This window comes from Platalea leucorodia (assembly GCF_965183815.1).
Source record: "Platalea leucorodia genome assembly, chromosome: 3".
Taxonomy (NCBI): domain Eukaryota; kingdom Metazoa; phylum Chordata; class Aves; order Pelecaniformes; family Threskiornithidae; genus Platalea; species Platalea leucorodia.
In genome coordinates, this window is record NC_138825.1 from 117,033,936 (window position 1) to 117,105,656 (window position 71,721).

The window sequence follows — 71,721 nt, forward strand, 5'->3', positions numbered from 1 at the left end:
GCCTCTTCTCCCAAGTAACAAGGGATAGGATGAGAGGAAACGGCCTCAAGCTGCGCCAGGGAAGGTTTAGGTTGGATATTACGAAAAATTTCTTCACCGAAAGGGCAGTCAGGCACTGGAACAGGCTGCCCAGGGAAGTGGTTGAGTTTCCAACCCTGGAGGTATTTAAAAGACGGGTAGACATGGTGCTTGAGGACATGGTTTAGTGGTGGACTTGGCAGTGTTAGGTTAATGGTTGGACTCGATGATCTTAAGGGTCTTTTCCAACCTTAATGATTCTATGATTCTAACCTGCGAGCTGCTCCAGGCGCTGCTGTTCCCTGAGGCAGCTGGTGGCTGTGGCCGTTCCCGCTCCCTCAGAAGGTGCTGCTGGCACCCGCAGCCAGCTCTGCTCCGCCACTCGCGTACGCTGATGGATGCTGCCTTGATTCAGGGCATTAGAGAGGGTAAGCAAGCCCCATGGCTACTGGTACAAAGCTCTCCGACGCTGAGCAGTGCAGAGGGCAGGGAGAAGGGTCAGGCCTGGATTTGTCCCTGCAGCAGGGGTGCGGCGGGCTTCAGGAGCAGCCTGGCTCTGCAGCGCTGACTCCAGGCTAGGCTGGAACTAGCTGCAAAATAAATATTTTCCATACAGAAGCTGTTTTGTAGCTGATCGACAGAAAAGGGGAACGTGGGAGATGTACAGAAGACGGTCTGTCCTGTGTCTAAAAAACTCGCCTGCTTGACACGGGAGGAATGGAAGTGCCTTGTCTCCCAGGGCATCCCCCCCCGCTTTCATAGCAGCTAACTACTCCACAGTGCAATTATCCACAGCACAAACACTGAAATATAAGCAATTTGTTCAATGTCAAAGGAGGATCATGACGAAGCCAAGTCCTCAAACCTGTGTCTCGTCAGGTGTAGCGTATTCCCCTCTTCTCAGAGAGGCTATCTGGAAAGGTAGAGAAATAGACCCAGCCACTGGTTATTGTCACATCCCGTTATTGAAGTTACATGGACGTGCAAGAGTGAGGAGCGCTGGGCATCCAGCTTTTTGACTGATGCCAACTTAGAAGCACATATGTAAGACAACTATAAAGCAAAGCTGGCTGAACCCCTGTAAGCATCTTAGAGCTGAATAAGATAGCTAAAGGTAATTTAGAAATTGCCTGTGGCCAGGCAGTTGGACTAGAGGATTGTTGTAGGTCCCTTCCAAAACTGAAATTATTCTATTCTATTCTATTCTATTCAGAATAAAAATAATTTTAAAATACCATCCAAAAGATTAAATTTAGTTCTTCTCATAACAGTTCTCTGCATTAGTCGTAAAGTTCTACTGCCCCAATAATTAAAACAGTATCATTACTTGTTCCATATCAACAAGTACATCTATATTTAAAATAAAAATGTGCAGTCAGTAGGACATGCTGTTATGTCCTATTTTAAAGAAATCGCTCATATCGCTTTGGAATTTTATCTGGTGCTCACAAACACAAAGTGAGACAAGATAATTGCTCAGAGGAATTGAATGTAAATACTATTATTTGTAACGTAAAATGGAGTTATGAATACTAATGCATGAAACAAAGGCTGCCCAGCTGACAGCTTGGAAGACACATCTGGCCTCCAGGACAATTTTCCACTATCATATAAAATTATACAGCTCATCTGACAACTGGCCTTAGTGTAAATGGGACTGATGTCATCCGCTCCCAATTGCCAAGAAGTTGAAAAGTCTTGCATTAGATTTACAGCTTGTTTATTCTTACCAATTGCGGAGGCCAAGGCATACTTCTGGCCCTATAAATCCTTATATAATACCCATGTCTAAGCAGAGGACATGAAAGTAAACAAAGTAAAGCGCTGGATATGAAACTCCATGACTTACTTACAGAAAAAATATGCAAACACAGCACTTTGAAGAAGCAAGTGTAGCATAGCTAGGTTGTCCCACGCTAACTGCAGTTGAACTACAGCAAATTATTATCAGTGGGGACACATCACAAAATACCAACCGCAGGCCAATCCAGCAGTCTTGCAGAGTTTATAGGCTCATTTTTAGCTCTTACTGATGCTGTGTCCTGTGTTCACCTGTGCTATTTAGTGTTATATTCTAACTTAATATTACTGTATAGACATATCTGAAATCTCACTCTCATGTGCAGTGAACATGGTAACTGAACTTCTGTCCACCGATTTTTCTTGCAATTGTTTGTATCCGTTATGTGCAGGGCATGAAGCAAGCACAGATGTCGTTATAATGTCCTTGGCATACCAGCTACTGGTATAATATTTTGTGTAATTATATTGCAAAGCTCTACAAAATATGTTGGATTTTTCAATTCTAAACAAAAAAAAATAATAATAATCATAATTTTGAATCAGTCTTCAAATTTTTTTAAATATAATTTCTAAAGCATTTGAATGATTACAAATGCCAAGTGTACAAAACGAGTGGATTCCTTTAACAATTAAATTTTTTAAATTGTTAGCTTGTGTGTTTTATCCTGCAAGCCCAATTGACACAAGTAGTCCCAGTAAAGTCCATGGGATGACAACAGGAATGACTGACTAATAATATAAGTAAATCTTGCAGGATAAAAACCTTAAATTGGAGGACGTCTTTCATCCTATCATTCATAATGTTAAACAACATTATTAATACTTGAAATTACTATTAAACCTTTTATCTGTATTAACAATGACTTGTAGGTTTTAAAATCAAACAGTTCTTTTTCCCACTATGTGACTTGGGGATAGTATCCTGCTTAATTATGTGGATTTCTTCCATTTATGCGTCCTTTATCTTTGAGTTTTTGTCTCCTTGTTTTTGTTAAACACTTCATTTCACAACACACATCCTTTAAGTTGTATACAAAAAAACTTACAACATCAGCGTGCTGATCATACTTTATTTTATTAAAATAAGTTACAAGAGCCCAGATTACTTTCCCATTTAATGGACAGATGACATAGGCACATTTTTTACTCTGCCTTGCCATTTCACAGTTTTATATAATGTGATATACTGTATCCATTCATTTTTTCTGTATTTACTTTTAAATAAGAGAATAAAAAGGCAGTTACTGCAGAAAAGCAGTACCTGCTGTACTACTTGTAGTACAAACTGAAGCACAGCAGGTATAGGTAGCTTTATGGTTACACATGAAGATCCTCAGGGTCACTGTATTTTCAAGACTGTTGTCTTCCTGAAGTCTTCTTGACAATTGTCAATAATAACAAACCAACTGCTGTTTTGTAAGCTGTGCAACAAAATAAAGCTTGCGGAACACAATAAAAAGGACTGCTTCTGAAAGATTATTTTAAAATTAAGTAGAATGACAGCTTAGACAACCTGCTGGCTGCCTTCGTACGCCTGCAGCTTCTCAGACACTTCATCTAGTGGTCAGTTGTTAAGGTCAATATAATAGATGGCTGTAAGGTTTGGTTTATGTATAATCTTTCTCATTGCTGCATTTTCAAAAAATAGCCTGTTTTCTAAGTGAGGTCAATACATTCCTGAACCAGAGATTTCAAAATATTTGAGAGATCTGTCAAGGTCTGGCCACTTCCCAAATGATCTCAACAACCCTAATTTCTTTGAAGGAGTTGGACCAAGCGACATTCAGGGCTGAGGAGCAGCAAGCTATTGTCTCTGCTGCTTTTTCCAGGTTGTCTTGAAAGGATGCTAGGAATACAAATTGCCCACCAAAGAATAACTTTGAAAGAAAGTGTCAGTTCTTTGTGATAAAGTACTCCCCTAAATCAATTACTATTTGAACAAGAGCAGAAAAAAAAAAAGCTTACAGAAAAAAGCATGTAGTCTCAAAACTTTGCAGTGATGAAAATCCTGGTAAATTGTCACAGTGGTCAACCACTCTCTCTTCTAAAAATTGTGCCTTATGTTGAATCACGGCTTGCCCAACTTTAACGTCCAGTTATTAGTTCTGGCCGTGCCATCTGAGGGCATTTATTCCAGCATTCACTTTTGCTGTGGTACCACAGAGTTCACCACTTTCTCTTTTTTTTTTTTTTTTTGTTTTTTTCCTCTCCCACATGTTTGTGAAATGTCCGATCCGGGGGCTGACCACATTTCTCTTCACTGCCGCAGGCGCCGCACTGCAGCAAATGAAGCTGGCAAATTCCAGCGCAGCGTAGCTGGCACCCGCCAGCCTGCACCTTGGATGTCCCGTGGACCCGGGGCTTGCCCAGTGCCTCCAGCCTCGACACCGGCCTCGCAGCTCTCCCGTTCTCGTATATCCCAGCAGCTGGGTATTAATAGGCTAGCACATTTTCATGGAAAATAAGAAGGTGCATGAAAATCGCTTGGGACAGTGCCTGCCTGTGGAGGTGGGATGCAGAGGAATACTGCAGCTAATGGGGCTCTTGTCACACTGCCTGTGAAGTTGTCTTGAAAATTTTGGGACATAATAGGAGGGCTCAAAACTGAGCATTTGCTATAACAGTAAAAGTCATCTGGAAGAATTATGAACAGAGCAATGCTTCATGTTCAACACAGCATATATAATCTAGGGGATGTGGGCATTTTATCTGTATCTTGATACTAAAGCCCTTCAATGAAATGTGAAAGCATAATGATATTTGCAACAACCAAAATTTTGCTCCATAACATTTCTAAAATCACCATGAAAATACTTTGTTTTGAGGTATGTTCCTTCCCTGGCTTGTGTCAAAGCAGCTACCTGTAAAATACCAGTAAAGAGCTGAATACAGAAGACTGTGTAAGAAAAAGGATATATTTTGTGGACAGAGCTTCAAGGCGTGAGGTGACCGAGTCCCGCAGGGCAGCTATGGCTTCACACTTACAGGATTCTTCAGCTGTTGTAAGACTGCTCGTTATGGCTCCTAAGAGAGAAAATAGCATTTAGAATATTTATGACAATTATCGAACATTTAAATCCCAGGAAAACACTTGATTCTGCAACGAGAGTTGAACTCATGCTGCGGGACTACAGCAAGCACTGCATCCCAGGGGAGTCGGGAGGGAGGGACAGCAGTGAACAGGGGCCAGTGTGCAGCCAGAGACACGCGTGTCATAGTCCAGAAATGGGACAGGCAAGAGAGAGCTTGACTCTAACCGAGGAGGAGGCAGAGCAGGGAGTTCCTAGCCTGCCTCCCTGGATCCTCTGCACTCTTTAAATTAAACCATTATTGAGTGAAAAATAAAAAGGGGCCTTGGTGCAGGGACCAACCAGCCTCCCCCATCAACTCTAATGGTAGACCCAGGGATGGGGCATCCACAACTTCTTTGGGCAACCTGTTCCAGTGTCTCATCACCTTCATAGAAAAGGCTCTCTTCCTTATATCTAAATCTGTCTGTCTATAAAATCAAGGTTGCTGCCTTGTCAAAGCTGGATTGTAATGGCATTTGGGGTACCCATCGCTCCCAAACACAGCACTTCTGAGAATGCATTAAAGTCCAAAGTTAAGCCTCCAGGGAGTTTTGCAAGCCAAGAAGGAAGGCACCTAGTGATTTTAGACACATAAAGAGTTGGTCAGCGACAGAAATTGGTCAGTTTGCATCAGCTTCTGAGATTGGGTGGAATTTAGATACCTAAGTCCTAACTTGAGAAGGAATTAGAAGAATTGAATTTACCACTTGGTAAATAATAAAAAAATGAAAGCAGGAACACATGCATTAATTTTAAATAACAAGCAATAGAGGTTCAGCTAAATCATCAATGTGTATCACCTCACAAGTACTCTTGGTTAGTAACATTGGCAATACGCATGCAGAGAGAGTATCATTTTTGATTCATCAAGAGCTGTGAACACAAGTCCATTCCAATGTGACATGAATATGGATGGAGGGAACAACAATGTTCAGATGGGTCCAAATGAATTTAAAATCTGGTAGAAAGGCACAGCAATATTAATGGAGGAGCCAGTTAGTATGACAGAGAAGTAATCAGTCTCTTAGGAAAGAGAAAACAAGCATTGCTGTACTCTGCAGTGATTCCATTGAATCTGTTCCTAGGTCTTGCCCTCAGTCTTCCAGGCTTACCAGGGACGAGCCTCAGCTGTCCTCAGGAATTCCTTTTCCTCCATAATCCACCACAAAACCAGGGATGACCACAAAGGGCTCAGAGAGATGATAATTTGATCATTGTATAATACCATGTCAGGCATCAGCTGATGGCTGTGAGTTCTTAGCTGCATGAAAGGCAATTTAACCTCGCCTACTCCGCAAAGAAAACAGGAGTTAAGGCAAGCTGCGCCACTTGCTGCAGGCTAAGAACAAACATATCAACAGCTACTGAAGCACCACTACTGTAGCGAGATTACCGTCTACGTCTGAGACCAGAATAATAAGCTTCCAACGGCAGAGCCTCCTTACAAGAGGGTCTACAATTATGAAATACCCTTTCAACAAGTTATCAAGAAGGATTACTTGTATGTAATATCTGTTACTTTATACATGTGTTTTTACATTGCTTGCAAAGGCAACGACAGCAGATTATTCAATTATTTTTTCTGTAGATACATAAATGCATAGCTGATCAATGCCAAACAAATTGTGTGAGCATTGTAACAGTAAAACAATATAAATATTATACCTGGATACAATTTCTCTTTTTTTCTGAATAATTTTGGTTTCTCTTTTTTCTTATCAATCATGCCATTGATATTTCCATTTTGCAAGGAATTTTCTTGAATTACAGAAAAATTACTGAAATATATCAGTTTCAAAAGATTGTTCATTCAGTGTTTCACTGAAAAAATCTATGAACAGATTCATTTCTAGCAGTGCAGAAATTCATTTGTCTTAGAGCCAATGATGTTGAAACTGGTGTCTTCTTGATTCCACTGAACCTGTATTTGTTCAACTCCCGTCTTTGGAATGCTCCACTGGCTTTATGGTTGATGTACAAAGAAGAGCTATTCAAGATTCACCTGGAGGAAGGCCAGTTCAAAATATCACACCAACATGGTTGGTTTCCAACCAACTGCCAGTTAAGTTTTCATGCTTGCATTTAAATTCTCCAGTGACAGATACAGATCCTCCTTGGATTATGTCTGTTTTAATGAAATTACTTTTCCAACCAACTTTGGCAACTGCCCAAGGGTACTGAAGTCTTCCACAGTCCTTCTGTGAAATTTAGAGTCTTCCAGTATTTGATATTCAAAATCTTGGGCACTCCCATTGCCACTGGGATGCCCAACAAGTCATACAAAACATGCTAGATTTGTGGTTTTACACTGCATTTATGTTTAAGTCCAGACCTACAAAAAATTACTATTTTTGCAGATGGTGTTTGGCTATATCCACCTATTTTATAACTTTGCTCTGACATAGGGTCCTTAGCCACTTGATGTAATGGCAAGTTATTCCTGCTCTGAACCAGAGATCAGACAGTATTTCTTGAGGTCCCTTCCAACCCAACTTTGGTCATGATTCTACATCAAATGGCGCAGAGGTTCTGCCAACAGTTGATGCCATTATTGGCCTTGTGAAAGGAAAGCAGTTGGTGAGTTCATGCCTGCCCCACACAGCTTGGAGGAGCAGACAAGAGCATACGGTTTAGCATTGCAGTAGTTCTTCTGACACCAGTTCTGTTCCCCTCTGGCCCCCCACCATCCTCCGAATGCTGGCATGCAATTGAGTCCCATGCCCCAGAGACAGACGCCCCAGAACCCTGCCTTGCCAATCCCCCCAGTTATTCCCATTTCATAAGGAAATGCAGATTATAACAGATTTTTTTTTTTTTAAATACAGTGAATTCCTTAAATGTGTGGTGACAGGTAAGAGTCAACTGTAGTTTTAAATACAATAACTGCTATAACTAAACAAGAAGGATCAAACTAGCTCAAAACATTAGTGGAAACAGGCAGAAAAGAATGAAAAGGAATTATACTTTCAGGGAGTTAGTGAGTTGATAGAATGTTTCTCAAACAGATTAAAAGGACTTAACACATTAAAGAGAGGTACTTCAATAAATATATTCAGAAAAAAAAAACATTAAATTATTACTTGAGCATGTTTTCTCATCTGGATTTAAGGTAAAGCCTTCATAGCAGTCACAGGTATACGATCCACCGTTCCCCACGCAGACCTGCTCACAGTCATGGGTGCCTGGTGCACATACATCAGTTCCTACAGAATGCGTTTTGGAGAAACAGTTACCCAAAAACACCATAACATTTTTAATGCTTCCCAATGGCAATGCTTTTCCACGCTGGGAGCCTATCCTGTGAATCTGACCAGGAACTACCGAGGTGTGTAACTGATCGTGCCTTGGGGCAGCGAGGTGAACCAAGTGCCTCACCGGGGTCTCCCCCAGTCCTTACGCTGTGCAGGCTGTGCTCGCCCCGAGTGCAGCTGCCGAACCCCACCAGCTGGGAAGTGCCAGATCACCTCCCAGGGCACGCGGTCAACAGTTTCCAGCACACAATAACTTTACAGTAAGGAGACCAGGAAGGAAAGAAACATTTTTTAAAAAACTACATTTTTACTATAACACAAAGTTAGCTGAGAAGCTAAAGAAACAAACAGCAACGTGAAATTCCGCCTGGAGGGGAGGGCACCACCTCAAACCGTCTCCTGCACGGCCGTACGCAGTTTCCACGGTACTGCAGAGTGCATGACTGTGTGACTAACCCCAGCTCTTCTCTCTTCAATTATTTCTCAGTCTGGGTTTGCTGAATATTGTGTAATTACAGGTTTTTAAATACAGAGAAGGCCTTAGTTATACGGTGATAAAGAAAGACCAAATGGTAAGCAGTTACTAGCATTGTTGCATATAAAGTGCTTTATATCTCTGAAGTGGAAAAGGCAGAGCGACACAGAACTGTCTTGTAACACTTGAATGCATACGAAAGTTTCTCAAACAGATCCAAATATATGAACCTGCTAATGAGAGCTATTTCAATACATGTACTTAGCTGGGGAGGGTGTGGGGGGATAGGGAACAGCAATCTGCTCTTACTTGAGCAGGTCTTCTTGTCTGGATTCAGGGTGTAGCCGGGGTGGCAGTCACAGGTATAGAACAGATCATCTCTCACGCAGACCTGCTCGCAGTCGTGCCTTCCAGGTGCACACATGTCGACAGCTAAGGAAGGCATTTGAGAAGAATATTAATCAATACCCAAACTTCAGCCTTTTTAGAAGATGTTAGTAATTCCCATTTGCAAACATATCTTCATTTGGATTCAAACCAGGATGTTTTTATTGCATGTCAGCACGCTATTAGCCATCGTAGGGTATACAGAGTGTGGTTTTATCTGGCCATCAACATCACAAAATTAATACAATTTTTGGAATACTGGCAACACTTTTTTGCAGTTGTAACAGATTGCAAAAGGAACTGAACTAGCAGTGACCCAGTTAGAAAATAATTATCCAAAGGAATTTCAGAGAACAAATATCTGGATTTTAAGAGACTATTTGGCATTCCTTCAGCTCTAATTGAGTTGGATAAGACACTGTTTTATGGAGTGAAAAGACCATAAACAGAAGAGTGTATATGGCTGCTAAAAAAAAGAGAGACGTGGCACCCACTGCCAGTTACAAAGTGGGTACTTTATGTGTGAGGCTGGTGTTTTCTGCCAAATTTAACACGTCAGCTCTGAAAGAGCAAGCTGAGAAGGAGTTCCTATATTTGGATATCTTTCAAGCAAGGAGGTCCAGTAAGGCACAAGCAAAGAAAAGAAAGAAAGAAAGAAAGAGAAAAAGAAAGGAGGCCCTCCTGGACCTAGACTATTTTTATTATATCACAAAGACCTGGATGGTTGAGAAATCATTAGCAGCATACTGCAAAATGAGATTCAAAAGGAGAAAAAAAAGCAAGCATATTAGGGAAATAATCTCAAATTTGCCTATGCAGGGGGAGAATCAGTGCTATGAAAGGAGGTTCAGGATTGGCCTCCCAAAGGGGATGCCTAACTGAATTCACATTCCCTCACAGATGTTTATTGAGTCTACATAATGCCAGGCAAGAGTTAATCTTAGGAGCTATATTTACAAAATCAGCTCATAAACGAGGCAGGAAGAAATACTGAGGCCCTCCGGCTTCGCCTCTTTGAGATGCGAGACGTATGACTTAATTGGAGAGATTTGCCTAGGAACCTCCTGGAACTGGAAGCCTAGGTTCAGTGCTTCGTCACACAAAATGTAGTAAGCAAAGGGATTATGATGGAAATGGAAAAAAAGAATTTTGCATAAATTAATCATCGGTGAGATATCCAAAGAAATGAAGAGTGAAGTTCAAATCCTAATCAAGTGAAAATAATATAGAATACATATTAATTTGTAGCTACTATATACTTATATGTACATCCTTAAGTACCAGCTACATCTATGCTCCTATTCTCCACAAGAGCCCAGCACTGGGAAAGAACATTTCCCTCCATCCTCTAGAGCTCTAAGGCTGGATTATTTCTAAGGTCCAAACACATCCACCAGAAAGAGTGATCACACTCATGATGCATGGGTCTCAAATGATTACTGCAAACGTGTAGGAAAAAAGTTGCACTGTGTTTTCAGGAACTGTACAGAAACTCTTGGATAATTTGTCAGAAAAAGAACATAAATTAACCTGATTTTTTAAAGTTACTTGTTTTTAGCTGAACACAATATTTCCTTGATCAGGTCTTACCTGAGCAAGTCTTCTTATCTGGATTCAGAGTGTATCCTTCAAAGCACTCACAGCTGTAGGACCCATCATTACTCAGACAGACTTGGGCACAATCATGCCTTCCAGCTGCGCACATGTCCGTGGCTGTGGTGAACCATGTTTTAGAGAAGAAAGCTATTAATCCCTCCCAGACACTCAAGCATTTTAAATGCTTCAAGTACAATTTAATTAGGATTCAAATTAGGATTCAGCCAGTGCCCTACTACATTATTATATTATGCTGCAGACAACTGAATGCAGTTACTAATTATTTAATGCAGGAGGCAGATATCTGGACTGTAAGACATTACTGTACAATGTCTCACGCAATCTGATTTTTCTTCAGCAATTCTAACAGCCCTGAATATCCCCAGTAAAGAGGAAGCTAAAACACCATACTGAGATGAGCAATAACCTGCCATGTGTCACGGCAGAAGTTGTTTCTTGCAATATTAGCCATAACTATGGTGAATCCAAATTTAACTTCATACTTTCATCCACGAGCTGAAGGCAGGCACGAAAAGCCAGGCGCGATACGTAGAAACGCTATTAAATGGCAAAGAGATATAAAGCCTAATGAGAACAAAAGCAAGCAAACAAAAAAAAAGCAGGAGCACTACAAGATTATGTTCTCTCTTCAGAAATAAGAAGAGTGAAAACTTCAGTGAGAAGAATGCTTACATGCTCTCAAAGGGAGGGATGCACTTACCAGTTATAAAATAGCTACTCTAAGGCTGGTGCTGCTCAAAATGTCTGGATTTAAAGAAACAACTCCAGAGGAGTATTTGGGGAAAAAAAATTTATAATACGCTAACTTTTCAGGGTGACAGTTCAAGAAGCTGCTGCCGGTGTAAGACTGGGGGTGCTATATCGCAGATCCTGCACAGCTTGGAAGCAGAAGCAGCAAGCTGTAAAAAAAAGTGAGTTTTGACGGGAGAGATGGAGAGGATAGGGGAAAATCACCAGGTTTTAAGTTCTGTATGGACTAGTGGCACTCACTCTCCAATGGAGACACAGTGCTGGTGGGCATCTCTGGAATAGGTTCATCCTCTCCCAGGGACTAAGTGATGTTTATGAAGTACTGTGAAGACCATAAAATGGTAGGTATGTGCCAAATTGCATTTTTGTAATCAACACGTTTAAAGAAAAATGCAATTTTACTGTTACTGGAACCAAGGGGAAAGTGTAGAGGTGAATTCTCATTCAATTTTTCAACTAGAAACAATGCAGGTAACTCACAGAAAACATGTCCATGTCTCCATGAGTTCCATATATTGTAGTAGCCTTTAATTATTACCTGAGCAAGTCTTCTTATCTGGATTCAGGGTGTAGCCTTCATAGCATTCACAGACATAGGATCCGTTGTTACTCACACAGATCTGATCACACTCGTGCCTTCCAGGAGCACACATGTCCACAGCTGCAAGACACACGTTGGACAAACAATTCATTGTTAATAAAAAGTAGTTTGGGGTGGAGTCCATATGCACATTTTTGAATATATTTCTATTTGGAATGAGCTCAGAAATGGCAATAGCAATTGAAGGAATTAGAGTGAGTGGTAGGATAAATATCTATACAGTGTCTACATCTGAAGACTTTGTTTTGACATCTCGCCCTAATGAATGGTTCTGTAGGCATACTGAAAAGCATGGTGATGGAATGAAACTACTTCTCACCATTGCTTGCAGTAGACTATTTATTATTTATTATTAGATTTATTATTATTGAAGGAGATACAGATGTTCACTGTTTCAACAGAAGTACACAAGTAGTTTCTCAAACCCAATTATGGTGTTAAAAAGCAATTTTTTTCCCAGTTGAACACATTTACCGAAGGAGTAATACCTGAGCAGGTTCTCTTATCTGGATTGAGAGCGTAGCCTTCATAGCAATCACAAAGGTAGGATCCGCCGTTACTCACGCAGACCTGCTCGCAGTCATGGGTCCCGAGCGCGCACACATTCACAGCTACAAAGGGCGTTTACAGAAAAGGCATTTCAGTTGTCCCAAAGGAGAGAAACATTCATTAATAATTTATGCTTACAAAAGTACATCTTGAACTGTTTGCTGGATGAGCAGTAGTAAATGTCAATGCTGTGTCACCATCACAAAAGTTACAGGCATCTTTTGCATGATTCTGTAGCCAGAAGAAAGAGGTCATAACACTGGGACAACTGCACTGAAATAACTCACCACCTGAGGTGGCAGAAAGAGGTTAATCTGAAAAGGGTACAACAGGGAGAGAGAAGTTTTAAGCGTTTAGTAACATTACACTGGAAATCAGAACTCGGCAATGAAGAGGACCTTCTGGCTTATTGTATCCAGTCTGTTTCCATTACAGACAATCAATTTAAATAATCCCAAAATGTATCAGTCACTGTCTGGCAGCTTACTAACTGCTGCTCCCTGGTTTATGAATTCCTGCTGCACTGTAAAAAACTCCCATGTAAACTGAAATGCGACAGCACAATAAGTAAAATAAATAAAATAAAATAAAGTAAAATAACATAAAATAAAATAATAAAATAAAATAAAATAAAATAAAATAAAATAAAATAAAATAAAATAAAATAAAATAAACTGCAATAGAAAGAGCATCAAGAGCAGGAGGAATAGAAAAATGACTCAGAGGCACTAAGATAACACACTGTCTTCTCAGGGATGAAGAGAGTGTTGGCGTAATGATGGTCCAGACCTATCAGCCAGCAAAGACACCCAGCAGAGCGAGATGGGTATGTGAGGGCTGCAGCTGCCTTGTTCTATCAGGTTTAAAAAGTCAAGACCAAAAGAGGATATGGAGTAAAGATTCTACAGTGAGGTAGCTTTACAGGCACGTGAACCTCCTAATTGAAGGACAGTGCAGAAATAATGTCCAAACCTCAGAGAACTGAGAAGCTGAAACTGCAGACCACAAAATGAGATTCAATTTTTGTGGACCAGCTAATTCCCCAGCAGACAGCAAGGCTATCTCATCGGACTGAGAAAACAGAAAACAGTGATACGAAAAGCAGCGTGATGGATGGCAGCTGCCGTAAGCGTGTTGTGGTGACAGGGCAGACAAAACGTAACGCGGGGCTGTCTCTGCAGTGCACTGTGTGTGCTGCCAGTCTTCTCCTTCACAGATGGGCTAAGTAACTAACTAATTAACTTCTGAGCAATTTTTCTCAAGTGTATTTAGCTTTGGATCTGCTGCTTCTTTGGTCACCTCAAGATGCCTCTGTTTCTTTCCACAGACTGTAAAGGAATCCTAGATACTCACTTAAACTAAGATGATTTTTAGATGACTAAATTTAGATGAGATGGAAAAGGGAAAGGGGTGGGGGGGAAGGTGGAGGAAGAAAGTGGGAAGGAGAAAAAAATGGGGAAAGGAAGGAAAGAAAGAAGGAGGAAACGAAAGAGAAAAGGAGAAAAACGGGAAGACAAGTCTGTTATTACCTGAGATTTTACTTAGATGAGTAGTTAGGATGTGGATATTGACTACTGGTAAAACTAAACTCCAAAGCAATAGTGGTGAGAGAAGAAATGAGAAGCAAGAGTGCTTGAATCTTCTCATGTATTTCTGAATGCAAAGCAACATTGCCCATTTTCTGAAACATGGAAGGTTTAGATGTCCCCTAATAAGGCTGATAGAAAGCGTGTCTTGTATTTCCATTGGCAAAAAGAAATCTCAAACCAAGACAAGCGTCTCTTCATTCTGCTACACTCTTGGGAGTCAGAGAATTCATCTCCATGACTTATGAACGAAATCTGTGGGTGATATTTTCATCCATAACTGAGAAGCTCAGACTCAAATAGTCAGATTTTTGTGGTAGGAAAGTCAAGCTTCCACTGACTTGGGCACCTATTCAAGGCTAAGATTTTCCATCTCCAGGATGGTCTCATTTTGAATGATCCTCTCAATGCATCAAGAACTTGATCTCAGCCAACTATTTTGCCCTGAACATTAGTTTTCCTGTTTTCAGTTCACCCTACAAACAAATTTATTTGGCTTGGCCAAAGCAAAGAAAATCCTAATTGTCACTGGTGAGTCCAGATTTCTGACCAAAAAGCAGTCTGGAGCTGGAAAAGACCCAGTTTACCCACACTGTCTTACAAGACCCTCTTAGATTCATTTGGTTTGTAGGAACCTTTTGAAAAACTATTCCCTTTACCCCATTTTTGTCCATGAACCCCACAGATTCTGGCTAATTGCATGCCGGCAACTCAGGGTTACACTGGAAGTGTGTAGGTGTGAGCTCTCTTTGGTTTATCCTCCCCCTTAGTAGGGGCGTAATTCCTTTGCTTCAGCACAATAAACAGTACGTTTACTCTTAAGAACAACAGATTTTTCTTTGGTGCTATGAAAGGACTTGCTTTGACGAGAATATAGGCGGAAAATTGGTGCTGTGTTCACAGCACACATACGTGTCCAGCTAGGGGGGCACTTGTACCCACTGCCAGCTACCAGAGCGAGGATGTGGTCACATCAGCAACACAACATGATGTCAAGCCAAACCTCAAGGCATTTCCTATGTTAATTATTGGGCAAGGTGTCCTGTCTACAGTTGTCCTACACATTTATTTCATAACTAGAAAAAGAGGTCTATTCACTCTAAACATATTCAAAAGTTATGGTGGTAATGTTTAATAAGACCCTGAAATAACAAAGTAACACATTGCCAACCAAGTTCCCAAGGCAATGGCCATTATTTTAGTTCTCTTACAATGTTCTTTACACCTGATTTTGCCCATTACTTGCTGGAGACTTATTTTACAAGTAATTTCCTTAGAAATTTACTAGAAAAATCTATATCATACAAGTTTTTTAATTGTCAAAAAGTCATCATTTGATTTTTGTGGGTAGGGCTGTGGCATAGCTATCTATAGGCAGTTCTAAATACTCCAGATATGTGAACTTTTTTTTTCTGTAAATGATAACAACAACCCACACTGGCTTAGCATCATTATTGGAGTTCTAGCCCAAATCAAATATCCATCCAGCATTTTTCCAAGACCAGCCCTCAAAGACCAAAGCTATTTCAGCCCATCCAACAGGAGGTGCAGATACAGCTCCCTGTCTAAATCAAATTGCAGAGAAGCAGAGGAAGGTGTGAGTCTGGCACACTGAAAAAGCCCAGCAGTGCCTGCAGAGCGAAAGCCCATCCTGAGATGACCTGCCATTGTGTTCGGGCACTCCATCCTCCACCAAATTTCTCAAGCCAGCGTGGTGGTTCACCTGCCACGCTGATTTTCCCACTCTGAGTCTATAAGGAGCCCTTCAGAACAACACTTCCACCCTCCTTGCTTCCCAGCCAGATGGGAAAAGAAACGAGCAGCCTGCACAGCTCTGGTGTGCGCTCTCGGTAAGTCAGTAAATATACATTGCCAGAGTGCCGTGCTTTCTCTTGCACTAAATCAGACCAACTGCACAAGGAGGTCCACTGAAATCAGCCCTGTTACTTGCATGTCAAGGTCACTAATCAAAATGAAAGGTCACTACTTAGCCTCTAGTGAATAAAAGGATTGACTTGTTTGCCCAACAGATAGCAAATATTTAAATATGATACATAACACTTCTCAAAAAGAAAAACTTCTTTCTTAGGGAGTGGAACCACAGTAAGAGCCAAAAGGAGCCAGATTACACTACCCTCTTGGACTGACCACCTTACCACAGAAAGTCTCTCTGAATTTGGATGTCAGCTTTTCGATCACACCATAGGTCTCCACATAAAAGACGTGTTCATCCAGTGGTTCGCTGGCCATTATCCTCAGGGACTGCATGTCTGCCCGGTCTACTCCAACTGCATAGATCTCAATGCCAGCCGTCCGGGCGCTTGCTGCCACATCTTGAACCTGGTCTTGTGGTCGTCCATCTGTCACAACAATGACCACCTTGGGGATATTGAAGGTTGCTGGCCGGGTGCCCATTTCCTCAGTGAAGACTTCATCCATGGCAGTTTGGATGGCTAGGCCAGTCATCGTGCCAGCAGACAAGGGCTCAATGTGAGATATAGCCTCCTTCATAGATGCTTTATCAAAGTAGGTCCGGAGGGGAAACTCTACCTTGACAGTGCTAGCATAATTCATGACTGCCACACGGGTTGTTCTTTCACCAACGTCCAGAGTATCAATCATTTTTGACAAAAAGATTTTCACTTTCTCAAACTCTTCAGGTCGGACACTACGGGAACTGTCTATGATGAAGACGAGGTCTAGGGGCCGGTTCTTGCAGGCAGTATCTGTCAAGAAGGAAGGAAAACACTTCAGTCGTCTCCTACACAGGACCAGAGTTCTCACCCTAGGGCAGCGAGAGCTGTCGTGGCAAACTACGCCCACCGGAGAAATGCTGGCACACTTGATTCTCTAGGAAAAGGCTTAAAATTACAGTAAGCAACACATTATTTTATATATATGTAATATATATAAATAAAATAGATATGTGCATGCATATTAAATATATAATATATATTTATATTATTATATAAATTCTTAAATGTTCATTTTGACAAGTAATAAATAGTTGAACTTTTCTAAGCATTAAAAGATGGGTCCACATTTGAGCCCACAAAATGTCTAACTGTCCTTGAAACTAAGGGTTATAGCTCGCATGTAACAGCCAAGACAGAAACATAGCAATGATATATAAAGGTACTTACTTTTTATTTTTATAAAGATAAAGCCTGAATTCCATTTTTATAGGCTACAGAAATAAAATGGTAAAACAACTGGCTAGATGACATAGTGAACAGATCCTAACAATATTTTTAGGATAGTAACAATATAGATTCCTGATTAGGAATTATTTCTTCTTTGTAATTCACAATCCAAAGTACACAACAAGAAGAAATAAAGGCCAACAGGAAAAAGATTCAAATGATGCTGCGATAAAGGCTTCTTTAGAAGGCATTACTATTTAAAGTCTTTGACAGCAGAGAAAAAATCAAACTTATTATTTATGAAGTAATTTTACATGTAAAAATGAACATTTACACAAATATTTCTAGCTTCTAAAATTCCTCACTGACATATAAATCTAGACTGAAACAGAAAAGCCATAGCTCAGATCGGAGATAAGCATCACGTCTAAGAAGACAAAAAATAATCACGAGGGCAATAGCAGGCAACGCAAGCTGTACATTCTCTGTCCCAATATCCTGACCTGACATTGATGATACCACCAAGGTATGGATTTCTGCTGCTGGTTTATGAAAAACAGACAACCCAAAAGCACAGTATTTCTACAAAAGAGACATTCCTGCTCAACAGTGCATTAAATAGCAAAATGTGAGGTGTTCAGTTTGAATATACTCCCTGAAGAGCTGTTTTGGGAACGTGACACACCTTTCCCAGCTACTATCAGGTTGACTTATTTTATTCCGTTCCAGTTAAAAAAAAAATAAAATTCTTCACAAGTCTCTTAAAAGTAGAGGTGGAAACAGCACTTTTTTTTTCCAATGCATTGAAAAACATTTTTCTTAAAAAAGGTGTAAAAAAGGAGGGGGGGGGGGGAAATCAAATTGCACAGGTACATCTTACTTCCATCAGGAAACACAGTAGTAGAGTTGATTTTGCCTTGGGACAGAGAAATGGACTGGATGAATTTAGGATCCCATGCAGTATACTATATATCATTCTACATGCAATCCCAGATCTCAGTTTCTGCATAAGGATTTAGAAGAAAGGCTTTCTGCCCTTTGGAAAGCTGAGAAAACATGAAGAAATGTTTGTGCATGCATGCGTAGCTTAAGACATGAAAGAAAAAAAGAGACACAATGTTTGTCCTACAAAAAAACCACCAAATCCCAGATTTGTAGGCGGAAGAATTATCTTTTTTAGATTAGGAAAAAACACGTTTTCAGCAGAACTGATCCTTCTGTGAGTCTGAAAGAAACGTTTTGAGAAACGAACACAGGCGGGGAAGAGGTTTGATGTTAGCAAGGCCAGCTTTGCGTAAAGAAAAGTAGTTGGTACTTCTGCCTACAGGCGCAGGGTCCAGGGCCGCTGCAGCTACAGCGAGATGCCCCTGGGCCATAACGTTGCTGTCGTCGCCTGTGAATATAAGGAGAGATCCGTAAGGATCCGTAAGGAAAGATCCCGAGAGAGGCAACGGCAGGCGGCAGCCGGAGCGGCTGGTAGCAGCGAGCAAAGCGAGCAGCGAGCGCGGCAGAGGGCATCGCCCCGGGCAGGCGGCGTCGCCCCGGGCAGAGGGCATCGCCCCGGGCAGAGGGCATCGCCCCGGGCAGGCGGCGTCGCCCCGGGCAGGGCCCGCGGCCCCTCGCAGCGGGCGGCCGGCTGCGGGGAGGCGGCGGCTGCCGCTGCCCCGCGGGGTTCGGTACCTGCCGCCGCCCCGCTCCCGGAGCGGCCGCCGCCCGGCCGCGGCTGCCGGCGCAGGCGGTGCGGGGAGCCCCGCGCCCCGGGCAGCGGCAGCAGCGGCGGCGGCAGCAGCAGCAGCAGCAGCGGCAGCGCCAGGCAGCGGCAGCCGCGGGTGCCGAGCGCTCGCCCCATGGTGCCGCCGCCCGCCCCGCCGCCCCCGCCGCCGCGTTTAAAGCTGGCGGCCGCGATGGGGCGGGGGGGGACGGGACCGAGGTGGCATCGGCTCCCCCCGCCGCCTCCCCCGGGGCGCTGCCAGCCTCCCTCCCCCGCCCCCAAGGGGCGTTCAGCCCGGGGCGGAGGGAAGGGGCCGCAAAAGCGGTCAGAGGGCTGGAACACCTCTGCTGTGAGGAGAGGCTGAGAGGTGGGGCTGTTCAGCCTGGGGAAGAGAAGGCTGCGGGGAGACCTTACTGCAGCCTTTCAGTGCCTAAAGGGGGCTTATAAGAAAGACGGGGACAGAGTTTTTAGCAGGGCCAAAAGCGATAGGACACGGGGTAATGGTTTTAAACTAAAGGAGGGGAGATTTAGAGTAAACACAAGTACAAAATTTTTCACGATGAGGGTGGTGAAACACTGGAACGGGTTGCCCAGAGAGGTGGTAGATGCCCCATCCTTGGGAACAGCCAAGGCCAGGCTGGATGGGGCTCTGAGCAACCTGATCTGGTTGTAGATGTCCCTGCCCATGGCAGGGGGATGGACTAGGTGACCTTTAAAGGTCCCTTCCATCCCAAAGCGTTCTGTGATTCTATGAAGGGCTGTAAGGGTTAGAGCTAAACTTCGGGAACTTGCGGCAGGGATCAAACCTGGGAGCAGGGGGAGCTGAAATACAAACTCCCCCTTTCTCCCTCCATTGGATTTATTTGATCCGGGTCTGCTAACTTTGCACTTCTGGTCTCCAGGCTTTATATCCAGGGCAATATTTGTAACGAATAGTAGAAAAAGCTCACAGCGTGATCACCGAGGCACAAGAAACGGCCTTCCCTGTTGTCAGATCCAACCCGGGGATTTTGTCTGGTCCCTAGCACTGCAAACCCTGCCAGTTCCTGGGCAAAGCTGCAGCAAGCTTTAACGGAAAGCGGAGTTCAGGGCACAAATCCACTCTGATCTCCAGCAGAGTCTTTCAGAAGACGCCTTTGCTGAACCCACAGTCGACATGTTGCGTTGCAGGACCCCGTCTTCTCTCTTCACCTCCGCAAGGGGAAGAGGAAGCCCCGATTTAGAACGGAAACAAACCACCACACCCTCACGACCCACCAGCAGCACGGTCTTGGGCAGGTATTTTCTCACTTCAGCAAGTGCTGCCTTGACTGCACAGTAGAAGAGGCCACCGTCGCATTTGCAAAGCTGCAGATGAAATGAGGGACGAGGGAACACCACAGGACCGGGGTCCAGCCGAGTACAGCGGCTGTCATCTCCTAGAGGGGGCTGCAGCTGCGTTTGAGCAACGAACAGTGCACACACACGCACCGCAGGAATGTCGAGCAGCGCCTGCTGCTGCCAAACACTGCTCACCCACCCACCTTTTGGGAAGTCTCAGCACCCCTTGGCCAGAGCTCTCTGCCCACATCCAACACTTTCCAGTTCCTTTGGTGCCCACTCGTGGTCAGACAGCTCAGGAAGGAGGAGGGTTTTGGCTTCGCTCTGTAAGGCACGGCTGAACCTCCCTCGGCGTGAAGGGATCCAGGCCAGAGTATGTGCTCCGGGCTCAGTATCCGAGTATCCCGCAGCTCCCCAATAGCTTCAGCTGTGTGTTTCCTAGACCACTTCAGTTTCATGCAGTCTTTCAAGCTCCCTCCCAGAAGCCGCATTTAAGCAGTTTTTGCCTGCATCTGACGACTCCCTGGTTTCGGAGTCTCTTTGGGAGCGCAGATCCAAGGCGGTTCCTTAGAACTCGGGAGCCGAGGGGAGTTGCCACGACGCTGGGGTGCACGGGGTGACTGGAAGGGCAGGGCCCTGCCACAGCAGTGGTGCAAGATGTTCCGGCACCGCCGCAGTCGAAGGTGTTCTCACAGATGGCAACTTCAGTAAAGAGAAAACTAAGGAACCCGTTACGGATAGCGTGGTAACAACAGAGGGCACTTTTAAACACGTCAGGGGACAGGAAGGAGGTACTGGAACAGACGGGAATAATCAACAACCTGTGCGGTGTAGCAATTTGAATCCTTTTCCCCAGAGTTTAATCCCAGATCCCTTTTATCTTCCAAAGTAGAAAGCCATTTTTTCTTCAGATATATCAGCAGATCATTAAATTATCTTTATGTCTTACTAAAGAGGAGGAACAGTAGAAAGTCGTTGTTTGTGGATTTTTTTTGTTTGGTTTTTTTTTTTTTTTAGAAGAACACTTCTGAAGTTATGGCATAGGTCCAACAATTTCAGACATTTTCCAATGTAAATAACGTTGTAGTCTTACTGGGTGTCTGTACTGCTCTTAACACTGGAGCTCATCAGACATCAAATTTGCCCCGAGGGTGAGAAGCCTCCAGTACAACTCCCCTGTCCCAGCTTATGTATAAGTACCAACCAGGCAAAGTAGAAGACACCCGAGTACTTGAACTGCGAAGGCTGCAATACAAGCTTATACATTAAAGGGAATCCATGTTCTCCACCCACAGGACTTTGGCTGAAGAACACAGATCAACCAGCACACAACCTGTAGGAAGCCAGCGTTCACTAAGCTGCATGTACGTGGGACTACCTGCATTTAAAACCAACAAACAGATCAACCAAGGCTACTGGTAAACATTTCGTAAAAGATTTATTTAAGTATCATTTATCACAAAGAAGAAAATACATATAAGATTAGAAGCATGCAACCATCTTCCACAGTTTTTTTTGTTTTGGTTTTTTTTTTTTTTTTTTTTTTTTTGCATTCGCAGCACATTGTAATACAGCTCCTGTGCCACCCTGACTTCTTCCTGGAAAATACGATGTTTCAAGACGTAGGATAACCAAAAAAACCCCACAATAAGGTAAGATAACATAGGAGAAAAGTGCAAAGTAAAAAAAGTCATGTATATACCACATTCAAACCCCCTCCCCCTCCAAAAAATGGATAAAGGCAAACTGTCATTTTGCTGCACGATCAGATTGTCTTTATGAACTACTTTACAAAAAAATTAATATAAATTAAGGGCACGATCCTGCAGACACTTATAATTGTAGCTAACTTCAATCATAGATTGGCTCAGTTGGTATTATTAAAAGCCACAAGTTAGTCACATGCGTAAGTTCTTGCAGTATAAGGCCCTAAGGCAATAAAATGTTTAAGAGCATTAAGGAGAACAAAAATTAAAGCAAACAAAATCATTCCCAGATGTGTTTTGCTTAGTAAGTTTATATCAAACATATTTTAAACAGAACAGTTTGCTCCTAAAGCCCTGAATATTTCTATTACTTAAGCAGTTTTGCAAGATTAAAAAGACAAAACCCCCAGGAAGCTGGTACAGATGTTAATTAACATAAAAATTGCTTCAGGCAGGTATGTAGGGAGGTGGAGGTTCCTTCTCAGGCATCTTCACTGCCATTTCATAGGTTGGCAGAACATACTAAAAAGAAGACATTTTGAAGAGATTAATGCAGAAGGCTTAGGAATAAAAAAAAAAAAAACCCACACAAAAAACACAAACCCAGAACAAGAACATACATGCGTCATCAGCAACTTAATCCTCTGTTGCAGGCAAATGTTTTTAAGAACTTACTGCTGTTTCTAGTAAGTTAGTGAGGAAGCGAAAGAAGGCGCAACAGTAGTTTACTGCTCTGCTGAACCTAACCCCAGGTCACTGATTCCACCCCACTGCCTTGCTGCTTGCTTTTGCAAAGCGGCAAGGAAGGTTTTGACTGGTGCAATCAGAAAGCTTCACTCTACTACAAGAAAAACATTTAAAGACTTTTCTCTACAAAACCTATTTTATGCACTATAAGAATGTAACTAAGAAATAACCCACTGTAACATTAGCTGCATTAATTTTTTTAATCTTAGCAGTCTTTGTTAGAAAGCTTGTAAACATATATGGATATGGTGGTTGTCTACTTCAAAATTAAACAATGCTGGTTCCTTTTACCTCAAAGAGAGGTTTTACCTGTGGAGGAGCTTCAAAAGCAGGGTACACAGCTATCTCTGGCAAATTTCTGTTGCTGATATATTTATAGCAGTTCCATACACAGTTAATTAGATATGCCTGAAAGAAGAGAGATTTCTCTTTTTAAAGACCTCATATGCATTAGCCAATTCAGAAATCAGATGCTGGATTACATTCATATGACAAAAAGGAGCATAAATCAACTTCGGTGATACATATCTGAGGAAACATTGCTATTTCACAGATTTAGCCACATACTTACGTTGTTCCCCATTTAGCTTTGCTACCACAGTGACTCAGAGAGGATGAACCACACAGGTTTTAGCAAAAGTGTTCACAGATCCATTCAACTAATCTCTCTATCTGCCTCAGCAGTGCTAATCAAATTAATTCCCAGCTGGCTTATGCTTCTGTGGATCTCAGTCCAAACTTGCCAGGAGGAGGAGGAGATGCCAACAGCACAATCCCACTCACCCCTGGTATTTGTGCAGCTATCAGAGTGTTCGTGCCCTCTCCTTTGCACAACTGGGGTGGCAAGGAGAAGATGGTAGAGCGAAGTAGCCTGGACTTTAAGTCAACAATAACTGCTGTAGAAAGACGTACTATCATGCTCTGATGAGGATTAGATTTTTTTTTATTATTAATCTGTATAACATTAATCTCTCTGAATTTTTCATTGGCAAGTTAGCCAAGGTTATACACAAAGTACCAAATTTCCCAATCAATACAAAAATATCATCTACTGTATTAGGCTTCCACTCCCGCCAGTCATTCCTTCCTCTTGGACAAAGTATAGAAAATTAGTAAAATACTTTTTCATTACCTCATTTTTTTTTCTCCTTTTAAATTCAATCTGAATGCAATAAAGGAATATTGTCATGGCCAATATATATTATCAACTCATTTCTCTAAAATGCTTTGTCTGCACAAGTTTTTGTAATTCAAATGAATGCCTCTGTATTTAGATCATCAAAAAGAAAATAACTGGTAGTATCACCCTTCAGTAGGAAGAAAGATGCAGCTCTGAATTAACCTGTGCATTTCCTCCTTCCAAAACATGCACCATGGTTTATTAGGCACAGTAAGAGATGTTAAAAGTTTTGTTTAGAAAACTTGTATGCAGTAACTCAATATTGTTTCACTACAGGCTTAATTACAAATATTAAATTTATCTCTACATATGCAAAAAGGTGGTATTTGAAGTCCTTGTGCATTCCTGCTTCCTACTCAGGAAGGGCAGAGCTGCATAAACATGCCCCACTGCATACAAACAAGTTAGCTGAAGACACCAATACACAAAATATAAGACTTAAGTCATATCGTAATTGAACATCCTAACAATTCTGCTCAAAAGTTTTTAACTCAGCATTAAGAAGTCAGCTGAGTTCTTAATTCAGCATTGAGAATTAACTCAGATTGATAGCATCTTAACATAGTAACTCGTGAAACAGACATATGCTGAAGTTTTAACTTACCTTTAAGATGATAAATAAAGCAAAGCACACCAGAACAATAAACAAGAGACAGCTGGAGTCCAAGGCAAGGAGATCATCTTTGTAAGGGAAATCCGGCTAGTTAAAAAAAATAGGGAAGGGAGAGAAAGGGAGGAGATAAGTACAAACCCTGCACAGTCACAAATATGACAGGAGGACATCCGAATGTCACACCAAATGAAGAAAAACTCTTGCATAAACTACTCCCCCAGAAACAGCAAAAAGTTCCATTTCTCACTAGTTTCTTCTTTATCCTCCCACAAAGCACAGTATTTATCCTGCCTCTGTCCTGCAAGAACAGGTCACTACCTGGACAGTACAAGGCTTCTGTATATGTTCCTAGTCACTTCCTCAATCTCATGCTAACATAGATTTTGTACTTATGGTCCTCTACTTGGTAACTCTAATGACTTAGTATTAATTACCTCCTGTCAGTCCAACCAGTAACGTACATGTGTGCAGAGTAGAAAGGAAAAAAATTGCCTCCCAAACTTCAGAAGAGCCAGAACAAAGAGCTTCTGCAAATTTCAGACTCGTCTCTTTCCCTGACCACAGTAACAAAGCCTCTCTCTAACACCAATCCGATTCTTTATCTCTGTTTTAAAAGGATTTTTTTTAAACATCTACTTGAACAGATCTAAACACCAGCCAGAAGGAGCTTGTGATCACTGTTAACTGACAGTGTATTCGATCCATTGAGTCTTCTTGCAGTTAAAACCAAGGCAGTGTTAATGACAACTCCATTACGGTTTCCTTAGAAGGTATTGTTGCAAAATGAAAGAGTCATACAGAAGGTAAAAAGGAACCCTCAGAATCTTAGATTCCATCCCATAATGCTGTAGGACCCTACATCATATGAATCCTTACCTATACTCTTCTTCCCCTCCCTCACCAAATAAGGGTCAACACATTTTTCATCTGCAGTAGCAAACCTGCCACAGAACCACATCGCTTAAAGGGTTAGGAACATGTTTGTTTCAAATGCAAATGTAGCAGAGACAGTTTAAACCAACAACTCCGCTCACAATTCTTTCTTTACTCTCCCTGGCTTCCCTTTTAGGGAAGCAACGACACCTTTGGCCCTTCCACCTCTGATAAGCTCTCACTCTCATAACCACCCTAGCAGTCATCCCCTATGGCTGCTGCAGCCTGAATGCCTCTTTCATATACACAGGAAGGTAACTATAGCTCAGTCATTTACCCAATTAAACCAAAGCTTAATTTCAAATGTAAAATATCAGCTTCAGCTGAACAAACACTTACCAACTGATCCAGGTAATCCTTGATTCTGGGCAAGTAGGTTAGAGAACTGATGGCAACCAGACAACTGAGCACAAAGTCAAACAGTTGGTAACAGAAAAATGGGATCAGCCAGCCTACACGATGCTAAGAAGGGAAAAAAAGCAGCAGCCTGTAAGGTATTTCATTAAAAATTCAAGTAGCAAGTTTAAAACCATGTACTATAAGTATACTTACAGCAATTGCACCGTACACCATCATTGCACTGATTGTGAACATGAGGAGGGAGATAGCAAATAGAACGCAGGCATTTTCTGCATTAAAAGAAAAACAATAAGCATCAGTCATTTCCTGAAGTTGTCACACTGCAGCTGACAGGTACACAAGCTCCATCCATTACTATGATCTGTTCTCACTCAACTGTTTCATCTGTGCAGCAGCAGAATTGAGTAACTTGACCTCTCCTAATGGAAAAAGACCTGGTTCAAGAAAACCAGCAGGCATTTGGAAAAATCCCTCTGCATTAATCAAAAGCCTGAATAAAGCTCAGACACACCAATTAGAAGCCTGACATAGTTTGATAGTAATGCAACATAATGATGCTGATTTGCAATATATGTCAGTGCTAAAAGTATGTGGGTGATTAACTTTACAACTGGAAAGTATCAACCTTTACACTTTAAAAAGTTTTGATTATGGCATTCGGTCATTGGCAGCGAGAGCAGCACTGCTCCTTCAGTAACACTACAGAAAACAGGAAATCGCTGCGTGGAAGGTATCCCGTTATTTATAAGAAAAGGCAGCTGAACAGAAGCCAAGTGGTAGAAGAATCCAGGACACTCATGGAAACTGAATGATAGAAAAAGATTCTCCTTGTGCATCACAATTACTGATGACAGAAGCACAGCTGCTTTCCACGAGTTAGATTATACTTGTTCTCCTACAGCAAGCACTGTTTACATCTTTAAACACAGAGAAAGAAACCAGCTTGAGAGTCTATAGATGTGGTAAGCTAATGTTTTTAGCAATACTGAAGCCAAACTGTTGTGGTTCTCAAGCTTGAAACAGATGATCTGAGAATCACAACTTTCTAGTCTGCAACTGATCTGAAGAGATACACTGTAGAAGCACTTATGTACCCAATTCAGTACAAGATAATAATATCTACATACACAGATGGCATCAAGAAGGAGGTCCTCCCATGTCTGAAATGCATGGCGTTGATCAGAAAGCCCTAAGTACTCAGCAATAACCAACAAGTGTGGTTTTCTTCTGAGGATCTGTTACTCGCAATATCCACACGCACAATCAAAACTGTAATATCCCTTCATGCACACCAAAACCTCTAGCTTGTATTCCAACATGGGAAACAAGAATCTTTAAGTCAAAAGCATGCGGTAGCCATTTTACACTAAGGAGCGGAGAAAGCACCTTCAGAAGCACCTCTCAGTCATATAAGCTTAAGGCTACCAAGTACACCAACATTTGTTACAAAACATGTAACATTTTACAGATATCTGCTGTAATTTTACTTAATATTTTGGCTTCATGAAGTATTCGGTCCTTGTTCCCGCTCTCACTTCATTACTAACAAGGCTGAGTTACAGTCACAGGTCAGAACTGACAGATCCTGAACTCAGGTCACAAACAACTAATATGAAGACTGTAAACCAGAACTCTCAAAAATCCAGATTTGTGCTGCACTATTTATCTTCGCTCCAGGCTGGATCTGACCCTCCCTAAATTTTAGGGTAATACAACGAACTTGGACGAGACACATTAGAAGTGCCACACTCAACATATTTCTGCACATTTAAAAACAAGAAAATCAAAGCACACACTCAAGTGTACATGTCGTAATACAGTTAAGCAACTTGGTCATTACAGGCAAAAGTTTGACACTGATTACACTTGTACACATCACACACTTCATCTGTAACAACAGAGTGGAAGTAGGTTAATTCTGCTCATGATGCTCTCTTCTGTTTCATGTCAAACTTTTTAGATAAATACTTTGGTTTCACTCAAGTACTTGGCACCCCAATTCTTCCACTGTTCTTAGAAAAATGGCATGGTTTTCCTCTTAGTAAGCTCCTATGCAATAGCTGTAAGCTCCTTCCTTAAATCTATGAGGATCACCAAAAAATAAAAATAAAAATCTTTAAAAAGTTTTCTGCTTTTTATTTTACTGACACGTTTATGCAGAAAGTGAATTAGAGATGTTCCACACATAATCCAACACTCAAAGCATTAGAAGGCCTAGAAGTCTTTAGAAATCTTACCGTTTAAGATACTTAGGAGTAATATGAAATAAAAATAATATCCCGTGTAAGTTTTTTTTTTTTTAATTCTTGTAGAAGACCTCAATCCCAGAATAATTAGAGAAATTCAGAAAACAAGACAACCATATTTAAAAGCTGCATGCATATATTACACACTAGTGTTAAGGTAAATACATCATGACACTGCATGCTTTATTTTCTCATCAAACAGCAGAGCTATACACCTACCGGCCATTCTCTCAGAAGCATAGTAATTTCCGATGACTTCATACTGGATATCAACAGTTGGCACTATATTTGGATGAGTCACTTCTACTGTCAACAAGATGCCCATCAGCAAGTTCACCACCTGAGAAAGATCAGTTACCTAAAGGTTATTTACACTGCAACAGCTATGATCTTTTTAAGGACACACTAATAAGTCTTATTTCAGTTAGAAATAAACTCTTCCCTTTGCCTATATGTGGAAGAAAAAAAAAACCAAAAAAACAAACCACCCAACTTATGATTAAATTTCAAGCTGATTTAGTTAAGCCACTACCAAAAAAGACAGAAGAGCACTGGATACTTGCTAGTTTTAACGAATCACACCTGAATAACTTTGCAAATTAAGAGGATGGATAGGGTTTGTAAGGATTCAAATGACATAATTAAACTGATGCTGCATGATGAATGCACAGATTTGTGAACTGGAAAACTGGAAACAATTAAAAGGGACTAGGAAGGAAAAGGTACAACAACAGACACAATGAGGAACATTTGGAAAGAGTTTCTGCTTTCTACAACAAATTGAAAGGCAGAGTTAATTTAATGCACAAATAAAGGTACTGCACCCTACTCTTTCAAATAGGGCTGGGGGGGCAAGCAGTACAACAGTAAATCGCACAGTAAACACTGAGTATGAGGGAAAACTTCCACTACAGCTCTAATCCTCAAATGTAGTTTGCTTCTTCATTTCTCACGTACTACAATTTTCATACAAGCAGGGGAGAACCAGCTCTCTCTGCTTCCTAGATCATTTATTAAAACATCCTCAGTCCTCATCAGAAAGGCTACACAAACACAGGTAAAGTTAAAGAAATCTCACACAAAGATGGAACCCCGACATTTGTAAGCATTCAGCACTGGCTATGTGCTGACCAGTCCTTCCCCTCACTTACACTGCCACTGAAGACTACTTCTGTTTCCCCATTTTAGTACACACCAGAAACGCTTTCAGTGACAGTAAGTGCTCAAAGAGCCAGAAGTAGCTTAAGCCTCTGCAGAATTGCCTTCACAGCATTTATAATCTATTCAAGATTTACAGGGGCATAGTTTCTGTTACTAATATCTGGAGAGACATGCCAAAGAAAGGTTGCGTAACATAACCAAAAAAAAAAGAAATCACGATGGTATTTTCAAGCTGCAGTCGTTTTTCCAATCAGTATTCAGTACGGTCACCACCACTGGCAGGATCTTTTACAGTTAGCCTCAAAAGAAAAAGAACAAACTGGTTTGCAGTTTCTCACAACTTAAGAATATTTGCCAGGTATTTCTTCTTTTACTGGCCTGGTTCCAGGAGTCGTCAATGACAGTAATTGTGCATAGACTTGCCACTATTACAGAAGTTTTCAGTAAGGAAAAAAAGCTTTTGAACATTTAAAAGGACTTCTAGCTTTTAAGACACATGGTTCCTGCAGGCTTTTTTTCTTTTTAAGGGTTTTGTTGGTTGGTTGCTTGTTTTTTTCCTTTTTTTTTTCCCCCTAGGGTTCAGGGATGCCATGGTGATAAGCTTGCTTACACTTTCTGCTAAAGAGAACCCTTCAGTGAAATCAAAGCTGATCGTTTTGTAGAAATACTATCATGTCATGATGTATTATACAAACTTATTAGAAATTCCAGCTACTTTCAGCCACTTGTATCCTCCATTTTATGCCTTGCAATGTAAAATATAATAACTGGTACACCTGGAAGTAAAGAACTAAGTTTAGCCACCAATATCTTTAGCCTTGAAATGGGCATATTTTCCCCCTCGCAAGACACTTCCTACAGGGCAAACTGTCAAGTTGCTCATCTGCCACTTGTCTAAATCTTTTACTTTGCTCCACCATTGTTCAAATGTATAGAATACTATATTCTCTCACCACTCCTGTTTCATCCTTCTCTACTCTGGTTTTCTGCTCTCAATCTGTTTTCAAGCCTTCTAGTTCCTCCTCTCTGTGAGTGAGCCAGGGACATCAACCTATACTTTGGAAAAGAACTCCCTGCTCTACACTTGTTTTAAAAAGCCTACGTCAAGGTTCAGATCTCTGGCAGTTGAAACATTGATTACTACTTCATAAAACACAGAGAGACACGTGCAATTATAGCTAAATCATTTATTGTTTATACACAGTCATAATTTTAACTTAAACAGTGATAAAGTTCAGGACAGAAGACAGTATTACTTCAATACTGAGTTTCTGCCATGATAGGCTATCTGCCTCAAGATAAAGAGCAAGCAGTACTTGAGTTAATACAGAATTACTAAAGAACTTGAATGCCTTGGAATTGTGAGACTGTGATCCTGTATCTGTCACTTTTTTTATTTTCATCCTATCCGCAATCCTAATTTAGCATACAGAAGTCCTTAGTGATTTCACTAGTTACTGAGCACAGTTCGGAGTATTAAAGCTTCATTTTCTCCACCTGACATGGCATGCAAGGAAAACAGGAAATTAAAAGAGTAATTCAAAATCCAATCTATTAGGACCAGTGAGACAGAATAAAAACACCGACTTAAAAAAACCAAACAACGAACCCAAAACTCTGCCAATTAACACCCCAGAGTTTCCAGTACTCCATTACTGCTATTTGTGAATCACATCACAGCACTGAGCAATTCATCATATTCAACATATGGATTTCAATTAAGAGTTAACAATTCCAAATTAGGAATCCTTTTAAGCACAAAGCCAGAGCCTGCATTTTAACTACTACCATTCTTCTTTCACAGAAGGCTGATAACAGCAAGACCACAAGGCTTGTTTCAATTTGGTCAGTCAACATGACTGGCAGCAAGAGTATGGTTTGGATTGCAAGGCATTGTCAGAGCTTAAAAGAATATACTCACTGCAAATAAAATATATATTCACAAATGGTCTACATGGAGAAGAATGCAGAAAAAACACAGCACAATCTGAAGATTACACCCCCCCCCCCCCCCCCCAAAAAAAACCACCAACCCTGACAAGCCAGCACTGAGTGGATAGTGCACCGTTCTGAGGTAACACCTCAGAAATCCCAGCAGTCCCCATCCTAGTCTTTTTTGTTAGGAAGTCAAAAAATAATAATAAAAAAATAAATTACAAAATGCATGTTCTAATTCTTATTCAAAAGATAGTCCCATTGAGATGAAAAAACTTAATTTAGTTTTGTAGTAGTTTAAGAATTGTATTGTCCTCTTATAATTGGGGTAACTGATAACCTCAGTGGTTAACTTCCAACTTAATGGAAGTTTGGTGTAGCTTATATCAAAATTAAAAAATCCAATAGCTGGTATTAAAGTAGAAAGTCAGCATTTATTGCAAACTGGTAAAAGAAATATTAGCTCCCCATATAATCAGAACTCAAAAAGACTGTGGGGCTATAACTAGCATTAGCTTTTTAATTAGTGAGCTTTATCTCCATGGTATACATTTAATACCTCGTCATGGAAGTGCTTCACCTCTCTGGAGGCCTGAACGTGAAGTCTAGGTTTCCCCAAGCACTCTGAGTGACTAAAAGTCTTGGACGTAAACAAGAATCCCTATTTATCATTTGCTTATTACGAGTGGGAAAGAAGAGGGAAATTGCTTTGCACTACTACACTTTCTTTCTCATCTTCCTCCCACTTTTCCAGTATTTTTCCTTAAATATGTTCCTGAAGAAACAAACCAAGATGGGGTTTTCGTTTTGTTTTTATTATACTGAAATAATAAAAACTGAGAAAGAATAATTTTAAATAGGGTACTTCAGAGCTCCTAGCACTGTCAAGGTTAGATTGAGACAAGTTACATTCCTCCATTTCTGGAAGTCTTGTTCCGTGAACAAAGGATGCCCGAGATCCTCCTCACCCTCTTGCTAACCAGTACCAATTGCATCATTTTGACTCCGCTGCTGAAGTCCGCTGCCAGAATGGAACAGCCACTCCCTCCAACACAATGCTCTTGCTTTTAGGCTGTTTATTGAACTCTGATCTGGTTTTTGCCAGCGCAGTGTTCACGCTTCCGGTTTCTGGAAAGCGCTCTGCCTAGTAAGAAAGTTTACAGGAAGAAACAAACTTCAAAGCCACATGTTTGCAATTACGGGGGTAGGACTAGGAGGTTTCTTTTTCCTTCCTGCATGGAACAACAGTGGGTGTTGCAGGGTAAACCGAACTATATTAGTCCTTCAACTCGAGTACGAGTCTGCTAGGAATGTTCTTAACTCATCTTTTTGCAAATACAGTTTTATACTTTTATCAGAAATGGTAGCAGCGTACGGACTGAAGCATGCTGAAAAGACGCAGTTTGATCACACAGCATCAACAGCAGACATTTTAGAAGATCATGTCCTTGTTCTCACCAGACTCGCCTAAGTACACACGGGCAGCGATATAACTGCTTTAGTGAGGAGCTAAGTTAATTAGATGCAAGATCCAAGAGTATACAAATAAGCAAGGAATAGGAAAATGCCTGAAGAAATGGTTATGTAAGAATAACGCACATGTACTACACAGCCAAAACTCTTATCTTACTAAACATCTGGAGTAGGTTGCTATGAGACTCCATTTTATGTTTGGTATCAAATTCCTTCAGGACTGCACGGCACAGGAACACAGTCTATCCAGTAAATACAGGCTGATCAAGATTTTCAGTAACACAAAGCTATTGTTGAACTAAGCATTCTCCCCCACCAAAAAGCTACCTCCCTCGCAAAAAAAAAAAAAAACCCACACACACAAAAACCCCATGACCAAAAAAACCCACCCCACATAGAAAATTACTATTTGTCCCACTGTAACTTACAAGCACAATTATTAAATTGCTTTAGAAATACTTAACACAAGCTAGTGTCTGAAAGACTGAAGTTAGTGATATACTTAAATGGTGCATTAATTAACATGTCTAAACAACCTGACGTACCCTAGGCCATTTAATTTTTTTTTTTAAGTCTGTCAGCAGAAAGGTAAGTTTAATTTTCACTGTCCAAATTGCACTTTACCTTCAAAAGATATGAATTATAGTTGAATTCCGATTTAAAGCATTAGGCAAGACCACCTAAGACTTCATGGTAAGACCTTATTTCAGCTCAAACAGCTAACAACTGTCAGACTTAAAAGAGTTATCACCTTTTCCCAGCCGACAGCTGGGAAGAACCGGATAAAAATTTTCAATGCATAGCTTAACAAAGTGTTGGATACAGTTTACAGAAAAACAGCTACGAGGTACTTCGCATGCACCCTGCTACCCTGAACTCAACTGTATTTTTCCTCTCTAGCAGCCTGAATCTGTTGCAGTTACACGAGATCTAAGGAACACGTTGCCTCAGACTCCACCTCTGAAGCCACCAGCCCCGACGATGACCAGCATGCTTTTCACCATCCATAGGCACCACAGATATTTGCACAGATTGAGAAGGAAGGAAGTGCTGCATCCAGGCAACAAGATGAAACAGAATCACAGCAAGAGAAGTTAGAAGCTGGAAGTTACTACCAGGTCTGTGGCCTGGGAAAACACATCCTGGCCCACTGCCCCCTCCAGGCTCCTGGGTATCCATATACTCCTGCGAACAGGAGACGACAGTGGGAAAGGCAGTAAGATGCATTGGTTTCATAACAAGGATGAGTGTCTCCTTACTGTTAACAATTTATGCTTTTAATTGACGTACCAGAAGCATATTCTTGATCTCCTTCCCATCAGCATAGGGTAAAACTTCTGGAAGTTTTGCGGGTTTCCAGAATGAGTCTGATGTTCAATACTGCAATGGACCTTACTTTTCTATTTTACATGAACTAATAGCAGAACTTAATCAACAGCAGGACATTTTTTCCAATTTCATTTTGAAAAAGGAAAAAAATATCCCTTTCCTAGAGTTTTGTTCCACTTCCCACCTCCCTGCCTTGCCTTTTCTTCCATTCTTCTCTTCTGCCATTTTATTGCTTGCCTCCACAATGGAAGGGCCAAGAAAAAAAATAAAGGACCTCCCCACACTTGCTGAAGATAAATCATAAGTTTGGAGAGTTTACATCCCCATACCTGTAAAAGCAGTTTCTATGCATGGCTCCTTCACATCAAGGCATAAAAATTCAGCATTCTCTATTTTTACAATCCGGTGAAGGAGAATACAAGCTTTGGTTACAGCTTCAGGAGAACAGAAAAGCGATGATTCAATGTTTTTAAGCTGTCCTCACAGCCTTACTGCCCATGAGAGAAAGAGGAAGGAGAGACAGAAAATGACTTCAGTAAAGGGGACACTTTAAGGGAACTAAGGGAAGTTAAGGCTCCAGGCCTTAACTTGCCGATACTGTTTTCACATTTCGACTTTAGTTCAAAACCATCTTTAATAGTTCAGCTTCACCACCACAGCTCTCCCTCAAAGAAGCACCCGCCAGTCAGAAAAGAGGAAGCGTTTTGGAAACTAAGCCTGTTTCTGTCACTCCTCAACCACCGTGCTGAGAACAGAGCGAACCGAGTAACCGGGAACTTCCCCTTCCACAAAGCTCTTCAACAAGCAGAAGCCATCTTCATTTGGGAAATCCTCACCTTCCTCTCAGAGGTTACGCACTGCTCAGGGGAACCACATCTTACCATCCTATTCTCAACATACCCCAAATTCCAGTCTCCCCAGACGTCATCTCCTCTCTTAGCAAGGACACGCTCAGTACTGTTTCAAACACATGGAAGACCCTACACCTCCCACCTAGGAAAAGGAATGGGAACAGTAACAGAGCCCCTCGGAGACCCAGGTTAAAATGCCCTGAACGCTCCCTTCGGTTTCTTTTTCTAACCACACAACGGGAGGCCGCCCAGGGACAGCTGGCTTTGGCAAGCCCGAAGCGGACCCCGGGAAGGAAGCGGGGCCCGACCACGCCGCCTGACTCCGGAGACTCGCGCAGCTTCCCCCGCACGCAGCGGCACAGGGGACGATCGCGACGGCTGGCGCGACGACAGCCGACTGCCGAAGGAGAACGACTCCCCGGGCGAGGAGAGCGGGAGCCCCGCCGCCGCCGCCGCCGCCGCCGCCGCCGCGCCCGCCCGCGGCGCATGCGCGCTGCCCCCCCCCGCCGGGCAACAGCCGCGCTCCCACGCATGCGCGCTGCCCCAATCGCCGCCCCCGCCCCAGGCTCTCACCATGTACCAGGTGCCCAGGATAATGGTGCCGGTCCGCACGTGGCAGCAGCCGCAGCAGCGGGTACTGTAGAAGCGATCCCGGCTCCGCTTGAACGTCATGGTGGTGGTGACGGCGGCAGCAGCGGCGACGCCGACCTCCCGCCTGCAGGCCCGCCCGCCCTCTCCGGCCGCTTCTCCTCCGGCTCAGGGCCGTAAAACCCCCGCGCGCGCGTCACCGCCGCTCCGGCCAATCAGGCGCCGACAGCGGAGGCGCGGGGGTGTGCCTGCGGGAGGGCGTACGCGTTGCCGCGGCAACAGGCGATTGGCGGCGCCGCGGGCCAATCGCAGCACCGCCGAGTGCGACGCCCTGTCGTTCACCTGCGGCGGCGGGGCTCAGGTGAGCGCCGCCCCCTCCGCCCGCCATGTTGGGGCGGAGCGCGGTCCTCCCGCCACAGCCGCCTGAGGGCTGGCGGCGCTCCGCATGGTGGGTTGCCGAGGGGCAGGGCAGGCCCCTGGCCGTGCTCGTCTGGGGCACAGCTCGCCGTGCTTTCCCAGGCAGTGTCGGTGGAGGTTAACCGGGGCGAGGAGCCGGTGCTCGGCTTCCAAACAGGCACCCAAGACCTGACGGGGAGAACTGTATTGTCCAGCTTCAGTCCTTCCTTCCAAGAAAAACCGGAGTAGGTGTCTCCTCAGCAGAGCTCAAAGTGGCCTGCTTTGAGATACTACCAACATCCCACGGCTTTCACTGAAATTCAGCCAGTACTGTAGAGGGTTTAATTTGCCTAAACCCTTTTGCTATTCTTTTGCATTAATTCCTTTGATTAAATTATTAATATTGTGTGTTATGTTATAAGAGGATATGTGATAGGAGGGTAAACAGCAGAGGTGAATTTTAGTCCACAATGATGCTTTACTCTTTTGTGGGTCAAAGTCCCTGTTTGTGAGTGGATAATAATGCTACTTCATTAGTCCCACTGAAAATTGCAGGTGCTGCCAGATATATGTGTTAATTAGAAATAATGTGTATGAATCCAAGTGCTGCCTTTGTATATGTGTGTAATAAGAGGTTGATCCACCACAAGATCTGGACAGAAGATTTCCTGTTCCCGTATGGAGCCGGACCTATAAACTTCATCTCACCCACTGGCAGCCGATGTTTTTTGCAGACCTGAGCTGTTGATACAGATATGCACACAGTTTATTTTAACCCTGGTGCAGCTGCAAGTATTTCCTTGGCTGTATACAACCAATTTGAGACACTCGTAGAACCATAAATATTTGCTGCGCAGATATACACCAAGATGTATGTCATATGTCGGTATTAATACTGAGTTTTTTCGCTCTGAACGATGAGAAGGTAATGAAGGTGACTATACTCATCCTTTTGATGTATTCCAGATCCCACAATTAACATATTTTATTGTTTTAGCTACTTAGTCTACTTCTAAACACGAGCTGTTGCCGAGTTGTTTGAAATTATTTACTTAAAGGCTTTAAAACTGACCTTTTTATTTTAAATCCCCTGTGTTCCATAATTGGTGTTTTTCTTCCTTAGGGCATATTTCATTTTTGAATAAACATGTTGTAAGTGCTGCTAAGACTGCTCTAATGATCCTATTATAAACTATTGTTTGTTTCTTTAGTGCTCCTAATGTTCTCAGCCCTGTGCACAGATGCTTAATTATCAACACTGATTCAGTGTAGCAAAACTGGACTAATTTTAATCAATATACATGCATGGAAATAAATAGAAAAGGAATGTGCATTTTGTTGTAATCAGTCATTTAAAAACCATTTTTCTCACAGATGGCATGTTGGGAAGCCTAAGCCAACTGTTTCTGCAGCATGTATGCCTGAATTGATTACGTTGTTCCTGTGGAGTTGAGAGAGGCTCTCGCTGCTGTCTGTCTGTCCCTGTGTGAAAGAGGAATTCACAGGACTGGAGTGAGTCAGAAGAGAAGGCAGGAGCCTCTCGCTTGAGTTAGGGCATCCCCTTGGAAACACCTAGATTCCATTCTCAATTCAAATGGTTTGTGAAGGCAAGTGTTCGAACTAAGATGTTGTGGTTGGACACTTTGCCTTCACTAGTATCACTGGCAGCTCTCATGTCAGGCTCAGATCTTCAGGGCTATTTTCATGAGATGAAAGAAGTCTTAATTAAGTGTTCATATCTTTTGTCAGCCAGGCTCAGAAGAAAAATTCATGCGATTCCCTTGAGCTTTGCTGCTTGTTACACCCTGCAGACAACAAAGATACTGGGAAGAATAATGTGAATGTCATTTAACATCACAAAGCAGCTTTCCACAGCAGGATAGACTGATGTGGAACTACTGAGGGGGCATAAAAAACCTCTCCACTTTCTTCTCCCCTCAAAAAAAAAAAAAAGAAAAGAAAAAAAAGATTAAAGAGTGTTTTGAGAATGATTGCATTGTTTCCTGTACTTGGGGGAAGAGAGGATGGATAGGTTAATGATTTTAGTCCTGCCCTCTGTGAAGGGTTCCAGTTCTTCCATGCCACAAGCAGCCCAGATGACCTCAGGCAAGACACTTCATTTTCTCTCAGCCTTAATTCTCTCCTTTTTGCTAGTTCAGAGAGGATTTGTGAGGCTAAATATATGAAAAATTCTGAAGGGCTCTGCTTAGAGTCATGGCAGCCAGAGCAAAACCTCAGAGAGACAGAGAGTACTGGTGATAAGCTTTTCCTAAATAGCAAAAAGACCTTGACACTGCGGGAGCAAATCGTCCACTTCCACAACAGTAAGAGCAGAAAGCCCTACGTATATCTGCAAGTTAGAAGCAGCTGCAAAAGAATGATTCAGATTCCTTTACCAGCATGACACTTAACTCCTTCCCTCTCAGCAGGCAGGGAGGGAAGGAGTTTTGGTATCATGGTGTTCCTCATTAGCCAAACTAGTTAGGTCTTTCAAAACTTGTGTCTAGACAGGATATTTGAACTTCTGTCTTGAGAGGGCATGGCAATGTTTTACCAAACACAAATTATTATTTTTGAATAATCATATTTGAAAATAATATAAAAACACATGTGACAGCAGAACAGCTAGGATCATGTAAATAAGAGGCCAAGTTGCATTCTCCTTCAGCTTCTTCAAAAAATTAAGTTCAACACCTGCAAGATGTCAAAAGAATACAGCACTGTTTTATGCTGATCTTTGTAATTCCACAGGCTCTCCCTTTTGTGCCATTGCTCAGTCTATGCTTGGCTAGAAGATGTTGATTTAGACTTAGGCTGTAATCATTGCTTCTCCTCTGCGTGAGCTGAACTATTGCCAGGTTGTTTATGAAAGATGAGGTGCTATTCTGCTTCAGCGTTTGCTCTGTGTGTGTGCGTGTGAGAGAGGAAACCTACAGCTGATAATCGTACGTAGCCTCCACGGGCAGAGTTCATATCACTTTATAATGAAAATGTTGTCCTGTTTGGGGTTGGGGAAACTGAGGCACAGTGAGATGAGCTGATTTGACAAACACCACAAAGTGTAGTGAAAGCAATAGGAACATCAAACAAGTCTCCTCTCCAGTGGCTTCTTTGCCAAGGAGTAAAAGGTGCGGTGCAGTGCAGGACACGTTGAAGCTCTTCCATCCCAAATGGAAGGCGCTTGACTATGAGGGCAGTAACAAGCTACTTATGTGATTTTTTTTTTCCTATAACTTTACTTTATGCGTGTGTCTGCTACTCTACATTATAAAATAAAAAAAAAAAAAAAAAAAGAGGAAAGGTGACTTTGCTTGTCAGACTTGGTTATTTTCCACACGGAACAACCATTTTTAAATTAAAAACAATAAAGCAAGGTTTTTCAACATCCCAGAGAAACTAAGGTCTTTACATAGATTGTGCAGTATATAACACTGGATCCCTTCAACAGAATTTAGAAAAATCAATAGAACTGGTGCAGAAGATGTGAAAAATATCTGGGCTGAGAGCATGGATTGGCTTTTTGCTTCCTTAAAAAAATGTACTGGAGTAAAAGCAAAGCATTAACATATCAATGAGGGGAAAAAAACCTAAAATAAATTAGTCAAGAGGGAAACTTTCCTGTTGGTGACTCACACAGAGAAATCCCAGATATCCTGAAGTCAGCATTAACAAATTTTACCAGCCTTTTTCTCCAAGTTGGATTCTGCTAGAAGAAAACAAGCTAATTCAGAGATTCAGTGGTTTCTTGTGAAACAGATAAGAAAGTAATAAGAATGTATCACGATGAGTTTTGTGGTTATTGGATTTTACTTTTGTTTATTGAATTAATCAGCATCACTTTGAGATGCCTAATGTAATGTTCCAAGCTTCTGTACTTTTTGTTCTAGCTGATTGCTGTTAACAATATGAATTATCTTTTACCAGCAAGGGTCAATTTAACTCAGTTCCAAACCTTTTAACTTGTAACAGATGGATCAGATAGTCAGGGTTAGAAAAGCAGTTAAAATATGACAGCATGACGTAAAACTTCTATTAGCAGAAGACTGCATTTCTGGGTTACTTGCTGTACGCTCAGGTTTTCTGAATATCAAGCGCTGAATAAAAATTCTTGTATTCATTTGCAGAATCAAACTCTGCTAAACTAAGAGCTGTGGTTCATTTATATCAACCTTCATACAGCTGAGGAGCTATAAAAATGGCTAAAAATAACGTACAGCATTTTCCTCCATCTAAAATGGTACTTGCAAGTTCGGATGTCTCAGTACTTTCACATGACTAAGAGTGAGTGCTGGAAACGGGAAACGTCCTGCGCCTAACTGGCAATCTCCCCCTTCCAGCCCTCGGCCTGGACTTGCCTCTCCATGAATCTTGGCAGGGTGAGCGGGAGGAGCCTGAGGACCTGAACGCTACCCACTCGGGGAAGCAGGAAGAGTTGCCTTCTGGTAGTTGTTATTTCTTTTCTCTTTGAATGGGTTTGCAGCTTGGGATGTTAGCAGAGATTTCCAGGAGGAACAGAGTGGCAGGCAGCTGATGCTGCCAAAAGTGCTTGATTAAGTAATTAATCATGCATCTCTATAACTTGGAGTACTCGGAACCACCACCACCACCAAAGGAAAATAATGTACTATTTTCCTATATCCATGTACAGATACAGAAGCCAAAATTTGATGAACTAAAGTTTACCAAGTTTCTAGTAGTCTCTTGATAGGATGGTTCAAGGGTCAGTTATTTTTACAGTGGCTTTTTCCCAGGAAGGCCCAGGGAGTTTGTTTCTGGGACCAATGCATTACAGTGTCCTTTCAGTACAGGAGGATGCTTCCTTTCCAGATGAGAACATCTGCAGAGCTAAATATCAGGGATGGCGCGTACCGGGAAGTTCAGTTTGCCTTGAAAAGACCCCTGGGTCTGGTTCAGTACGATTGCAGAAGGACAAGATTTCCTATATCTGATCTTTGTAGCCCATGACTTAAAACCCCTCTCTCCTCACAAGGAGCCAGCCACCCTTAGAGCATTTTCAGCATTACGGAGCAGGCCTGTGTTGTTAGCATAGCAAATAAATTATGTTCTGCCAAGCAATTAGCATGTCTACCTGATACTCGGCTCATGATGATATGTCAGCTGTGCCACTGATCTGCAGATTGGGTGGAACCTTGACAATTATAGATAATTACAACTATCAATTACAGATAATTATGGAACAGCAGGTCCAATTCCTCTCTGCTGTTGCCCCACTTAACCCTGACGGTGTTACACCACGGTTTGAGTGTGAAGCAAAGCTTCAGTTTCTGCATCTGCACCCAGCAGTCTGCCTGTGAGTAAACACAGCTTTGTAGGTCAGGAGTTCATCAGTTACAGCATCAACCACATCTTAGTGCCCGAGATACTCACGGACCCATCGCTTACGGATATGCCCTATTATTAGGGATATAGCCACTCTTCCACCTTCAGAAGGCTTCCCACAAGAAAGAGAGCATCGTTATAAAAATAGAGCAGGCTGAGTTTAAGAGAAAGTTGAAACTTAAAGCAGTGTATTTCATCATTACAGCTGCTGCTGTAACAAGGAATTGCTTGCTCCTAAGCAGATCATAGATGCTTTCCCAGCCACACTTCATCCCACCTCCCACGCCGCGGCTGCACCAGAGGCTTGGTTTCCAGCTGCTGGGCCATCTGCAGGCTTTTGGCTGTTCCCAAGGCATGTGCCACTCAAGCAACTAATAAATTGCTTAGGGAAAAGGCAGGGGGAGCCAGCTGGATCTGGCCCATGAACTGGCAATTAGACTCCACTGGGTTGATGAATGACCAAAGAGAGGCTACTCTAGATTTACCCTTCTAAGGGATAAGTTATACAGAGAATAAAAACATTCAGCTGTACCACAAGCAATGCTACAACCTGTTGGAGGGATGTTGAATCTCCTGTCTGAGGACTTAATGCTACTCTCCAGCTAGGAGACTAGGAGAACGATCACATCAACCACGTTCATTTAACACTCTCGGTGCCAGAAGCAGCATAGCAGGCTGATGATGTGCGCAGAACAGTTAATTAATTATCACAGAAGAGAAGGGGAGACATGTCTTAAAAGCATACAAACCATGGAGTAGCCTGAACATGAAGTGATGAAAGGAAGGGGAATTTCATAAGGCGCTCAAAGGTCTGCTTTTCAAAGGCGCTGGCCATCTGCAAAGACCGTTTGCTAAGCTGAGCGATGGTTTTTCAGCCTCTGAGGACTAGGAAGTGAAAGAATGGAAGTTAACAGCAGCTGCTGTGTGCTTTGTGTTTTGGTTTGGTTGTTTTTTTTAAACTCAGTGCTTTGACTGAGGAACCAGCCCCTCAGCACGCTTTCCCATCCCTGGGAGCCCCTGGAGCAGCAGCGCTGGGGGATGCAGCACAGCCGGCACTGCCACAGCCGTATCAACCGAACGGTACCCAACATACCCTTCCTAACTACTCGCAGCAATGGTACTGATACAGCAGGTGAATCACACAAACAGTACACTGCCACCAAATTTGCCCTGAAGAGAGCTTTGCAGTTATTTAGGAAAGCCTACGATCAACAGTATTTAGTTGTAGGAGTATATTTTCTTTGCCCACATTAGAATGTGATATTAAATCAGGTGCTGCTATAAACTACTGAGCCCATCTGTATTACAGGGATGACTTTCCATCTGTGAAATGGTGGAGCCAGATGAAAAATACAGCTCTCCTGATACCGCTGATGTCAGTAAGAGTGGTACTGATGAATTTGACAGAAAAAACGGGTAATATAATTTGCTGCTGCTTGTCATCAGCACCGCAGTCAACTTGTCAGTGTTACAGCTCTTGATTGTTCTTTTATCTCAACAACAGAAAAATGTAATGAGGATTTCCTAAACATAAAAGGGTTCAGATGAAGGAAATCTCTTAAAAAACGTTTATAGTACCTCAAAAAACCTTGAAAATGAAATGGTTTTAGCCAAAAACACACGCTGTTACTCACACACATACAAACTAATTAAATAAAACTGCTCATGAGTGCTGGGCTTTGGGCAAAAGTTTTGATTTTTTATTGTAAAAACAATGAACACTGGAAATACTGTAACATGTTGAAATAAAACATAATTACACAGACATCAAAAAGTTTGCAAGCAGATATAGAGAAAAAAGCGGAAGAAATCTGGAGTCTAGTAATCTTGTGAGCTTCTCTTTAGCTATCTATCATCTCTTCATTCTTCTTCTTTTTTTTTTTTTGGATGACAGAGGTTATCTTCAATGCTAAACAAAGACCTTGGGCAACATCCTGGCCCCAATGAGGTCAATGAATGTTTTCCATTGGCTTGAGAGATAGCAGAACTTTACTCATTACCCACATACTCATTAACACATCTTCTAAATCCTTGAACTTGCTGTACTTGTTTCTCCAGTGAGGCCATGCATTTTCTTGTTATGCATCTGCTCCAAACCAGTTACTTTTCAGATAAAAGCCCTTTGGTCTCGTCAGTCCATTCATAAACTGCCTATATTTCCCCTACACTGAGACACAAACACCAAGATGTGCAGGTTGTAGACAGTGGGCTGCTAAGTGGCATCAGTTAAGATCACCCCTCACCTGAAACAATCGCGCTGTGCTGAGTTTGAGGGCACACTGTACAGCTAGCTACCCCAAAAATCGCAGCACAAGAGAACGGCCCTTTAACATACAGTAGCTAAACTCCAAACACAAATAAATTGCTGCAATGAATTGCTTCTCTGAAGGATACAGCTGCTTTGACAGCGATGCAGCAGATGAAGGCTATCAGGTAAAAGTGTTGAGCTGCAGGTAAAGCTCAGACAAGCCAGCGTCAGGGAGTGGGTGGCTGTGACGGCAGAAGCACAGAGCTCTCCTCTGGCTCAATGATGCAAACAGGAGTGCTGCTGTAGCGGTGTACAGCCATTAACATCCCTGGTTACTCAGTGTCCTACGTGAAATGAGTTTCACAGCATCAGCCCAGTGCCTACGAACGTGCATATGTTTAACACGCATTAGTACGGTAATCTTCCTATACAATCTCCAAAGGCACAAAGTCGAATGCAGATGGAGATCTGACAATCATTATCCTTCGAGGCAGCACTTCTAAGATGGATCAGGTGGAGGCACACTCTCAGGACCATCTAAGAAACCCTCACAGCTACCACCAGAGCTGCAGCTCCTCTAGGGATAAAGGGCTTCAGCTTTTAGTGGTGTCAGCTCAGCATTATTTATAAACCACAGTATTAAATTGTAACACATTCCCTCCTCCATACTATAAGCTCTCTGACGACAAGAAATACACACTGTTCAATAAATACTAAAATGACATTTTTAAAAAATTCGTTCACAAATTTAGTTTATAGTAGAATATTTAAGTAACAAAATGATAAAAACTTCCAAACATCAGGTTAAGAAAAATGATTTCAAAAAGTTACTTCAGTCTACTATAAGTACAAATGCAACATGCTTTGGACAGACAGACTTTAAACTTTAGCCCACCATGAAATCTGAGGAGAAAAAAAGGGTTTAGACCATCTTTCCAAATAAGTTTAAAACCTCCTCTAGAAATTTTCCCTTGTGGAGCAAGCTAGCCTGACGTGGGGTGAAAAGTATAAATACGTCAAGGTGATGAGGCAAGTCTGAATGCAGCAGCCAACAAGGATTTAAAAGATTTAGGAGGTTTAAGAACGATCCACGTTATTCTCCCTTTGTCTCTGAACAGTGCTTCCTTCTGTACATTAGTAGCCTGTCGATGAGCACCTCTGCAAAAATGCCAGAGACCAGATGAGCTGGTGGACCCTCCATGGCACTGAAGTACAATCACGGTCAGGTATGTCCCGACCATTTCTACAATGGCATATAACATTACAAGCTGACAAACAACATGACAGTGAAAAACTGAAAGGACTTAATGCAACCAGTCAAAACCCATTCAACAGCTTTTAATCAAGGGCAGCAGTTTGTAATGAACAGCCACTCTGTTTCAACGCCACCTCCTGCGCACAGCGTGCTCATTCTCTCCGCTCGCTCACACACTCACGCTCTCTGGCTCACTGCTCCTCCTCTTCCTCTCGCTGGGAGGTCTCCTGGAGCCTCTCTTTGCTTTGGGCTCAGCGCGGCATCACAGAAAGCAGAATCTTTGCAGCTCATTGGCATGCCTGCCCCATTGGGTTGTCACTCTGGCAGCTGCACAGCTCCCTCAAGTCTTCATTTTCTTCCTCTTCCTCCTCTCCTTTTTTCCAGGTACACCTGCCATACAAACAACAGGGGCCAGTGCACAAACCTTCCACGTGCAATCACATCCCTGGGAACTGTTGGCTTTTCGCCTGAAGAAGGGTATTTTGGGGTTCTTAGATGTGTTTTACAAGGGCCATCTACTTGCAAGGGTAATCCAAAGTCACGGGGAGGGCTCTGAATGCTTTTAGTGGGCTCTGACTCACACATACGCTTGCTTCTGTTTCACATTTAAAAGCGCCGTGCAAAAATTACTCCCACTAAATGCAATAGCAGTTTTGCTCATTAACTCTGGCAGGAGCAGGAACAGGTTCTTGTCACAGAAAAAAATATAACAGAGCCTCTCTAAGAATTAACTAATGCAGCTAAAGGAGAAGCATTTTGCGTATTCACTTAAAAATGCATTTGTGAACATTTCTCCGATTACATATTATTCTGAAACCAAAAATCATCAGATGTGCAAAAACAATCACTTACCGTTATTGGGTGAATTATTAGCAACGTCCAAGGATTTTCTGAAGGAAGCACAGACTGCATCACTGGTATGTTTTGTAGATACCAAGTCCCTTGGGCCTTCTTCCATTCTCGTTTCCAAACCTTGCTGGGGCTTAATTGAAACAATATGCTTCACTAGGCATATGAGTTAAACGAAGCATATGCAAGTACAAAATATGAGAGAAAATGTCATTATTGGAGGGAATTAGGGTATTTAAAGAAACTGCAGGACAAATTAGTTTTTAAATGGCTAGAATATTCTGGGATGTCATCTACCTACCTCCTGTTTATTTGTTTTAGAAGGGATTAAAGTGTTGAAATTGTCTTTCATTACCTTCTTTCCCCATGTTTTCCCCCGTGAATAGCAGAACAGCAAGACATATTGAGGTGAAAGTACTGTAATTGTGTAGCAAGACTGAAGACTAAGCAGTGCTAGGTTAACGGTTGGACTTGATGATCTTAAAGGTCTCTTCCAACCTAAACGATTCTATGCTTCTATGTGCCCAGTGACTGCTAAATGACCACAGTCCACAAATAGTGGAGGTAGCACAGGGAGCATTATGAGCAACTTTGTGTATCTTGCTTCATAAGTAATTTCATTTTTTTACGTCCATCTCCAAAGGATGAGCTTGCACAGCAGCAGACACGGGCATTGGGGGCTGACGTGCAGCACAAACTCCTTCTGGCCCATCATAAACATGCCAGAAGAAACAATCCTGTCCTGAGGAGTCTGAACAGCACTATTAAGATTATTCATTAAGGTACATACAAAGCTAAAGCAACTAATTGGATGTGCAAGAGAGAGAGTGGCCTGGCAGCACTCCAGTAACTGATGGGCTGTTCTAATGACCATGTGGGCTGTAGTCAGTGAGTTAGTTAAAAGCTCCTCCCTTAAAATGGGAGCATCAGGAGTTCAGGGAGAAAAATTGTCCCAAGGATCAGGAGAGACCACAGTAGGTGCAAGGGGAAGACAAATGATACTACACAGCCATACGAGTCCAGAGCAACATATTCAGTGACAAGTGAATGAAAAACAATTAAGACATTTTGGGCGGTCCCCCCATTTCTCATTTCACTGAGCAGCAAGGACATCACAGCTAAGGACTGGTCCAAAACCCCGTCAACACTCTGTTCCTTTGTAATTCCCATCCCCACTGAGCTGACATTTTCCACAGCCTTTCTCTGTTGCACTCTGAGACATTTTTCTCTCAATAAGCTTTTCACTGGTATAACATTGGTCTCGCTTTATCTTCACTGGCTTTTGGGAACCACCTTTGTGTTACTGTTAGTATCTCCAGGTGACCTTCCACCACAGATAAAACACAGCCCAGTTGTACACTAAACTTGGAGTGCATTTGCCTAAGAAAGCATTTTTTCTTCCATGATTAAAGCCATCTGCTCCTCTCTGCATTGCAAAATCAAAGTGTTTTGTAAATATGTTAGGGAATACCATGTTGCAAAAACCCACTGGTCACTGTGCTCACCCTTCTTTTATGGGAGGGCAGGGAGAAAAGAGAAGAGGAAGCCAGAAGATGGAGAGGAAGAAAAGGCCCCCTTAGGTCACATCATCCTAATGGAGAAGACATCCCCCTCTGCTCTTGGAAAACCAGACACTACTCTGGGAATACAAAGTACTCACATGCCTCAGTCCAGCTCCACCCTTTGCTTCCTTCACTTCGATTTTCTTCTTCTTCCGCTGCGTTTTGCTTTCGAGTCCAGAAAGGCAGAAATGAATGCCTGCTTTGCCTTTTTGCAAATCCTGAAAGCATCAGAGATTTTATAAGAGGAGGCCTGGGATGGCTGATTCACATTTTTTTCAGGAACACTGATTACCTCCCGGAGTGTGTGCTGACCGTGTACAAGCAGGGCATCTCTCTGGATAAGGTACACACCTCGGCTTAAGACAGCTGTTTGCAAAAAGCTCAGGATGCTCTTCCCACTGCTGCCAAAGAGGGACATTTCCCTGGGCTTCTAGAAAGCACTTAAACAGCAAGCTTTCTGCTTCTACCTCTCCACCCAAGCTACGACTGTATCACTACCAGCAAACCCTCTCACTTAAATAAATACGTCCCAGCTGCCTGGGATGGTGTGAAGGCTGGTGTTTACCTGTGGACTCTACACCTCTTTTAAGCCCCAGGTATCAGGAAGGTCAGCGACAGTAAAAAGAGTTCATTCACGCAGGGTGGCAAACACCCGATGTCTGCTGCTCAGGACAGCAATGCCACCCGGATGATGAACTCCCAGAACCAGCCAACACCCCCAACCCATCTCACAGGTCCTGCAAGTGTGACCCCCAGCTCCAGCTATCTCAGACAGGTCAGGGGAGCGACCAAGCCAAGCATCTCCTCCCAGCATGAGAAAGCCCCCACGACCAGAGGAGTCCGGCTCTAGGGCTGGACTGGACACCCCAGTCTGGCTGAGACTGACCCCAGTGGAGCAGGTCTACCTTGGTCATCAGTGCCACTGCCTCACCTTCTCCTTCTCGTCCCCTGTCTGATGCTCCTCATCTCCTGTCCAGTTTCCCCACTCTTCCGTGGGAGCCTTCCAGTCAGAGTCTAGGTCAATTGCTGAAGGATCATCTATTAGGACAAGCATATGAATGAGTCATCTTCAAATCCATTTTACTTCCCAGGCTCATACTAGTAACACAAATGCTGCAAAGAGTTTCTGTCATCTTCCTGCTTGCTGATGGGATGGCTGGGAGTGCATGTATGCACATGCGCCTTAAATGTATTTTAAAAAGTATACATTGACTGCTAATTCACAATTAGTGAATGCGCTCTCCAGGACAGGTGGAAAATTAAAGAAGGGCAGAAAACATATGCAGGAACAAAAGCCCTTCCAGCCTGCGCTTCTATAAAACAAGCTTTACAAAACTAATAGCATGGCTTGTCAAATATTTTCTTTTAATTTCAGGGAGAAGGATTCAGGCATATCGAGAAACACTGGCAGAGGCAGCACGCTCTTCCACTCACTGCAACACACCATCCTCAGGGCAGTTATTTGTATGGAAGAGTAATATCAGCAAAGGATTTGTGCATTTGTCAATGCTCTCACTGGCTTTTCTTCCCCATAAAAAAATAGTACCAAGTGCATTCTTGACTTCGTCTTCCTCTTCCATTTTCTTTTCTTGAATGCAAGCCAGAAAGGCACCAACATGATGCCTTTCCAAAGCTCCCTAACATGCAACGCTAAATATTCATGAAATAGATAACACCTACCCTGCATCGATTCTGATCATTTTGTGGGGGCTAGGCAGAAAACTTTTGAAAATCTTTTAGGTTTCTGTATTGGCCAGCATCTGGTACCTTTCAAAATCTGGCCACAAGCCCTCAGCTGCCTCTCCACAAAGCACTGGCAAATGATCCTCAGGCAAGAAGGCAAACCAGACCAGTCTAATTTCTTTGCCCAAACTGAATGAGGTGCAAAAAAGCAGATAAATCACCATAAGATGTTGAAAGGACTACCTGATTATTTTTTTAATGGTTTGAATGTAACAATCTTAAGTCTCATCCTAACAGGGAGAAAGACTTTCAAAACACAACATATAATAATAACTCTTAGCTGATCACGTCTCTTAAAATAAAAACAAATATTAAAAGATCCCAGGCTGGATGGAAAAACTTCTAGTTGAAGCGGGGCCAAAACCAAAAGCATGCTGGGGATGATAAAAGAAAACTGTTTCCAAAAAGTCGCTCTGTCCAGTTTGCTGCCAAATGTTATAAACATGATTATAAACATTGCTCAAGCTTCTCAGTTTAAAATCCATGCCCTGTACATAGACAGTATTTCTTTCCTTCTTCAAAAGGGACAGGAACAAGCATTTTCTAATGTATTCCCCCAAAAATTCCAGTCTAAGTATTTTAGGCAAATGAATGCATCTAGATTTGAGAGATGCACCATGTACATGAATGACTTAGATGTCTGAAGAACATTTTGTGTAAGCTGTAGCATGGGATAGCACCACCAAAAAGCTTCTGCTGCTTCTCCTCAATTAAGTTACAGGAGGGTCTGGCTCACAAATTCTGGAGAATTTAGCTGTTGTGGTTGAAGGCAATACCAACCTGCACTCTCCACCCCATATCTATGCCAGAAGGTACATCAGGGTGAGGACACAGCAAGTCCCAGCTCCGCAGCCTGAGCGTGCACACTCTGCCTCTGCACTAAAATACCAGAAGTGTGCTGTGGCAGTAAAAAATACAGGCAAAACCATGCTGCTACTGCTAGAGAGGAGGCAAATTCTGGCTACCAGGAAGGCACACAGCATGACGCAGGGACTGGTGAAATGGCACCGGGACTTCAGGAATGACAGTCCCTCCTGCGCTGCACGGCAGCAGCTCTGCTGATGGATGCTCTCGTGGGTGTGCAAGCAGAACGGACTGTAACTTCAGGAAGGCACACGGGAAGCCACGACTATCGTTTTCACTTATTTAACTTTTGATCTCTTAAACAGTATGTTTATGTACTTGTTTTTAAGCATGAAGATAGTTTTAGTGGCTAAATTCCTGCAGTGGGCTTACGTTCGTGCTTTGCCCTCGTCACGTGGATAGGCAAGAAGCTCAGGCAGGCAGCGGTGACTGCCTCATCTCAGAATTACTGGTCCCAAAGCGTTAAGTCCCAGGGGTGTTTAAAATCAACTCAGAGTAAAACTAAGTGCAATATAAGATTCTATGCGATTTGATGGGAAAATAGGATTAAATGTACTTATCCTAGAGCTCTGGTTTAAAACCTCTCCTGTTGTGTAGCATATTTCCCTTCCAGCTACAGTGACATCTCCTGGAATGGCTTTAAACTTTGAATAATCTTTAATATTTTTAAATCAGCAACTGGTCCTCCTTGGGTCACAACTTCTCTCATGGGCTAAAACTGGTCAATAATTTCTTCAGTAGGAGAAAACCATGAGCAGAAAAAGCAATGTGCCATGCAGCAGCAAGTACTCTGGCTTCCTTGGTGGGTTTAGCACTAACGGAGGTACTCTCTCCCAGCGCATCTATAGACCAAAATCTTGGTAATTCCTGCTGTTCATTTTTACAAAAGCAGTGCTGTTAAATGCCATTTTCCAACTAGATTCTCGCATGCAACCCACCTCAGTCCCCCAGCAGCTCCACCCAGGCAAAGCTGTACTTCTCTGTTCCCTGCTAGCAGCAAACGTCCCCTTTGCAGCATGCATTTCAGGGCCAAGGTGATTTCCACCTACCACATGTAATGAAGATACTTTAAGATCCTGCAGGGCACTACTTTGAAGGTATCTTCAGAAATCAAGGAGGATGCCAGCACTTCTGCAGGCAGAAAGTCCATCCCAGTGCCAACCACCTGAACACCCTTGGTCTCTGGCTGCCTGGGCAATGCCAGGGAGCAGCCAGCTGTGCCCCGAGAGGTGTCGGGGAGCAGGCAAACAGGGCCCCACAGCAGCAGGGTCTGGTCAAAGGGGATCGTCAGCAGGTTCCCTATGCCAGCTGAAGGAGAGGGTAGAGTAGAGGACTCTACAGGCTGAACCTAATTATCTGGCCTGGAAAATGAAGCTGGAAAGTACTGCAGCAAAAATCAGTCTGTGTCACCAAGAAGGGGATTAAAAAATTTCCAGTCCAGAGTTGTAGGTTTGGATCCTATGCTATCAGCATCCCTCTTTGGCATGCTTTCCCCGAATATGGTCAGCAGAAACCTAAGGGACAGCAGCCCTTCATCTGGCAGGGCAAAATCCTCAGGGGACTGCGTATTGTCTACGGTGCCGAGTCCTTCTGTGGCTGCTGTAGAAAACCTGTCCCTTTGCAAAGGGCAGGTGGCTGTGTAATGAGCATGGTCCTAACCTAAATTCTTGCTGAGCCTTCACTTGTAGACCAAGTGGAATCCATTCAGTGCAAATGGATAGACAATTTCCAATCTAAAGCTTTGCATTCCAGTCTAAAGCTGGGTGTAGGAGTCCCTTATTTGGCACCTTCCTCTAGCATAATTCAGTAGGTGCAAAAATATCAGATAAATCCCAGACTGAAGACTTCATTTAATCCAAATAAGCTGCTTATTCCCGTGAAACAAAGGAATTAAAATTCATTTTAACCCCAGGACAGAAGGAAGGATGGGAGTCATGAGACACGGGAGCTTTCTAAAGGTTCCAGGGAAAATCTGCCTTGGCAATCAAGAAGGATTCATTGGGAAGATGCCAAGTCACAGGTAAAAAGACAGCCCTCGTGGTCATGAGACATGCATTTTCGAAGCAGAACGTGGGTCTTCTGAGACTGCCCTGCGCTGTCACCAGAGCACGGGCCCACTGCGCCTGGAAGCAGACGCATGGCATAAAATCTGTATTTGCTTGCCTTGGAACCAGACACAAGTGCTCTAAAGCAGCCCAGCTGGCCGCACTGTGCGGGTGACACATTTTGTAACAGCAAAACCAGCCACAGCCTATAATGCATTTTGTGAGACAGCTCAGCATAAGTACATAAATGTCACCAACAGGGCAGCGGGAAACGTGTGGTATAGTTGCACAAAGGCAGTATTGGGAAACACGCGCAAGCAGTGAAGCCGGCGAGCTAAGAGCGCAGGAGGCAGAGCAGGCAGGAGATGCCTGGTGGAACCACAGCAACTCTGCAGAACTGGCAAGAAAGGTGCCTGGCTAAAACAGAGCAACTCCCGGGCCCGAAAGTAAAGTGAACTATGCCAGAAGCACCAGAGATTTTCTCTTCGTGGCAGGGCTGAAAAGCATGCAAACAGTAACAATGAGCAGGGAAAAATGAGGATGAAAGAAGTTGCCCACTTTGGAGCCCCCTTCCCCCATGGAAGAGTCCATGAGCCTGGCCACTTCAACCTCCTGGTGGGACTGCAGGGATTGCAGCCATCAGTGCTAACCATGTGGCTTCAGCTCCGAGACACTGAATACCTTTAGCTAACGAAGGCTTAGATTGCTAAGGACTAATTGTTGGAATATGCAGAGACAATGACTGATGACAGAATGAGGATTATGGAACCGCTGAGGTTGGAAGGGGCCTCTGGAGACCATCTAGTTCCACCCCGCTACTCACAGCAGGCTCAGCTACAGCAGGTTGCTCAGGGATGCAGCCACCTGGGTTTTGAATACCTCCAAGGATGGAGACTCTGCAACCTCTCTGGGCAACCTGTTCTGCTGGCTGACTACCCTCACCATAAAAAAAAAGCTTTTTCTTATGTATGCATGGAATTCCCCATACTTCACTTCATGCCTGTTGCCTCGTCTGCTCACTGGGCAGACCAGAGGCAACCACCCCATCAGGTGCTCATATACATGGAAGGACTCTCCTTGACCCACTCCAGTACATCCATGCCTGTCCTGTACTGGGGAGTCCAGAACTGAGTGCAGCACTCCAGATGTGACAATGATTAAGAATTAACCATTGGCAACGTGTATCATAAATGAATGTCAGCCTAGCAGCGTGTTGCTTTGAAACCAGCCTGATTTATCAGTCTTTTAAACACTCCCAGATCACAGTGACCGCTCAGTTCCCTAACTACTAACTCTCCCTCTATGTAAATATGCTTTCAGTTGCAACAACACTTAAGCCTCAAACCTTTTGTGAGTTAGGCTGTTATTACTGGTACTTCACAAAAAGACAACCCGATGCGGCGTGGGGAGCCAGCCAAGGCTGCTCCGCGAGCCGGGGCAGAGGCAGGAGTCCAGCATCCAGCTCCTTCTTCTGCACCAGCCCATCACGGAACAAAGAGACTCATTAAATGTACTGATCTGGATTTGGTAAAATGACCCCTGCTCATATTCAGGTTATGAATGGCATTTTTTTTAGTTGACAGGCCTGCAAGAGCTAACAGGCCTTGTTTCACTGTCAAAGAGCTCATTTTGCCTGCAGCGCAGACCTTAATGCCAGCCATTACCTCATCTAAATTCAGGGAATACATGTTCGTGACACTCCCCTCTGCATCAATATCAAGGCTGATGATTCAAAGGAAAAAACTACTACTACTAAGAAGCAAGCTGTAAGGGAGGCAGAAATCCTTCCATTTCTGCTTTAAATCAAAATGCATCTGCTCTGATGTTTGCAAGAGCAAGCTGCTGAATTTGTTCCTTTCTGTTCTGCTCTCAGACAGACGCAGCACTAAGAAAAGAGGAGCTCTGCCTGGCTTTGCAACTACAGATCAAATCCAGAGTGTGCCAAGTGTGACCTGTGCTAAATGCAATGCAAGGAAATGCTGCTGAAGAGCTACCTACGTTGCCTCCCTCCTTCCCGCGCGGGCGAGCCTGGGCTCAGAAGTTACAAAGGGCTGGGCGCTTACCAGCAGCAACGTGGGGGTAAACAAACACAGCACTAAGGGAGGGGAATGCTTGGGGCTGGTTTGTTTTTTTGTTTTGTTTTGTTTTGTTTTTTAAAGCAAACTACGCTATTTATAAAATCCTCTGATGGCCAAGCTCATGCGTCTGCTGCAGAGTCTCAGTTACCGCTGGGCAGAGAAGCAAGACGACCGCAGTCTTTTCTCTTCAATGCGTTCAACCGCTCTGGGTTCTCCTGTAGTTAAGGCAATCAGAGCAGCTAAAGCAAGAAGGGGTCTGCCCAGCTTGTCAGACATCATCCCTGCAAGAGCAGGGTAAGGCCTCCCAACAACAGGGGTATAAATAGATACTTCACTCAATCCTGACCAAAAGGTCAAGAGAAAAGGCCAATACCCACACTGTTCATGCCAAATTATTCCAGCCACTCAGGACCCACGCTGGCCTTTCAAGCAGATTTTAAAAGTTAAAAAAAACCAAAACATTATCAGGCATAAAAAGGCTGAAATCCTGATTGCCACAGTCCACTGGAGTTGGATTCTGCATCTGGGTTCTGAGTATTACAGAGGAAATTTTAAGTTTTGGCAAAGGTACCCCGTGCTCTAGCAGAGCCCTGTCCTCCCCGCGGCTCTTCCCCGGCCACCCCACCGAGCCCGGGCTGGGGGCTGCCTGGAAAGGGGCCACTCAGCTCCACCTTCCCCATCCCACGATGGGAGGGAGGGGAACACAATGCTTCAGTTATGAAAACCAAACCCCACTTTGAATTCATTTTGCAAATTTAGTAATCTGAGATGATTGCTAACACGTGTGGGTTTTTCTGAAGCACAGAGCCCATATTGTTGCCTCTGGCTCAGGAAGTCCCTGACCCCCTCTCTGCTGGCTGTGGGGAGGGACGTGGGGGGATTGCCCTCTGCTTGCCCTGTTCCTGTGCTTATCTGCCAGCAAGTGCTATGTGCAACTGCTGGAGAGAGGACACCGGGCTATAGGAGCCTTCAGACAGCCTCCCTACAGCTGGCCTGGCTGCGCAGAAGCTCTAATTACACTTTGCACAGCAGTATGTACGCACCCAACAACACTGCACCTACTGCATCCCTTTTTTGTCACTTTCTCAGTAAAAACATAAATAAATTGCACGTTCTCACCCTTCTCAAGGGTCTCATGCAGGGCGCCTGCTGCTCTGACCAAGCTCGCAGCAACTTCTGGCGCCTGCCCAAAACCAGACCCAAACTGAATTTCTCCCTTACCTCTGCCAGCCTTGTGCCAGGTGGGAAGTGAACCCTGATTTTTGAGGCTTAGAAAACAGACTGAAAAGGGTATCAGCATTAGTACACTTGTCTTTCAACAGAAAATGAGCAAAGAGACATACCCTGCCCCTGCCATGCATCGTCTGCGGGGAGGAAAGTGGAGCTGGTGTGCCAACAGCATCTGGAAGGACTGTCCTCAGATGATTTACTCTTCATGTTATCTGCATACAGGAAAAGCATCTTTTTTAAAATAAAACAAAAAAAACCCCAACCCAAACCTAAAAGATAATCACATAGGTATATTCAGATTATTAAAACCAATTAATCATGCCTTTATCTGCTCACTATGTCATGATGCCTGGATGTTATGTAATTTAAGCCACACATTAGTCTACGCTGCTCATCACAGTGGATTTATTAATGAAGGCTGGACAAGGACACTACATGCATAAGTTATTAAAAACAACCCACTCAGGAGTGGCTACACTAACAATATTCAGAGATGTAAACTTCTGACACATCCCTGTTGGGGATGTAAGAGGGAGCTATGGTTCCTGCAGAACAAAAGCTGCATCCAGCGTAAGCAGCTCCAGCTCCTACTGACTTCAGTGCGAAAGCTTCTGCTCATTCTAGGAGAAATCCATAATTACCAAATTAATTACTCCAAGAAAGAACACAGATGAGAGAGAGCTGCTGGAGGAAAAAGAAGAGTTAAAGTTTTTCTGATTATTATTATTTTCAACAACTAAAGCAACCAGTAGGATTCCCATGCCTCCCTGAATGACTCCCCTTGGCCCCTTTCTAAGGCCTGTACATAACAGACTAGTGTTTTCTTCATTTCTGTCATACACAAGAGATTTTTTTTCATATCTCTAATTTTTCCTTTCTTCCTTTCACCTAAAGAACTCCTTTGTTTATGCAGTTTTGCTCTGCAGTTTTGATTTTTTGCTGCATAAATGCAGATGTTAACAAGTATTTCTCCCTGTCAAGTACTTGTACATTAGGAACTGCTTCAATCCAGTGATGCAGTGTTGGAAAATAGGTGATAAAATATGGCATGTATTATATTGACTACCATGTCTGGCTTTAGAAGTGAATTTCAGTGTTCTGGCTTACACCGCACGTGCTGTTTTGTGCACAGATGTCTATCTATATGTATCTATGCTTGCCTTTAGCATCTCTGAAAGATTTAGGACCAGGCTTTGCATTCATCAGCTAGTTGGACCTCCAGACAAATTTGAGTTTCTGGTAGATAGATAGAGAGTGTATGCACCAGGAGCGCTCAGAGCCAGGCAGTGAGAAGGACTGGCAGTTGCAGAGAGGCAAAGTGAAAGCCAGAAACGAGGCTCAAGATTAATACAAAACCAGAAGATGCTTCATCCTTCTCAAGGCCATGCATGGAGATGCTCAAGTTGAAAATCCCTCGCTGTGCTGGAGAGGAAGGTGCTGGCTAGGCAGCCTCTAACAGGGCCTCTCCAACCTGGGCGTTTGCTCCCTCCCTCGGTCTGAAATTCTCTGAATTTGTTGGTCATCAGAACACAACGGAAACCTTGTGTGCAAGTAAACCTAACAGAGAAAGAATCTGCGGGGAGGCAATATTTTTTTTATTTATTCCAAGATGAGACACGAGTTTGGAAAGTGCTTGATAAAGCCTTCTGCTGTCACTCCTTAAAATGCTGGTAGCGCTGGACTGCAGGTGCGAGCAAGCTCTACAAGGCAGAATGTCTAATGAAATGTGGCTCCAAGGGAAAAGACCCATATGTAAGCAATGGGAGTACTTTTAAGCCGAGCATCTAAGAAAGCGATAGAAGAATTCAGATAGAAGTCCTAAGACAGACCACTCACCTAACTCCCCGGACAACTCTGATAACGTCCCAAAGGTCACAGGACAGGATTTTACTTCTGCAATATCCCATGTTCCTGCATTTAAAAAGCAAACAAACAGTAATCCAAAATGCAATGTCACATCCACAGCTGGTGACTGCGGTTTCTACCTGACACTCCCAATCTCATTGCAGCCCTTCCATGTCCTCTCCCATCCCAAGCCTGCAGCCGCTGCTGTTGCTGGAGAAGAATCAAGCAAAGAGAAATGATCTTTTATGGACAAAGAGAGTCCAGCCCAGTTGCCACGTACACCTTCTCAGCTCTTCGAAATGCACGTCACACCAGCATGGCACTTCTCTGGACTTAATCAAATTCCTCACTCATCTGAACTCATGTCCCCTTTATGCACAACTGGCAGAAGTTGTCATCATGTATCAGCTTGGAATTTGGCCTTTTGACAGCATTAGAGTAAAAAATGGTACTAATGTCCTCCCCCCATCAACCCTATACTTTGCAAAAAAAGGACTCTAGCAGAGAAAGCGACTCATGTAAGGGCAACCTATGACCATCTCTGAATCACCAGATAACTGCTACTGAAGGTGAGTCATCGTATGGCCTTATATACTAATCAATCCAGCCATCAAGCTCATTAATGAGTGAGATCATAATAAAAATCAAATGCTTTGAAAATTAACCAAAAAACAGTATTAACCACTTTTAACTTTTAACTCTCCCACCCCACCAAGAAGTTAGGAAGAGAGATATAAAGAAAGATACAAAGGTCCAATTACCACCTAGTTATTAATTATTGGTATTGTTCTAGAATCTATAGTATCACCTACAGTAGAAACACAATGTGAGACATAAGTTTGCCATAAAAATTAAACCATGATGGAAACGAAAAGGCATCAAATACTAGTGAGAGAGCTGATATCAGCATCTCCTTATCTTTAGCCTAACGGCCTGGCAGTCCATCCCTTCACTGCTTTAAAGGTGTCTGAGGTTTTAGAGATGCAGTCTCCCACCTGCAGCTTATGTTACACAGAGAATGTCCCAACAGCACAACTGAGACCCAGAGTAGCTCTAAATGGCCTTGTTTAGACACCAACAAGGGGTGAATCAGCTGGGAAGCTGGGCAAACTGTGTAGGTACAGCACAGCACTGACATGAACAGACTACCTCCAACTGTCAAATACCCAAACTGATTTAGGAATACCCTGCCACATACTGCTTTGAAACGCACAGATGTACCCTGAAGCCTAACTTTGACGATGTGAGAGCATCCTCAGAAGGAAAGGCTTTGGTTCCTTTGCAGGTTCCTTTGCACGAACCAAACAGTAAATACCTGTGGGTAGAACACAACTTGTACCCAACAGGTAGGCTGCAACACAGAAGAAATTCCTGCCGTAAAGACCCCTCTTTTCACATTGCTGGAAAATAAACGACAGCTAGCAGGGTTCAAAGGGGGTGGACAACATTGCATGTGTGCAGGACGAATGTCAGTGGGGCTGTACTCTGCTGGACGCAGTAATTCATGACGCTTTCCCTCTGCAACGCTTGAACATCGACACTCACCTACGTTGGAAAAAACATCCTCTTCTGACTGGGAGGGCACCAATTCTTCCCGTATGGCTCCTGAGGCCTTCAGCACGGTCTCACACTCTGCCTTGGCAATGAGAGCACCTTTTCCACCGCCACTGGTGTCCTCTGTGAACGGCCACACTGCTCCCTTCTCATCCCAGTCAAAGGCTGGCTCAGCCGCCGAGCTACCCAGGGATGCTCTGCTGGGGTCTGCTCGGGAATAAACGTTATCACAGGGTCATCATTATTTTTAATTACAATGAAGAGTTTGTACAGGGGAAACAACAGAGCAAAGCCTGATCTAAACCCATCAGATGTAATGGCTATATTCCAACTGAAATTATTTACATATACAATGAGAGTAAAGCAGAGCCCCTGGGATGGGAAACGTGAAGGCCATGTGAGAAGGAAAGCACCACACAGTCCAGCAATGAGTCCCACAGGAGATGACGCCGCACCGCAGAGGCCTTGGGCATCCCTCCCTGACTGCAAGGGTGGCTCAAGGCCTCCAGAGTCCAACTGGGAACCCAGAGCAGTAAAGGGAGAGAAAGAGGACAGCTGGACCTCCAAGGAAAAAGAAAGCAAACCTCTTGGATGTTGGTAGTTCAAGGCTGCTAGAGAAATCAATACCAGCCATATGGATATTATAAAAAAAGACAATTATTTCCAACATCTTTTGTTCCAAAGGACTCCCAAAGCACTTTAGGACTCCATTTTCCTGTGACTCTGGTGGGGCGGGGACCACTGCTGGCATCAACCCCACCTTCACACACCTTAACGCTGCTGCTGCTGCTTCTTCCCTGCTAGGAAACAGCAATTAGCATTCGGGAGGGTTAGGGCTTTTTCCTGGAAGAACGCATTTCACTGGTCTGTAAATGTCCATACTGAACAGGACCAGCATGATCACCCGGTTGAGCCTCCTGCACAACCCAGGCTCCAGGATTGCACCAAGGACTTCTCGTGCTTCAACTGCGACTTAGTCTCCTGAGCTCCCTCGCCCTGGGCCAGCAAAGCACTTACTTAACACCTGCATGGGCTTAATGCTAAACCATGCATGGTTAACCTTCTGCACATGCAGCTGGCACCACCGATGCCAACAGGCCAGCTTACATGAATAAAGCCAAATGTGGACCCATCTACTTTGCTGGACAGCAAGTAGAGACCTCAGCACCTTAAGCCCTTAGAGGCTGTGATGGAGATATTTAACTCTTGATTTACAGAATCCAAATGATAGAGAAAGTGGTCCCAAAATGTCTATATTTTTAGATTAAAATTTGCTGTTCACTTACCCCGATCTTCAATTTTAGTAGAGCATCTGAGAGCACTTTAAGGTATCTTATTGCAGACAGCGCACAAACAAACACCCGCATTCATCCTGCTGTGCCTCCCAATCCCAAACTTCCATCTTAGCTTCAAAATTACTCTAATATATTAAACTTACAGGTTTATCTATTATATTAATAATTTTATCACAGATAATTAACACATTTCCAAATGCCTTAATTCCATGACCTGCTTTCATACAGCAGTTATAATAACATAATTAGCAGAAATGTACATAGGCATAAGTGCGTGGCAGACACTTTGAAATCCCCAAAGATAAAATGTGGAGTGAGCACAAAGCATTGTTTCATTTTATCTCATTAAGATAAGAGTATATCCTCCCTTTATAGCTGTTTACTCTGGGCAGGCCTGGATTAAAGAACCTGTTTGGAACTGAGTAAATTACACAGGATTTTATACATCCATTATCAGAAAACTTCTTCTGTCACGTCCTGCAAAAGTAACTAATGCACATTACACCAAACCTTTAGCAGATCTCAGATCTAATAGACATTTGCTTTCAAAGTCCTACGGGTAATACTATGTGTTTTAATGAAAGCCTGGAGTAAAAGGCAAGCTCCCAAGTAAGAGCTCCCAAAGCTGTCTTTTCCTAAGTAAATAGCCTAAGTAAGTGCAAAGAATTTGCTGCCGAATGACAAATAGAGCAAACAGAAAGATGCTGAGAAGTGAGAACAGGTGACAAGCCCAGCCAGATCAGGTGTGTAAACTGAGCCTGCACATTTACCTTTTTGTTTCAGCCTCTCCTTCCTTAAGTGTCTCTTTTCTCGGCTGCTGATCTTGGTCTGCCAAACTCCTACAACACAGAGCAAAGTTCATTTTTAAGCTAACAAGAAACTTCCTTTACTACCTTTATTGCTTAGCACCAAGGTAAATAGCTATCTGATAGTTTCTGATGCTGGCTGCGCAAGTGGCATCAGGGCAGTGAGCACTGCCCCAGCCTCGTGCAGCATCTCCCCTGCGCGCAGCGTTTGCTGTCTCTGCAGAAGTGTGTTACATAAGAAAGCCCCATCACAATCCTGTCTGTCATGTGTCCCGACTCCTGTAACTGCACATATTCTTCTGTCCTTTGTGTCAGCCTGATGGGCCACCCCTTTCCCTCAGGGGAGATGTCACAACAGAGCATCAACCGCCTTATATGTCTGACAGCAGAGAGAAGTTCATGAAAATCTTAACTGTCAAACAAGGCTTCAATTTACCGGCTTTCTCTAGCCCTGAACATACCCTAAGACTTGTTCTGCGATGTGGAGACCCTCTGCCAGGCAGCTGATTTCCACACGAGTCATTCACACTGATGGGGCCACGTTCTGCCTCCATCCATGCTCTCCATGGCCCAAGATGTCAGGCGAGGGACTGGCACAAACGGTTAATAAAGAAAAAACGCAGTCCACAGATTTCACTTGTGACAAACATCTTCTTTCTCTGAACCATCCCTGAATAATTTGTGAAACGGTTCAGCTGGCTCATCCGTTCAAAAAACTAAACATTTGTTTGAAGAAAGCCTCTGCTGTTTCCCATTCTCCTCCGGCAGCCGTGCAGGCACTCTGCTGCTGACACAAGGGCCCATGGGGAGGACTCCGGTCCAACAACAGCAAGGCTTTCTCTTGCTCTCACCACCACACTAATCACATTATAATCTTTTAAGCCCAGAAAAGCTTAGCATTTGTTGTTTTCAATATGACCCTTGGTGGGGGGAGGCGGAGAGGGGCTCATGGGATGCAATGTATTTTCCAATTAAATTCTAGCTGCCTGATCCTTGCTAGCCTCTGCCAGATTTCTCTGCAGATTTGCTTGCAACCAAAGACCTTGGTTCTGTTCACAGGCGTCCTAGAAATTGGCTGTCTATTACCCCAGTGCCTTCACCAGTCTTAATCATGGGCACAACAAAACGCTGCCTGGGGAGGCCGCAGCTTCAGCTGCGTATCAGCATGGCAGAGGCCACAGGACTGGAGTAAGAGCATGAAGACAGGACCCTGCTACCCAGTGGACCTCTGGCCGCTTCAGAGATGCTTCCTCATCTGCAGATTTGCCATCCCTGTGAACGCGGTAAGGACCTGAGAAGTGTGGCAGGAAAGCACGTGGTCCCTGTCCGCGTAATTGCACATAGTAAGGAGCAGATGACAGAAATAGCTCTCAAACTGGCAATTTTTCCCAATAACGCAGAACAGCAGAATAGTAGAGAAGACCTCCCTTTTGAAATATTTCATGTTATTATTTGGTAACATAGATCAGATAACAGGAGAACCTCATCTTTTGTTACCTTCTTCCTCTTGCAGTTTGTCTCTTTCCACAGAAAGCAGATCTTTTGGCACCTCCTTGTCTGAGCACTGGGCTTTCCTCTTCTTCTTAGGCTACAGTATACATGGCAGAAAGATAAAACAGGTATATTTGTTACGTTTCATCATGAAGAAAAAAAGAGTCAGGGCAATAGTTTTGAAATGGAGACCACACAGGGGTACTCAGAGAGAGCTGTAGGTTGCTGAAGTCTTTAAGTGGCTGCAAAAGTCTTCCTGAGCAGATTTTACTGCAAACTCCAAACCAATGAATGCTATAGCTTTTGGCCTACAAAATTTGACTTATCTGCTAGGTTAGAAAAGCTCACATTTTAATTCAGGCACCTGCTCTATAGTAAGATTTGCATTCATCATTCCTAAGTCCTAATTTTCTTCCCATAAAGGAGGAAAACCGAAAATTATTTACCCCCTTTACAATCAGCAATGCTGAAATCAAGAGTTAGGACCCTGCCTATGCTTAACCAAAAAAACCCTCATGGAACAGCCTATTTTTAATGAAGATATCTGTAGTTTATGCTAATCTCAAAGGGCACATGAGTGGCCAAGGACATTTTCATATGGCTTGATGAAACAGTAGAGCTAACCTTAAGCCTTCAATTTTGAATGTTCTAGTTTTAACACAGCGGTTCTTGACTTTTCCAGGGTGGGATACCCCTGCCAGGAACACGCTTCCCTGCCCAGGCTGGGGGGCTGCTCCTCAGTTGGAAGTGTCTGTAAAGCACGGACACTTTCCTCCACATCAGTACAAGTGCTCAATACTCAAGATAAAGCCCTTACCCAGACCCAAGGAAATGTCCCGTGTCAGAGCTGGAACTGAAATACAGGAGATCCCAGCTCCCACTTCTGGCCTTGGACCATGGGACCGTCCCACTTGTGGTGGCAGTAACAAGCACCACAGTGTGACTGTGCCAGAGAGTTACTTGGTCTTATGTTCCTAAGTCATCTTTTAGGTGCTCCAACAACAGGAACAACAAATTATCTTTAAAAAAGTCTACCAAATAGGGAACATCCTTAAAACAAGTGTCTCTTGAAAGACAATATATAAACTCTAAAATTCTTGCTGGTACCTTGAGGACCTTTTTGTCTCTGATGTTGACTGATGTGATAAGCTGGTCATTCACTGGAACCTAGAAGATAGACAATAAAAAATGCATTATGGAATATATATGTCTCTGTGTGTGTATATGTAAATATACACATGAATACATTTCAATACCTTCCTATAATACAGATGATAGGCTGAAAGACACAGCTAAATAACCCCCAGTATAAATCTGGGCCAGAATTTGTGGCCTTATTCCAATTTGAGTTAATTTATTCCAAATTAATTAGTGTTAGCTAAGCCTTTATGAATGTAAATCCAGAAACTCCACATAGATTTATTCCAAAGCAGACATATTTGTGGTTTATCCTAACATTTGTCTAGGATCAAAGTTGTTTTTCAAATAGGGTAAGCCTGTCTTAAAAAAGCAGCATAGACAGGAGAAGGCTTATTTTAATTCTTGTTTACTGGTTGGGGTGGACCTTATGTTCCCCCTCAAGTCTATCTGACCAACTGAAAGAATAGCTTTCATCCTCTCTAGATCCTGTAAAGGAAACCATGATAGTTTAAGGACTTTTCAAATTACAGTTTGATTAATGTCTCGGCTGTCTCAGAATTCACTGGCAATGTCCAGCCTCCAGCTACAGGGGTGGGAGGGTGTAAATCTGCAGCTGGGACAGCAAGGGCTGTGCCAGCAAGGGCCACTGCACGCTACGCAGAGGCAGCAGCATCCAAGACAAGGCAGACCCCCCTTCTACAGGTGCCTCTGTTTCCCCCCCGACATGCGCAGGAGCATGTTGCTGAATGTATGGCACTCCTCTCCCTTGCCCCCATTTCCCTCCTGGTGCAATGAAACCCCCGTTCAACGCTGCCCAGGTTTCCTTCAGTCCCATCAGACCTGTTGGGCTGCTGAGCTGAACCCAAAGCTCATGGCAGGGAGCTTGACCCGGGCTGTCCCCATAGTCCCTGATCCATCCTCCATCTCCGCCTGGGGCAAGGGGCGACAGGGAGCCCGATGCCTGGCAGGTGAAGGCAGCTCTGCAGGGAGCAAAACCCCTGGCTGGAGCCCAGAGCTGTCCCCTCGGCAGCAGGAGATAGCGGGCACCCTCTCACAAGCTGGTGATGAAGGGGCTTCAGGTGCCCGCACTCCTCTCGGGGAAGACTGCTGATGCTTTCCACCGGCTGCTCCTCATCCTCACCCTCACAAGTCATCTCTGTCCCCGAGATACTGTGGCACAGTTTAACCACGCGCACGCTGGAAGATGAAACCTGCTCTGATTCAGCTGCAGAGGAGCGGTACCCGCTCTGCTCCCTCACAGATGCCATTAGCGGGATGAAGAATAACACATGCGCTTAATGAAAAAGAGAGAAATCGGCACGCTCCGCAAAACACTGTATGGTAAATCAGGAAAGCTAAAACCTGTTCTTTTTTTTAAAAAAAGGCTCGCTAGGTGGCCACATGCCTTTAGGAAACAGGGACACCACCCCAGATGTGAGAGGCAAAGACTCAGAGCCACCTTGTGATGGCTGAGATTACAGCTCTCACCCCGGCACACGGGGACATAAGGAAACTCTTTTCCACAGAGCAACAAGTTTTTGTGTTATCCCAAAGGCACTCTGAAACGTCGTCAGGCCCTGAAGCAGCTTCTTCCGAGAGGTGAACCAGAGTTATTTCTTAGACACCAAAAAAAAAATCTCTGCTGACGTTTGCAACGACTAGTTCACAGCAAATAAAATCCTGTGGGATTATATTATTATTATATTGTGGGATTATATATTATATAATTATTATATATTATAGGTGGGATTATATATCATAAAATATCTGCCTAATTACATCAGTAATTCCACCAGCTTCAAATTATAAGCTTAAACCAAGTGGTCCACATCTCTTTTGTCTCCCTTAGCTGTCATTTAGTAGGCTTACAATTACATTCTTCTGAACATTCACTGGCAAAATAATGACTTCTGTGTTAAAACCCAGCAAAGTTTTGTCGTATTTAGCAAGGCCATCTTTGTTTTTTCCCACAGGCAGTCATCTCTCTTCTGAGACTCTCAGGTTCCTTTACTAGAGGCCCTCCATAAACCCCACCATAAACCAGACCATTTTCCATATCCTGCTCTGCTCAAGGAAAAGATCCCACTGTGTCTGCAGCAGGGAGGGAAGCAGCCTCTCACATGGGCTGGGAGACATAAAATACAAAATCAGGGGAATTTTGGTGAAAATTTGAACGACTTAGGGAAGATCTTGAGCTTACATGATTCTTTCTTTCTCAGCATATGCTTCTGTCCAATTAAATATGTGAAAATACAAATAGATTGTGTCTTAGTGAACAACAATTCCTATGCAATACAAAATGTTGGGGGGGGGGTGGTTTTGTATATGACACAGGACTTCAGGAAAACTGAATTTTATAGCATGAATATACGAAGGGATAACTGGGGGAAGCCATACAACATGTAAGCGCAATATTCCTTTCCAATCTCAACAAAGCCTGGTGATTTCCCAGTTCTTATAATGAGATGTCCAATGTTTCCTCAAGGCTTTGCAAATGGCCCTCCCAAATTAAGCCACTTTCAGCAAGACTGCCACCATCAGCAACAGAAACGGCAGCACCGACTTATGAAGCAAGGAGGAGGGTGCTTTTTTGCCTTCTTTCAGACACACACAGAGGATAAGAGACAACCTACCTCCTATTAGCCTCTTTTTACATCAAGATGCTTCTGCAAGCATGAGGGACTACATGCAGAGAGAGGAGGAGGTGTCAAGATTAAGGACATGCAACTGGCTTCCTCGCGCAGGCTGCCATAAGCGAGCACAGCCCGAGGCTGTACAGAGACCTCACAGAGGCAGGGAAAACTCCAGGGGGAAAATGTTGAGTGCAACAGAGAATTAGGGAAGATGGAAACTATATGGGCTCTGACAGACTCGTCTCAGCTGGGGCAGGATCATGTTCCTGGACCTTCTCTCCATATAAATGACAGAAAGCAAGAAGCTGGAAAAATTGCAGCACTTTGTTTTAATGCTTTGCCAATCTCACTGCTGTATGCTTTTACCAGACAAGCACAACATTTCCTACTTAAATGATATTTCATCTGCTAGGTAAACGCCCCTCTCTCCCTCTCCATCACTGACTAAGAAGTTAAAAATACAGTGTTGACAGTCATTTACTATATCCCAGGGGTCTTTATGCTGACTGACCGGCTATTCTGTCCTAAATACCCGCCTGGGACTCCTGAATCTTGCTGCATCCTTCCTAATGAGCAGCTGAGTGCAAGAAAAATACCAACCCTGACCACTGACTGATGATCACCAAACAGCCCACCACTGCGGTGATGCTCTTCTTTCCAGCCTGAAGTATCTGTCGCTTCTCCACCATCCCTCAGTAACAGCAGCAACTCCCTCCCTTTCATCACCAAGTATTTTTACTGAGTTAAACTTCCTTTCAGTGGAAAGGTATTATTCTAGCCTGACCTTTTGTATTAAATCCTGCCTTTATCCAGCCCCTTTTCGGGCAGTAAGCTGGCTGTATGGCTGAGGAACCCCCATTCTTCCCTTTCGAAGCCTTTAGGATACAGGATTAGTCATGCCTCTTTATCATGCTGTATGGCCATTTTGAAAAGAAAAAAGGAATTTTCATTATTTTATTGCACTTAACCTAATGGACTCATTAAAGAGAAATGAATTTTGTCAGGGTAATTTTTTTCTTAATGAAAAATGTAGTTTTGTACAGGGAGAACACATCTAAACCCACTGCATTAAGTGACTGTATAAAGTCATCAGTGCAATTCCAAATACATTAAATATATGCAGAGAAGCAGAATCCGGACTTTTAGTGGAATCAGACTTAGCATATTAATTTCTGCTCACATTCTGTGCAACAATAGAAAGATTATTTTTAGTTTATGGCCATTTGTTTCATGACCCAGTGGGACAGGATTTCCCCCCCACCCCCTGCCTTTTTTTCCTTTTTATGTAACCTAAGGTTATATTTCTGATGATTGCTCTGAAACCTTTATTCTCTTCAGCTAGCATTTAATTTTTTACACTGTTAATATAGGTCTACATAAAGTCACAAAGAAAGAAGGCAAAGTCATAGGTCTTCAAATGTTAAAAAACACTGGGTTTAATCATTAATATATAAAGCATGTATTCGAAGCCCCTAGACACTTACCTTTCTGCATTTCAATAGTTTCATAAGACCAGTCATTTTTACAAAACCAAACACCTTGGTAAGCATCTATCAGGTCAGGAAGTCTGTTTTCAAATCTCAGTGCCACCAACTGGTTACAAGATTAATTAAAAATTATGTGAACATTCGCTTTGGGTTCACCAACTGCCCTTTGTCCCACCTGGGGAAGGTGCTTAAAATTGCCTTCCTTAAGAAGGCATGCAAAGGTTTCCCCAGTAGAGGGATACTAGGACAAAATAAACTCAGCGCATGAAACACAAGGGGAGCTATTATATGCTTCACACAGTGGCAATCAGGGAATTCATTTAAGAACATGAATAAAGATTCAGAAAATTGTTTTCGGCTACCACTTTCAGAAAACTCCAATTAAGTGGGTTGGACACTGGAAATGAAAGGAAGCAAAAACTACCCCATTCTGGCAGGGGGTCTGTGAACACAAAACCATTTCCAGATTTAAGAAATACTTCAATTAAATTGCTTCCTAGTGCTCATTTCCAGTGCAAAAACTCATTTTTTTTTCACCTTGTGTTACACCACAAGATAAATGTGGTGGACTTAGGCCAAAAGGCTACACTGGTACAGCAAAAGCAACACTGACATGCACTAAATTAAAGAAAATTAAAAAAAGAAAAAAAGAAAAAAAGAGAAAAGAACAAAAAGAAAAGGACTTGCTAACCAGGGCACTAAAGAACCTCCTTGAAACATGCTGTGTTACTGTTGAACAAGAGATCACTGCATTCTTCAGCTTTCTCAGCAGACCTTCAACAAGCTGAAAACCAAGCAGAAAGTCTTAACTTCTCTCAGCATCCTCTGGAAGACCTGGTCTTTGCTCCCTACACTAAGCACTATGAGTCAGATGTTTGCAATTCCGCTTGCAGTCCAGTGTTTGCTCTCTGAAGATGGGTTCTTCTCTCCTGTGCGCAGCAGCACAGGCTCAGCCACAGGGTAAGCAAACCAGAGTGCTGCTGCGGCCAGCCAACAGCTTGTATTGCTCCATCAGCAGACAGTGAGCAATCTGCATGACAAACGCATTGGGAAATAAAGCAGCACACTGAGTTTCATTAATTCTGAATCAGATTTTCATAAATGGAAGCAGACATCCTGGCCAGTCTGGCTTTGCCACATGGTCCTGTGCTGATCATGGACTTCAGCCTGGGAGACTTATTTCCCAAACCGATAGGAACGAGGTGAATGGGAAAGGACAAGCCTGCATTTGTCAGAGGAGAAAGGATGGGGTTTAGGTAGAGCAAGAGTCCACCAGAGAGACAGGAAGGCACCAGCTTCAAAGAAAATTACTGGTTCGGTCCCAATAGCTACAGAAAGGACAACACAATGGCAGTTTCCGCTAAGGCGACAATGGGAAGCCAGAAAAACATATTGTGTTCCTTAGCAAAGGAAACTGAGAGGCTCTTCATGCATGGCAGAAGAACGTAAAGGAACTTCTTTGGACCATGCCCGCTCACAACACTACACACATGTACCTGCAAAGGAGAGGGAAAAAAGAGCAGGATCTTGGTTTGTGATCAATACTGGAAATATTAATCACCTTATTATTAATAGCTAATATTGATATGCATTAATACAAAGTTTTCCCTGACAAAATCACTACAGGCAAATGTTGTTCCCAGTAGGAAAGAAGAGTCTGTTGGAAGGGAAAATTACATGGGAAACACACACAATGATTAGACAGAATTATATGTGAAATACGCACTGGGAATACGTGAAATTTTTCCTTTTGTTTAAGGCACCTGGCAGAGGAAAGAGGTGGTGCTCCCATCAAATGGATGCTCTGAGAACCTCGGGGAAAAGGATCTGGGCCATCAGCACAGAAAACCCATTCCTCTGCACATATTTCCAGGGATGAAGTTGTCTGTAGGAACCTCTTGAGCACTAACAGGTAACAAATACAGGCTGATGACAAGTAGAGGGAGCCAGAACTGCAGTTGTTGCCATTCATATCCAAAGGCAACTCCAAGAGAAAGATTAGGGAAGCAGCCCTAAGATGCTGCTGCCTATGTTACATACCCTCCTGCTGGCCAGCCTTCCCAGGACACACGAGAGGCCATACCCAGCAGCCATAAATACAAGGAGCTGACAGGTACCTGCCTCAGTTCAGCTGCCCTTATCATCTGATAAGACGTCTGGGGAAAGACAGAAGAGTTTCCCCAGTGCTAGAGGATTAAAACCACTGTTGCAAGGAGGGATGAAGAAATCAGTTTCCTGGGATTTGCTCTTCTAATTAATTAAAGCAGCATTACAACAAGGGATCAAGGCTCCATTTTAAGGAGGCAATTACCGAACTCCAGCACCTTCCAGGATACTTACGAAATCAATTCTCATCCACGACAGCTGTATGAAAATAATTGTGCAACGGTATTGCATTGGCATGAAGAGTACCATATAACCTGAAAAGGTAGGAGAAAAGGTCTATCTGCACACCTCTGGAGCTGAGGGGACTGATCTTTAGTTCTGGTGCTGTTAAGCCAACCCTGCAAGAGGCAAAAAGTACCTCCAGTTTACAAAGACACTTCTGAAAAGCAGGAAGCTTTCTTTTGGGATGTATCAGATAATACATATTTTTATAAGTTGCCTAAGGAAGATGGTATCACTGCATTTGTGCAAAAAGCTCTTCTTTTGAACTGACCAATTTGCAGAACAACCCAAAAACTCTGAATAAACACAAACCCCAAAATTCAACAGCAATCTTGTTCAGATCAGTTGGCTTCCAGCAAGTCTTGTTAGCGGTTTCCTAAAAGACTGTTCATTAGGGAAAAGGCTATCCTGAAAAAGACCAAACATCCTCCAGCATAATTTCTAGAGATTTTTTTGTGTGTGACAACAGCCAGAATGTAACTTGTAATGTGTGATGCATAATGAGATCACATTCAAAATGTGCTTGTATGATTGTGTTGAGGCCATGCATCCATTTGAACAAAGTTTGTTCAACAGACTTATTTCACATGGGCTGTGAAAGCAATTCAGACTGGATCTTACAGTGCACAGCCTGCTCTGAGGCTGGTAATCACTCCATCCTGTTACTCTGAGATATATAGATATATATAAAAAAGGAGGGCTAAGGAGAATCTCCATCCTTTATTGGATGCGGGGGGAAACATAGGATGAGGAAAAGGCTGAGGTACTTAATGCCTTCTTTGCCTCAGTCTTTAACAGTCAGACCAGTTGTTCTCAGGGTACCCAGCCCCCTGAGCTGGAAGACAGGGACAGGGAGCAAAATGAAGCCCCCATAATCCAAGGGGAAATGGTTAGCGACCTGCTACACCACTCAGACATGCACAAGTCCATGGGGCTGGATGGGATCCACCCAAGGGTACTGAGGGAGCTGGCAGAGGAGCTCGCCAAGCCACTTTCCATCATCTATCAGCAGTCCTGGCTCACCGGGGAGGTCCCACTTGACTGGAAGTTAGCAAATGTGATGCCCATCTACAAGAAGGGTTGGAAGGAGGAACTACAGGCCTGTCAGCCTGACCTCGGTGCCGGGGAAGGTCATGGAGCAGATCATCCTGAGTGCCATCACGCAGCATGTATGGGACAACCAGTGGATCAGGCCCAGCCAGCATGGGTTTATGAAAGGCAGGTCCTGCTTGACTAACCCGATCTCCTTCTATGACAGGGTGACCCACTTAGTGGATGAGGGAAAAGCTGTGGATGTTGTTTACCTGAACTTCAGTAAAGCCTTTGACACTGTCTCCCACGGCATTCTCCTGGAGAACCTGGCTGCTCATGGATTGGTTGGGCTTACTCTTTGCTGGGTAAAAAACTGGCTGGATGGCCGAGTCCAAAGAGTTGTGGTGAATGGAGTTAAATCCAGTTGGCGGCCAGTCACAAGTGGTGTTCCCAGGGCTCAGTACTGGGGCCAGTCCTGTTTAATATCTTTATCATTGATCTGGATGAGAGGATCAAGTGCACCCTCAGTAAGTTTGCAGATGACACCAAGTTGGGCGGGAGTGTTGATCTGCTGGAGGGTAGGAAGGCCCTGCAGAGGGACCTGGACACGCTGGATTGATGGGCCGGGGCCAACTGTATGAGGTTAAACAAGGCTCAGTGCCAGGTCCTGCTACAGGCTGGGGGAGGAGTGGCTGGAGAGCTGCCTGGCGGAAAAGGACCTGGGGGTGTTGGTTGACAGCCGGCTGAACATGAGCCAGCAGTGTGCTCAGGTGGCCAAGAGGGCCAATGGCATCCTGGTTTGTATCAAGAATAGTGTGGCCAGCAGGACCAGGGAGGTGATAGTGCCCCTGTACTCGGCACTGGTGAGGCTGCACCTCGAGTCCTGTGTTCAGTTTTGGGCCCCTCACTACAAGAAGGACATTGAGGTGCTGGAGCGTGTCCAGAGGAGGGCAACGAAGTTGGTGAAGGGTCTAGAGAACAGGTCATATGAGGAGCGGCTGAGGGAGCTGGGGTTGTTTAGTTTGGAAAAGAGGAG

General features: G+C 43.3%; 2 protein-coding genes across 6 annotated transcripts; both read right to left on the reverse strand.

The window, feature by feature from the left end:
* Positions 1-2,924: 2,924 nt before the first annotated feature.
* MATN3 (matrilin 3) lies at positions 2,925-21,592 on the reverse strand. Of its 4 annotated transcripts, XM_082306381.1 has the most exons (9): positions 20,486-21,592; positions 16,265-16,834; positions 12,462-12,584; positions 11,911-12,033; positions 10,596-10,718; positions 8,928-9,050; positions 7,973-8,095; positions 4,738-4,845; positions 2,925-3,381 (listed from the first exon to the last, which is right to left on the reverse strand). In XM_082306381.1, the coding sequence occupies exons 2-9, from the start codon at positions 16,728-16,730 to the stop codon at positions 3,326-3,328; spliced, it is 1,245 nt and encodes a 414-aa protein (XP_082162507.1). In that variant the 5' UTR covers positions 16,731-16,834; positions 20,486-21,592; the 3' UTR covers positions 2,925-3,325. The 4 variants fall into 4 exon arrangements, with proteins under 4 accessions (XP_082162507.1, XP_082162504.1, XP_082162506.1 ...); XM_082306378.1 differs by having other exon boundaries at positions 3,326-4,845; XM_082306380.1 differs by lacking the exon at positions 20,486-21,592 and adding an exon at positions 19,913-20,150 and having other exon boundaries at positions 3,326-4,845.
* Positions 21,593-21,701: 109 nt separating this feature from the next.
* Positions 21,702-35,585, reverse strand: LAPTM4A (lysosomal protein transmembrane 4 alpha). 2 transcript variants are annotated; one of them, XM_082306382.1, is made up of 7 exons: positions 35,390-35,585; positions 28,287-28,407; positions 26,014-26,090; positions 25,801-25,923; positions 24,520-24,615; positions 23,045-23,143; positions 21,702-22,510 (listed from the first exon to the last, which is right to left on the reverse strand). In XM_082306382.1, exons 1-7 carry the CDS (start codon positions 35,486-35,488, stop codon positions 22,436-22,438), a joined length of 690 nt encoding a protein of 229 aa, XP_082162508.1. In that variant the 5' UTR covers positions 35,489-35,585; the 3' UTR covers positions 21,702-22,435. The 2 variants fall into 2 exon arrangements, with proteins under 2 accessions (XP_082162508.1, XP_082162509.1); XM_082306383.1 differs by lacking the exon at positions 35,390-35,585 and adding an exon at positions 33,927-34,254.
* Positions 35,586-71,721: the final 36,136 nt, after the last annotated feature.

Excerpts from the sequence above, each read along its gene's own strand:
- MATN3 (XM_082306378.1), bottom strand. The coding sequence starts at position 16,730 with ATGATTGATACTCTGGACGTTGGTGAAAGAACAACCCGTGTGGCAGTC. Across the intron at positions 12,585-16,264 it reads ATTCAGAGAGACTTTCTGTG|CTGTGAATGTGTGCGCGCTC; the intron begins GTAAGGTGGTCA and ends CGCCCTTTGTAG. Across the intron at positions 10,719-11,910 it reads AGATAAGAAGACTTGCTCAG|CCACGGACATGTGCGCAGCT; the intron begins GTAATAATTAAA and ends GGTTCACCACAG.
- LAPTM4A (XM_082306382.1), bottom strand. The coding sequence starts at position 35,488 with ATGACGTTCAAGCGGAGCCGGGATCGCTTCTACAGTACCCGCTGCTGC. Across the intron at positions 25,924-26,013 it reads TGGTGTACGGTGCAATTGCT|CATCGTGTAGGCTGGCTGAT; the intron begins GTAAGTATACTT and ends TTCCCTTCTTAG. Across the intron at positions 24,616-25,800 it reads AGGATTACCTGGATCAGTTG|CCGGATTTCCCTTACAAAGA; the intron begins GTAAGTGTTTGT and ends TTTTTTAACTAG.